Source organism: Mytilus californianus, unplaced genomic scaffold (assembly GCF_021869535.1).
Source record: "Mytilus californianus isolate M0D057914Y unplaced genomic scaffold, xbMytCali1.0.p SCAF_7, whole genome shotgun sequence".
NCBI lineage: Eukaryota > Metazoa > Mollusca > Bivalvia > Mytilida > Mytilidae > Mytilus > Mytilus californianus.
Window position 1 is genome coordinate 76,831,128 of NW_026262723.1, and position 59,852 is coordinate 76,890,979.

The following is a 59,852-nucleotide window of genomic DNA, read 5'->3' on the forward strand; positions in this document are numbered from 1 at the left end:
CACCAGGAAAATGACCATTGTTATATTATAGTTTGTTTCTGTGTGTGTTGCATTTTAGTGTTGTGTTTCTGTTGTGTCGTTGTTCTCCTCTTATATTTGATGTGTTTCCCTCAGTTTTAGTTCGTAACCCCGATTTGTTTTTTTCTCAATTGATTTATGAATTTCGAATAGCGGTATACTACTGTTGCCTTTATTTTGCAGCTGAACTTATTCCGAGTGGACTTGGAAACCGTTAGATGCAAGTCAACAGCACTTCATGGTGTTGTAGGCCTTTGTTTCTTATTGATACTAAGCGTTTAAGTTTTGCAATATGTGGGAGGGAAAGTTTTGGTTTGGTTTTTTTTTTTTGGGGGGGGGGGGGGGGAGGGGTAAAAGGAGGGTGAACTAAAAAAAAAAATAATTTCAAATGGTCTCAACTTGAAAACTAATGAAAATAATGATAAGGGGTCTTCAGTAATTATTGTAAGACTAAATGGCATGATTTGGTTGGGGAAAGGGGTGGGGAGTAATTTCTGCTTGATATGTTTCATTTTCAGCATTTTTCAGTGTTACTTATTCTATTAACCTACATTGTATTTTCAGTATACTTATATCGAGCGCATGCCCCCCAGACCTGGCAAGTAAGCCTGGGTCTGGGAAACCCCTGCCCAAATTTTTTTGAAGTGTGTTCCAGCATTATACAGGCCCTGGGGGATACAATACAGCTTCATTTTTTAATGGTACTTTCGTCACATCTTCTGACCTAGTATTTCCTGGGTTACAATTTTTAGGGGTAGGGGAATTTAATTGCTGTTCGTTTGGGAGACTTTCGTAACAGCATCCTGTTACAATGATATCTTGTTCTTTAATGTTTCATGATGAGGTAAGTTTTATAGAAATTAGAAAAGCCATGATGTATTGTGGAATGATGCATAATGGCTGAACATGTCAATATAATAGTTGACCTCATTTTCATGGATAGCTGACTAATGCTTTATTGACTAAGTTTACAACTGTCTCTATGACCTTGAGGTACCGTTCTCGCCTGTAGTGAAGAAGTCTTAGGTTCAATCCTCACCTGGGTCTAACAAAAGATTTTAAAAACTGGTATTTGCTGCCAATCACGAAATATTTGCAAGTAAGATCAAAGTAAGAATAATGTGTCAGGGTAGGGCAACATTTCTTTTGTGGATTGTTACCTTGTATACCAATCCAGCCTGCCCTTAAAATCACTGACTCTTGTTTCTATCAATGGGAAGGTTGACTATCAATGTATTATAGATTATTATAGATTGAAATTCGACCTACCCATTGATAGAAACAAGTGCATTTGGTTAAAATATAAAGCAAGGTATATTCAAGGTGCATGTTATATTTGTCACTGGACATTATTCGTTATCAATTAATTAGTTTTCATGATGTCATTTTTTTCTTCAAAACATTTAAATGATAGACTTGATAGAATGTTTTGTTGGTGGACTCACGGTAGTGGATATCACTGGTAATATTGAGTCAGCAGTCTCTTAAAATGAAGAACCATGATAAATTAATTAACGTTAATGTATCCTGCTGATGGTGTTCAGGCACTGAAACGCTGAATTCTGAGCTTAATTTCAGGTATAGATTCTATAAGATTAAGGATGGCAATAATGAAAAGCAATAAATTTGAGGCATATTCAGACTACAATGCCAAAGTTGAACTAGCAACCCAGGAAAACACATGTGTCACGTGATTATTTAGGTCATTACAAATAAATGGAGATGCAAGATCAACACAATCGAACATTTAACACAATAACGCCAATAAAAGTCATCTAGACACCATCAAACAGTGCCTATATAGTCAAAGCTCTAAATCGTTCCTTAGTTATAAAAATATCTAGTTTTAAAGGTGCTGCCTTATTTTCAAGGCTTGTTCAGTATCTAGGGTTAGCACATCTTCCTTGTTACTTTACATGATAGAACAAATAGATTGAGCTTTGTGGCGTAGATGGCTGATGATAAGTTTAAATACATTGAAATGTTGGATAAGTCTCAATGTCATCACCCCAACAAAATTGAAAAATAAATAGATGATTGATTGTTGTTTGCTTATCTTCCAGTGGCAAATAGCTCAGGCATACCCAGGACAAGAACAAAACAATAAGAAATACAAAAGGGAGGCGCTGCCATAATGGACTACCAGTATGAAGGATGGCAAATTTACTTACTGGAAATGGGCATGCAACTCGGGTTGCCATGTCTTCTAAATTTTCTGATTTTCAATGGACTTCCAATATTTTCTTCTCTTGGGCAAAATTTCATATATCCTATATTTGACCCCAAAAAGGGGGGAAAAGAATGATGTGGGTCAAAATAAGAAAGCTTCGTCCTAAGTTCTTTGATTAAAGAATTAAATTAAAGATATGTTTGGAACATGGGTAAGACTGTAGCAGTTAATCAGAAATAAAAGTTAGTGTTAGTTATCGTATTTTCTAAATATCTAAATTCATTTGATGAAACTGTAAAATACAATCATACACAGGTTATTATTTCTGGCGTTGAAAAAATAAAAATCAATTTATGATATCATCTGTAACTGACCATTTTTCCTGTTGATCTAGTATGAGATATTTTTGTGGAGGAACAAAATTTAACCTTTCTTTGGGAATTACTTAAGATGGTAATAATGATTATGTGACTTAGCTGATTCAACCTTTTTCTCAGATTTTTGCTCTCGTTTCAAAAAAAATTCTGCTGAAAATTCATGACATTTTTATATCGGCCTCTGGATTTCAAAATGGATTTCATACCACTATGTCATGAAAACAAGATTGAAATACTCCCATTTTTGACTACAAAATCATGCTCTTTTGTTTTGATGTCGTTCGATGGACTTCCAAGTAGATTCCGTACAATGTTGTAAAAAAAGGTTGAAATACTATATCTGCTGGCTCAGAAACCATGGTCTCTTTTGTTCTAATATCGGTAGCTGGACTTCCAAGTAGATTTTATGCAGCAGAGAAAGTACAGAAATGAGAAGCTAGAGCAGCCACGAATCAGATTTAGTATTTATAATTATCCAAAAAGTCCATTTCGCTTACCTTAACATGTGGTACTGTCTAGATAGCAACTTTCCAAGCCTATCAAGCCGGTCTTATGTACTACCTAATTTCGCCATTATTTAACCCAATACTGGCCAGGTTCTTAGATTGCCAACCAGGATTCATTGCTTCTCTTTATGTAGCCAACATTAAGCACTTGTTGATAAACAGTTTTTGGCATTTTACAGAGTCTGCGAATCTTAATTCTTTGAAATTCGGACAGATTTAGATTCTGAGTTCAGCGGTCAAATATAACTTCGTGTATTTATTTCAATAGACAGATGCTCGAATGTAGTCTTTATTGCGCCAAAATTTGATACAATTTGTTTGACTTGCATGGTCCGATATGTGAACTGATATTGTTGAACAGTTAGGAAATTTCTGCCCTATGGATTTGATATATATGTTTTCTTCTGTTCTTATTACTGCCAAGGATTTGTATTAAGTACTATACAAATCCTTGGCAGTAATAAGAACAGAAGAAAACATATATATCAATTCCAAAGTATTACTATACAAATCCTTGTTACTGCCGAGTAGCTCTACTCATATCTTTATCAAGTTTAAATTTTCCAAAAAAACTTATAAAAATAGAAAGAAAGAATAATATTTACACTATTGTATCTGTTAAACGAACTTGTACAACTATGACCATGCATTCTTAAACTCGGGGATTCCACCAAGATGCGTTTAAAGCTTACATGTAAATCATAAAAGGAATTATGGACAGTCAAAACAGAAAATCGTTCCGGACGCAGAATCCCAAAAGGGTCTACGGTCATTAGCGTTAAACTTTCAAATACTAGTAATATAGGATAATATAGTTGTGCGACCACTTTTTCAAAAGTAAAAATGATGTACAAAACAAAACAATAAATTAAGTTGATATTGAGAGAATGTCAAATGAAAGAGATCAAATATTAGTATAATAGTATATGAGTAAACACTAATATAAAGATGATGGATAACTCAGAGACATACACCCCAAGAACAAAAAACATCGTTTCCCATTTCATACCAGCATGCACACATAGAGGAATAAAGGATTCTTAAAAAAGAATAATTGATGGACGGACGACAGCATTTTTGTTGCAGGTTGGCAGATCAAACACTATTTTGAAACTAGCCCAGATAAGATGTTTGATAGAGAAAGAAGGGAACATTTGGAGACAAAAGAAAACAGATGGACAGCAAGTAATGCAAAATACTTGTTTTTTTCCAGCTATGCTGAAACTGCATTAGGAATATTGCCACGACCATCCATAGGCGTTTAGTTTCAAAATCCTGTTTTAGATAATATACTGGTGTCATTTCAAATACTAGCATTATAAACCAAGGTGTAACGAAGCAAACACGTGCGTAAAAAGGCCAAAATCGCATCAACTCGAAACGGAGTGCATGGGACCAAGGTGAACATCTGTTATCCGTGCATCGCCCATTGTGCGATTCCAAAGTCGTATCCCCGGTCAGGAACATGACAAATTGTAAATAATGTGATATAGAAGAGAGTGCACGTGTCGGATCAATGTCACACTAAAGTATGTGCGCACGTACAATTGGTTTAACTAAAACTTCAAATTTCTGTTGGGAGGAGTTACTAATGGTTTGATATACATGTACTAAAATGGAAAGATAACAAAAGAAAATTGAAATTATGGCGTTTATATCAGTGTAATATCTACAAAAATTACAAAAAGCTGGACCATTTGTGTCTCTATAGTAAAGTTTAAGTAGATGTTTAACAAATTCTTAAAAAAACAAACTAAAAAAAAAAACACACAAATATTCTGATCATTCTCCGTTAATATTCAAGTTATTTTCGTCCTAAAATACACTCTAATCTTGAACAGGGTGTTGTTGGTCCTGGTTGGTGCAAATTCATAACAGTCGACCAGAAATCCATTCTATTTCCATACAAATTGCTTTTGATGACAGTATTCAAATCCAACAAGGCATACTTCTTTGTTATTTCAGTATACGTTGGCCAGTGCACTAATCCAGGACCATTCACATTCCTAAAACAAATAATTAAACATAAATTTTAAAATATATTTTAATGACTGTCGATTTAGACGTTTTCAATCTTAAAAAGTACGGAGACAAGCTGGTCAATGATTGGGTATGCAGAGCTTACCTTTCGAATACTAGTGGGAAAATATTGCATTAATGCGTTGTTACTTAATTAGCATGTCTACATGTAAGCAAGGATTTGTAAAGTCTTACTATACAATTCATTGATGAAAGGATGCAAATATAAATTTGTGTAAGCATGCAATATGACCATGTCAGCGATTATGATTCTAAGTTGATTTAATACTAAATGGTGTTTTTTTATTACTCGTCCCGAGCTGCAATCGGAAGTCATACAATATAAAAAGAATGTGTTAATCTATTATTTTTGCACCATTTCTATGGCAGCCGCTTGATTACTAATACACTTTATAAACTTGCCCCGTTTTAGCAAAATTACTCCAATACTTCATAAGCATTGTTCCAATTATCCTGTCTGCTGTTGTCAAATTTGATTCTTGTCCTCTGAATGGAAAGAGAAAATACAAATCAGCTCCGTGACCATTGGCTTTGTACCAGGGAAACAAGGCACTCATCTGTTTGGAGAACATCGAGTGGGGTTTAAAACTGTACAGATACTGTTTTATGTTTTGGTTTCCACTGGCATGAAATTTCAAACTAAGTATCTCGGGAAAATAAAAGAACAAATCACTGTACAAATTCACAACATTCAAAGCTTGTTCCTTTTGAGAAATACTAGATGAATACTGTTTGTTTATATCAGATTCCAAAGCTGACATATTGTTGAAATATTGCTTTACAACAACTGGAATAATGTGATTTCGAAAATAATCGGAAGGTATTCCCTCAGAAATATTGAAAGAAAGTTTGCTTTGTACTTCCTTTATTCCATATGCTATTGCTAGCACTTCTAATTCACAGCCTCCAAAAATAACATCTAATGATTTGTAAAATTCAAGACCCGGTGATTGTCTACCATATAGAATATTTTGTGGCGATTGTTTAAGAAACACTCCATCAATAACAGGAGCAAATGGAATATCAAAATACACATCCGTAGAATTATTGATGGTATATGTAGTTTTGGATATTGCATTGAAGGCCTCAAGTAGCTGTCTAACAGTTTTATTTCTCAAACAGGTCAAAGTCTCATTTGTTAGACTGTCATTGCAATGGACTGTCCTAGAAAATAACTTCGCCTTTTTTCTAGCAGCTGTAGACATGGCTATAACTGAATTACTCGCACCACTTTGTGCGATCACTCGATGGAAGAGTCCTTTGTTTGCTGGATTTAAAGCTTGTAGTGCCACGCTAAAAGCACCTGCAGATTGACCAGCTATTGTTACAGAATTTGGATCCCCTCCAAAACTTTCAATATTGTCATGAACCCATTTAATCGCCATTTGTTGGTCCCAGAGTCCGTAATTTCCGAGTGCTACATCGTCCATAGTGCTGAAAAATCCAAAAACTCCTAATCTGTAATTTATTGTTACCACAATTACATCACCAATGCCACTGAGATACGAACCGTCATAAAACATTCCTTGTCCAAGATAATATCCCCCTCCGTGGACCCATATGATAACGGATTTTGCATTCGACTCTGAAAATCCGGAAGGAACATATATGTTGAGTACTAAACAGTCTTCTGATGTATTTGTATTTGGTACGTATTGATCTACAATCCCATTCACTGATTGGATACAAGATGGTCCAAAACGGGTGGCATCATAAATATCACTCCATGAGCCATAAGGAACGGGCTGATGGAATCTAAGACCGCCCACGGGTGGTTTTGCGAATGGTATATTCCTAAATTCATTGTAGTTCCTTGAATAGTTATTAAATGTGAATGAGGAAGAAATACCTTTTACGTAACCCAGCTTGGTCTTGAGAATTACTGTACTATTACCAAACACAGATGTAAACATCCCCAGAAATAGTAAAACAATTCTTGCCATACCTTTTCTTATCGTTCTGAAAAGATGCATACATAAATAAAGTGTGAAATTTTATTATTACTTAAAATTTTAGTTTGATATTTGAATAAAGGGATTCAGAGGATACATAGCCCTGTTGGTCTCATACAAATAAAGAGTTGTGTTTTTTTTTCTTTCAAAAACAAGCGCTGGAGATGTTAAGTCAAACGCTGTAGATACTAAGTCCAGCACTGAAGATGTAAACCCCAGCGCTGCAAATGTAAAGTCTAGTTCTGTAGATACATAAAAAAAGTCTAGTGCTGGAGATGAAAAGTCGGGCGTTGTAGATACCAAGTCAAGTGCTATGAATCTACAGGGCTGGACTTTAAAATCTCCAGCGCTGGACTTTAAATCTACAGCGCTGGACTTAATGTATTCAGCGCTCGGCTATACATCTCCATCACTAGACTTGGTATACACCTAAAGTACTAGTCTGTCATATATTTTTTTACTGTTGATTGTTTTATCATATACATGACTTGGGTCTCTCGTTTGATTTGATTAACATTTTGTCATGTAAGGGTCTTTTATAGCTGTAACTTACTATACGGTATATGTTTTACTCAATGTTCAAGACCGTTCGGCGACCTTTGTACTATCGAACGACGCAAAACTGATCTTGAATAAAAATGGTTTGATACAAACGACAACTCGTCTAAATTACCCTTCTACCAGAAAAACTTGTAAATTTGGCACAAAAGCAAAACGAAAAGATCGCTAATAGGTACAAAGAGAACCAGTAGCTATGAATTGGTCACTGAAAATGGCAGATATAATAATATCTAAAAGCGAAATGCATTTATTTCATTTTGTTTTCAACAATTCAATTATAATATTTTACTGACGAGAAACTTAATTTCTGGAACTATCGCAAACAGTTAAGTTAAGTCGTAAATGCATTTATTTTATTTTCTTTTCAACAATTCAATTATAATATTTTATTGACGAGAAACTTAATTTCTGGAACTATCGCAAACAGTTAAGTTAAGTTAAGCCTTTTTCAACTGATTTTTGTCTCGCCTGCAACGAAAGTCGCAGTATGCGAGACATAGGTATTACTATCCGGCGGCGGCGGTGGCGGCGGCGGTGGCGGCGGTGGCGGCGGCGGTGGCGGTGGCGGTGGCGGCGGCGGCGGCGTAAACTGTTTGTATAAAGCTTTATATATCAGAAAGTAGAAGACCTGGATGCTTCATACCTTGTATGCAGATACCTTATGTTACGAAGTTTCCGTCTGTCATATGGCCATTGTCCTTGACCTCATTTTCATGGTTCAGTGACAGCTTGAAAAAAAATACAGTTTTTTTGTCATGTGAATTTCTCACTTATTATGAGTAATATGATTTTATAAACTATATTTGGTATATGGGTTCCTTGCAACGTCTACATGTCCGTCAGACAGGGTTAACCTGACCTCGACCTCAATTCATGGATCAATGATCAAGGTTTAAGTTACGTGATTGGGTCCGTTTCTCAGATACTACAAACAGCAGGTCAACTATATGTGGTGTATGGAATGATTGTAAGGGGTACATGTCAGACTGGCAGGTTTCATCTGACCTTGACCTCATTTTCATGGTTCATTGGTCATTGTTAATTTTTTGTGTTTTGATCTGTTTTCAAGTACTATAAGCAATAAGTCAACGATATTTGGTTTATGGAATGATGTAAGGTGTACATGTCTGTCTAGCCAGTATCATCTGACCTTGACCTCATTTCTATGGTTCATTGGTTAACATTAAGTTTTTGTGTTTTGGTCTGTTTTTCAATTACCATAAGCAATGGGTCAACTATATTTGGTGTATGGAATAATTGTAAGGTGTACATGTCTGTGTTACAGTTTTTATCTGACCTTGACCTCATTGTCATGGATCTTTAAAAATGTTAAGTTTATGTGATACTTGTAGTAAAACCTTTATCTTTATGACTTTCAACATAAAATCAATGGTCAGTAAAACAAGCGATACAGTTCAGCGTGTGCACTCTTGTTATAGTTTGTTCTTATGGTGTGCTGTTACACCACTGACCCAGGTCAGGGGAGGGTTCAGCGCTCACAAACATGTTTAACCCCGCCACATTCTTTATACGCCTATCCCAAGGCAAGAGCCTGTAGTTCAGTGGTTGTCGATGGTTCATGTCTGTCATATTTGTTTTTCGTAAATTGTTTTGTTATAAATAGGGCCGTTAGTTTTCTCAATTAAATTTTTTCATATTTTTCATGTCGGGACCTTTTATAGCCGACTATGCGGTACGGGTTTTGCTCATTGTTGACGGCCGTATGGTTGCCTATAATTGCTTACATCCACTTCATTTTAACTTTGATGGATAGTTGTCTCATTGGCAATCATACCACATCTCCTTATTTTTATAATTTATATTTAGCAATGCCCATTAATATTTTGGTCGATTATTATCACTGGAAAAAAAAAAAACAGTACACTTACAGCGTTGTCATCCAATCCCGTATAAACTGTGCGTTCCAGTCAACAGTCCGATGAAATCATAACAGATAAAATCAGTGATATCCAAATGACTAATTCAAATCTTATCCTCTTATCATAAGTAGCACAGGTTTTTGTATCACTTAAATAACAAATTTACTAAACACCAGAGTTATTTTAAAATTGACGATTACTGATAGTATCAGTTTATTCATCTCAGAACGTAAATATAGTTGTCTTTATTTGTTAGGACGACCCCCTTGCCTCGCAAAATTCCACAAAATTTAAAAACGGGTAAAGTATAAGATATTTAATTTTGAATTGCACTAAACGGTTCTGAATTTCGACATGTTGGTCCTTTCGTCTAGTTTCCGTCGACCAGTATTCGACAATCGATTGAATATTGTTGTAGGATTATTCAATTGTTGTAGGATTTTTCCTTTCAGATGTAATTCACTTTATTTCTTCAATCAATCCTTTATTCTTAGAGTTGATTAAATTTCGATCGTGTAAGAGTTTATCAATTCAATCAACTGTCTCGTCTTGTTTTCGAGATTCACGATCGTAGCATTAGTATTCAATCGCTACGGTCGGTCAAGAGTTGATAAATGCAATCAACTGTCTCAACTGATTTTCAAAGGGTCACGATCATATTGATCTTATTCAACCATTTCGACCAGTAATAAGAGTTGATAAATTCAAACAACTGTTTCATCTGGATTTCAATGGTCACGGTTGTATCGATCGTATTCAATCGTTACGACCGTTCAAGGGTATATCAATTCAGTCTGATTTTCAAGGGTCATCATTGTATCAATCGTATTCAATCGTTAAGATCGTTTAAGAGTTGATCAATTCAATCGTTAAGATCATTTAAGAGGTGATGAATTCAATAAACTGTCCCCTCTCGTTTTCAAGGGCCACCCTTTTATCTATCGTATTCAATCTATACGATCGTTCAACAGTTGAACAATTTGGTTTTCAAGATCCACGATCGTATCAATCGTATGTAAACGTTACGATCATTTAAATGTTGACCAATTTAATAAACTGTCTCTTCTAGTTTTCAAGGGTCACGATTTTATAGATCGTATTCAATCGTTACGAACAAATCAATCAACTAGCCGTCACATCTGGTTTGCAATGGCCACGGATCGTATTAATCGTATTCAATCGTTACGATCATTTAAGGGTTGATAAATTAAATCATCTGTCTCTTCTCCTTTTCAATACTTCCGATCATATATCGTATTCAAACGTTACGGTCGTTCAAGGATTAATCAATTCAGTCAACTATCTCATCTGGTTTTCAAGGGTCACGATCGTATCAATCGTATTCAGTCGTTAAAATCGTTAAAGAGTTGATCAATTCAATCAACTGCCTCTTCTCGTTTTCAAGGGTCACCTTTGTATTGATCGTATTCAATAATTACGATCTTTCAAGAATTAAACAATTTGGTTTGCAAGGGCCACGATCGTATCTAATTGTTACGATCGTTTAAGTGTTGATCAATTCAATCAACTGTCTTTTCTCGTTTTCAAGGGTCACGATTTGATCGACCCTCTTTAATCGTTACGATCGTTCAAGAGTTGGTAAATTCAATCAACTAGCTGTCACATCTGGTCTTCAATGGCCACGATCGTATCAATCGTATTCAATCGTTACAATCGTTCAAGGGTTAATCAATTCAATCAAATGTCTCATCATCTGGTTTTCAAGGGTAACAATCGTACCAATCGTACTTTATCGTGAAGATCGTTTAAGAAATGATCAATTCAATCAACTGTGTCTGCTAATTTTCAAGGGTCACCTTTGTATCGATCGTATTCAATCGTTACGATCGTTAAAGAGTTGAACGATCTCAATTTCAAGGACCGTGATCGTATCAATCGTATTTAATCCTTATGATCGTTTAAGTGTTGATCTATTCAATCACCTGTCTCTTTTCGTTTTCAATGGTCACGATTTGACCGATCATCTTTTATCGTTACGATCGTACATGTAAGAGTTGAACAATTCAATTAACTAGCTGTCTCATCTGTTTTTCAAGGGCCACGATCAATCGTATTAAATCGTTACAATCGTTCAAGAGTAAATTAATTAAATCAACTGTCTCTTCTCCTTTTCTATACTCCCGATCGTATCGATCGTATTCAATAGTTACGATCGATTAAGAGTTGATTAATTCAATCACCTGTCTCGTGTGATTTTCAAAGGTCACACTCATATCAATCATATTCAATCGTTACGATCGTTTAAATGTTGATCAATTCAATCAACTGTCTCTCGTGCGTTCAAGATTCACGATCGCATCGATTGTATTCCATCTTTACGGTCGTTTAAGGGTTGATCAAATCAATCAACTGACTCATGGGTTTTCACTATATATCTAGAGCGATAGTCGAGTGGCACATTGATGCTAAACAACATGTATATCTAGAGTAAAAATATGGTTTATTGGTATACATATGGTACAAATAAATGATATATATTTAAAGATCGAGGATTTATGATAATGAAGAGGAGGGACAATGGGGCTCAATATAGGGTCATGTCCTCCACCACAAAGAACTTGATATCGTCATGAATATGCATGCCACTGGACGTTAAACAAGCAATCAATCAAAGACGTGTACAATATCACATATATATGTTAGAAATATCAGAGGGTTTCTTATCGTCGAGTTGCAAGTTGCGAGTTGAAAAGGCCGAGTTGCGAGTTAAGAAAGTCGAGTTGTGAGTTAAGAAAGTCGAGTTACGAGTTAAGAAAGTCGAGTTGCGACATACGAAGGTCGAGTTGCGAGTTACGAAGGTCCACAATTTTGAGTTTCACTGCCAAAGAATAAATTTTGGGGTCCCTAACAAATATTGCCTCTGCAGCTCGATGCAGGACGTGACGGCCATACTGCCATGACGTCCATAGGATGAAACGGCCATACCCCGAAAAGATGAAACGGCCATATGACAAAAACGGCCATACTTTGTGAAGACGTATCGTCCATGGTTTTTTTTTTTTTTATATAGATGTTATATATGAATTATGTTGATACTTATAGATGGTTATTATAACTTTTAGATAAACTTTACTGTTTTTATATTATTTATCATGTTTAATTTTGTTATATCATTTGTTTAATCATTATATATATATCGTAAATGAATGTGTTTAATCTAATAAAATATTAAAATATCATATTGTTTTCTAAATTATTTTTTGATATCTTGCGTATAACAAACAGAACAAAATGAACAAATATGAATATATCCGAATGGGAGACTAATTTCTGTCAAAATTAAAACAATAAGTTCAGTTTGAAATATAAAACAAGGTAATCAAGTAATGATTAAGTTTGAAATTTAAGAAGATTGTTGATTGCTTATTATTACTTCTTTGATGAACACAAGTATTAATTATGCTTTTGTCAAGAAATTGTAATGGAAATACAATTCAAGATCACTATAAAAACACAACACCCAAGCTGAGTTCCAGCGGAGTGCAAACATACATTTGGTAGTGAAATTCTTGTAAAAATACAAGCTGTTTGAGCAGTCTTTTTGATGTACCGACCTTGCTTTATAAAAGTAACCAGAAATGTCGGTGGCACTCATTTGGAAAATTGCTGTTCATCAATGTCGTACCCTTGTGTGCTATGTGACCAGCAAGTCCGACCAAGACAACCTGCTCTCCAATGTGAGGATTGTGATAAATAGCAACACAGGCTTTGCAATACAGGTATTTACAAATTTATTATTAATTTCGTTTTTCCTTTGAATCATATTTCGTACTTTCGGTCATATTTTAGATACATTTTTTTTTTTTACTTTACTTTTGGTTAAGACGCTTTCCTGATAAGAATTAAATCTATATTTAAGTGTTATTTGCATTACACATTTGTCCAATAAATGGACCATAGGTATCAATTAATAGATATAAAAAGAAGATGTGGTATGATTGCGGTATGATTCCCAATGAGACAACTCTCCATCAGAGACCAAATGATACAGAAATTAACAACTAAAGGTCACCTTACTACGGCCTTAAACATTATTATCAGTGTATTAATATTACTTGACTGTAAAGAAATATATGTCATATTTTAATTTCTTGTTATTTCAGGTATATCAATTACTGATTACCGCCTGATGGTAAATGAAGAAGTCGACATTATTTTCCACTGTGCAGAATGTGTCCGCATACCACAAGATATGGAGGTTGAGGTACATATACGTTATTGTATTATTTCTTTAAATGTTGTGTGTTCGACAGAATTGTTTTAATTTCTTATCGTTTCTTTATTATTTTGAGAAGAAAAATTGTATTCAACCTAAATTTTTCATTTTTTGTGGTTGACTATTATTCCGAATAAGTCCTGTTATGCGAAAGGTCTCAAACCGTTATTTATGATTATGTATTATGACCTATAAAAAAAAGACCGATCATATATCATATTAATCCAATCATTGGGCGCGTGTCTCTGTTAAATACAAAGTATACACATTTCGGAGGTGTTAATCCTTTAATTAGTTTACGTGATTGCCAATTATCAAACAATGCATCACCCCCACCAGCACCAGCTTCTCCACAACCAGCACCACCATCACCCCCACCAGCATCCCCACAACCACTTGACGATACGCTACCAGACCATTCATTTGATATCACACTTGAATCCAGTTGTTGAGAGGTATTTGGTTTAATTAATCATATTTTTTATTATAGTCTCTTAATTTTTTATTACTATTTCAAATTAATTTAATGTAATAATTATTAATAAATTATTTTAAAATTAGTAATGTTATTTTCAGGCAAAAGAAGTTTTTAATAATTTTAAGTCAAACTAGTGTATATTGTAAATTTTAAATATAAAGGTGTAAAAATATGTTTATATGTATATGTTATATCTTAAAAGTCTCTCATAAATCTTTTTAAGATTGGTGCATACAATGCAATATTTTTAATGTTTTAAATTTATTTAAGTGAATCTCTTTTTATGTTTGTATGTGGTGAGACTATAATAAAATATTGAATCTGTTAAAGCCATCAAGATAATATCTCTAATTTGTAACTAAGTTTTGTTAAAGTTACAAATGTAATTTTCATTATTTTCAGTGATATTGAAGATCCAGAGCTTTCAGACTCATTTGTAGAAGACAGACCAGTAACCTTCGAGGTAGTGGAGAACGGTACGATGAAAAGAGCCGAAACTTCCAACCAGTAGCAATGAGAACCCATATGAATACCGCTTCATCATTTTTTTATTGCATTTTATAAAGTTATACTATGATCATATTTCAATCTTAAAATAAAATAACTTTACACATTAAATTTTTTTTAGTATCTATTGTGTTTAATTATTTTAGGATGGTAAAGTTAAAGTTATACTATCATCATATTTGAGTTAATATAAATATTAACATTAAAATTGTTTCGTTTTTATTCAAATTTTTAGTAATTATTGTGTTTATTTTAGGGTGGCATAGGCGTTTCAATGGCAAGGCTGCCCACAACCACCTCCATTTCTACAAGATTGTGCCAGCCTTCCAACAAGAAGCCAAGACCGTGTCCATCACACAGCAGCTTGTGAGTGAACAGCAACTCAGCCGATATCAACGAGACACATACAAGCAGCTTCAAGGCCGTCTAACTTCACTGTGGGACCAGTACGAGGAAGACAGTATCAGAACATCAGACTTTCTCCGTTCCGTGGGCCATCTGTATGCACCCCTGTTCCACAGCCAGATACCCTCCCAGAGTCCGACTCTGAAGATTCCGACATCGAGTCTGATTAAGTGTTAATTGTAGTGACTTGAGAACTTATTGGTTGTGCTTATTATGTGTATAGTGCTTTGTTAAAATAGTAACTTTAATGAGTTCATGAAGTAAATGATCATAATATAGTATATTTTGGTATGTTTAGTGCTTTTGTTTCAGTTGTGACTTTTATAACTGCATGTTTATGTTGTGACTTTTATAACTGCACGTTTATGTATTTTAGTGCTTTATGATATAGGTTATATGTGTGAATGTGAATATAAATGTTTGAATATTGGGTGAAATGTGTATGCAGTGGAATAAATGAATGAGTGACATGAGCATATGAGAGAAAAGGTGTGAGATTGTTAATTTAAAAAATGTATATAAGATGAATGTTCAATGGCATATGTATATATGTATGTTCTTACATTTCGATGTGTTTGATTTTCTACATGCCTGAACGAAAAGAATAATATATATGAGTGTTTTGTGTATGTATGATGTATGATATATATGTTTGTTGTATATTTGTTTATCTGTATGACTGAATGTATAAATAAAATATATTAAACATAAATATTATCTTTTTGTTTCTTATACTAGAGTATATTGGTATGATTGTCCATAATACAATTCTCCATCAACAAATGCACAAAAATGGGAACATTTAAATTGTCAACAAATAGTATTCAACACAATGAACAAACTTAAGCAAAAAGAACATTCAGTATGATAAAAATGAAACTGGCCATCTTTTATCATGTTATTAGGGTGCACATTCCTGTCAGATATTACGGGTAATTTGTTATGTTATTGGAAAGTTCTACAGTAGTCTCCGTCTTGGAAAGATGTTCAGCAAATGGAATGACTCTAAACTATAAGAAAGAAAAAAAATACAGAATTATTAAACTATGTACTGTCTGATGATCATGACAAATATAACTCGAACTTGATGAACTGCCTTCCTTAGAGTTAACCTTAACACTGAGTTCTGTTTTAAATTTCACCAAGACTGAGATTGAGAAGATTTTTATTGTTTAGAATAATATATTTTTTACAGATATAATAAAAAGATCTGTGACATGTGCTTGTATTTATATATCGTCATCGACAGCGACAGTCAACATTCCTACAGTTTTAACTTCATATAAAATAAGATGCCTTTATATCACATTACAATAAAAATGATTCAGTCTTCAGAAATTGTTTATAACTGATAATGAAGAAATAGTCAATATACTTACATAATATGGCCCCAACAAGTTGTAAACACGAGTGATGATGATCAAGCAAAGATAACTCTTACAAGAATAAATAAGATCTCTTGTACAGAAAAAAATACTACAAAATCATATTAATGTTATTATTATGAATAAATACTTATTTTATTATTATATTTTATGCTATAACCTCAATAAAAATTTTTTTTTAAAGTGTGGACGATACGTCTCACAATGTGTGGCCGATATGTCCCATGGACGATGTGACGGTATGGCCGAAACATCCCATGGCCGTCATGGAAGTATGGCCGTCGCGTCTCGAAAGCCTGCAGCTGCCCCAAAGAGCCCACTCTAAACGAAATCTGCAGAAGGGGTCTTTTACATATATGTACTATAGCTTAGTTGCTAACCTCCCTTTACGTTTAATATGATGGTGCTAGCTAGCCTATGAAATTTAATAATAATCAAACTACAAGCCATCCGCTGTATTTCAAAAGGCTATCTGTTTCTTCAGAAAATAACCATATTTTGCGTAGTGATTATGTAAGCAATCCATTCATTTTTTTTACACGAGACTCAGATGAAGTCCAACTTGTGACAACATAATCAACACTACTGTACAGTATTACAATTCTATAAGCAATCATCATTCAAAAATGTTAAAGAGGTACACAAAAAAATTAAAATATGTTTCCCCATTTTCACGCAACTCAGTCGACTTTCGTAACTCGTATTCGACTTTTATGACTCGCAACTCGACTCTTGTAACTCGCAACTCGACTTTCGTAACTCGCAACTCGACTTTCGTAACTTTTGTAACTCGCAACTCGATACTTGACAACAAGTGAATCTCGAAATATCAAGTATTCTGAATGGTTGACGGCCCCTTTCTTTACCCGTAAACATTGGCTTCGGAAAAGTTCGGAGATCGATTTATTTTAGCAGACGAATTTTTAGCCGGAAGTCACGTTACTTGCACGCAAACAAGATGGCGGAAGAAGACCGAAGTCTAGAAACATTGCTGAGTTAGTTTGTTTTGCGGACTTAACAGTTATTTTTGGGACTTTCTTTTACATTGTTCAATATTTTGAACTCATCAGGACAACTTTCTTGTGTCTTCATACGCAAATCAAATGCCACTACGGCGAAAAGCTCAAAAGTAAAGCCGACATACCTTTTACAGGATAATGATATATCATATGATATGTGGTTAACCTGAGTTTTTGAAATATTTTAATAACATATTACTAAAATTTCATAAAAAAATCATATGCAATAGTATAGTTCTGCAGTTTGTCTCCATTACCATTGACTGCAGGTGCAGGAGATAAACAGGTTAGACCATATAACTTGTTTGGGGATATGATCAGAGGCATATAATCAGGGAGCTGTAGAGGGCTAACCCTTTTGAAACTGGAAAGCTTTCTATTGTACACCATGTTGTTGCTGTTTATTACTGAAGTGCATGTACAAAATGTATGTAACCAAATCGACCTTCTGCCATTTATGCTCCTTTATATTATAAGCATGCACTACAAGAGTCTTGAAATTATTATCTAACATTAACCGTCATTCAGACCTTTGTAAATGAAAAGAGTAATTGTTACAAATACTTGCAATACATCAATAGTATTCACTAGAGTACAAACCTTCCCTAAAAATTCCCCAAAACTAATACTTTTTGTATATAAACCACAGAACTGATCAGGGGTTCAAATTAGCGGTGGTCCCAGGTCCGTGACCTTCCACTATTGCAATCGGACTTTCATTTTGGTTACTAGCTACGCCCGACGGACCTTCGATTTAAAAGAAAATTAAAATCAACTTTGCCGACCTTTTTAACCATCAGTAATGTCATTTCAAAGCCATATTACTATTGATATGGTATACCCCTTGAGAGCGTACTTCAAACCATTTTAACTGTCGGCAAAATAAGTTTGTTAACCCATTAGAAGTGATGAAAGTTGCCTTAAGTAAATTTGTAATCTATTCATTGCTTTAAAAACGTCATATTCCCTTCCAAATAGAGTTTCAAACATCGTTTATTTTTGTAAGTTTTCTCGTCCGCCATTGAAATATTTGTACAAACTACTGATCGGAGTCGGGAAACGGACCAGCTATGAATGAAATCCGGATTCTAAGGATAATGACTACGGACCCATGAATGGCACATCTGACAGAAGAATATTGATCCCAAAGGGAAAAATTAAGCATTCCACACTTTCATTTCTTTTTGTCGAGCCTTCGACTTTTGTCGAAAAAGCGAGACATAGCGATCCTACATTCCGTCGTCGTCGTCGGTGGCGTCCACAAATATTCACTCTGTGGTTAAAGTTTTTGAAATTTTAATAACTTTCTTAAACTATCCTGGATTTCTACCAAACTTGGACAGAAGCTTGTTTATGATCATAAGATAGTATCCAGAAGTAAATTTTGTAAAACAAAATTCCATTTTTCCGTATTTTACTTATAAATGGACTTAGTTTTTCTGCCAGGAAACATTACATTCACTCTGTGGTTAAAGTTTTTGAAATTTTAATAACTTTCTTAAACTATCCTGGATTTCTACCAAACTTGGAAGGAAGCTTGTTTATGATCATAAGATAGTATCCAGAAGTAAATTTTGTAAAAAAAAAATTCCATTTTTTCTGTATTTTACTTATAAATGGACTTAGTTTTTCTGCCAGTTAACATTACATTCACTCTGTGGTTAAAGTTTTTAAAATTTTAACAACTTTCTTAAACTATCCTGGATTTGTACCAAACTTGGACAGAAGCTCGTTTATGATCATAAGATAGTATCCAAAAGTAAAATTTGTAAAAAAAATCCATTTTTTCCTTATTTAACTTATAAATGGACTTAGTTTTTCTGCCAGTTTACATTACATTCACTCTGTGGTTAAAGTTTTTTTAAATTTTAACAACTTTCTTAAACTATCCTGGATTTGTACCAAACTTGGACAGAAGCTTGTTTATGATTAAAAGCTAGTATCTAGAAGGAAAATTTGTTAAAATTTTGTTCCATTTTTTCCGTTTTTTACTTATAAATGGACTTTGTTTTTCTTCCAGTTAACATTACATACAGTCTGCAGTTTAAGTTTTTAAAACATTTATTAGATTCATAAACTATCCTGGATTTTTACCAAACTTGGACAGAAGCTACTTACAATCAAAAGATAGTATAGAGAGGAATTTTTTTATTAATTCTTTTCCTCATTTTTGTTGAGCCTGCGATTAACAGCAAAAGTAGGCGAGACACTGGGTTCCGCGGAACCCTTACGAATTTTTTGATGTAAAACAAGTTCTTTCTTTATTAGTGTTAGATATTTAGTTGGTAGTTTCTAACAAGAGCGGAACTAATATAATTGTGCAACATATGATGAACTTAAACAGCTATGACGTTAAATCCCGCTGCAAATGTTTGCACCTGTCCTAAGTCAGGAATCTGATGTACAGTAGTTGTAGTCTGTTTATGTAGTTCATACGTGTTTCTCGTTTCTCGTTTTTATATAGATTAGACCGTTGGTTTTCCCGTTTGAATGGTTTTACACTAGTAATTTTTGGGGCCCTTATTAGCTTGCTGTTCGGTGTGAGTCAATGCTCTTTGTTGAAGGCCGTACCTTGACCTATAATGGTTTACTTTTATAAATTGTTACTTGGATGGAGAGTTGTCTCATTGGCACTCATACCACATCTTCCTATATCTATGAATTTGAACTGTTACTTTAATTGTATACTCGGTTATGAATTGAACAATATAAAAAAAGATACATATAGCCCTTTATATTATAGCAAAACTCAAACATTGTAGCGCCTTGAGTGAGCACTTCTCTTTCAAATCTCACCACTTCTCCCTATCAGTTTAAAAAAGAGAAGTCACTTCTCCCTATGATTTTTAAGTAGTGTAAAACCTGAGATAATGGTATAATTACCAATAATTGAGACAACACACCCACCCACAGTGACACCCTACCAAATACCAAAAAAAAAAAGATTATTTGAATTCATAATATACTTGTAAGACAATTACATCATTTATTATTATACATGTTATACCACAGTGACACTGACAGTTTAGTGCTACATTTATATGGTTGCCTGGCAATACATTTGTAAACTTAACAAAATATTGCATGCAGTTCAAATATAATTAAACAAGCTAACCTAAGACCAAAAACACATTAATTTTATATCTTACTGAGTTATGAAATATTTCAAATAAAGTAGGACCTGGGATTTATGTTGTGAACCTTTCAGTTTGGAGTGTCAAAGGTCCTGGACCTTCCAGTACCAAATGTTAATTTGAACCCCTGACTGATAGATACATGTATTACCTGAAAAGTAAATTTTGTATGGTTTAATAGTGCTTTTTGTCTCGCCTTGACGGAATCAAAAAGCGTCAGGGGTTCAAATTAACATTTGGTACGGGACATGGGTATGCTGTTTCCTGCGTCTGCGGCGGCATCAACAATGTATTAGTTTGTGATTAGGTCTAGTTCATGGTGAACCACTAGTGGTAGGTCAATGATATTTGGTATGCAGTTGTATTAGCATTGGCACATCTCATTACCATGGAGATTATTTGGCCCCGCCCCCTCAGTCAAGGTCTATTGACTTTAAAACTTTTCATAGTTTACATGTATTAGTTTGTGATTAGGTCAATTTATGGGGAACCACTAGTGGTAGGTCAATGATATTTGGTATGCAGTTGTATAAGCATTGGCATATCTCATTTCCATGGAGATTATTTGGCTCCGCCCCCTTTGTCATGGTCTATAGACTTTGAAAATTTTGCTAAGTTAACATGTATTAGTTTGTGATTAGGTCAGTTCAAGGGGAACCATTAGTGGTAGGCCAATGTTAATTGGTGTTCAGTTGTATAAGCATTAGCACATCTCATTTCCATGGAGAATATTTGGCCCCGCCCCTCAGTCATGGTCTATTGACTTTGAAACTTTTGCTTAGTTTACATGTATTAGTTTGTGATTAGATCAGTTTAAGATGAACTGCTAATGTTAAGTCAATGATATTTGGTATGCAAATGTATTGGTATTTGCAAGTATCGTTTCCATGGAGATTATATAGCCCCACCCCTGATCATGGTTCATTGACTTTGAAACTTTTACATAGTTTACAAGTTAATGTTTATGTTTAGGTTTGTTTAAAGGTAACGACTTATAATAAGTCAATGGTATTTGGTATGCAGTTGTATTAGCATTGGCACATCTCATTCCATGGAGATTGTTTAGCCATGTACCTTCAGTCATGGTTCATTGACTTTGAATATTTGCATAACTTACATGTTAAAGTATTGCTATTTTTATTCCAACATTTGCATTATCAAAATTACAAAAAGGCGAGACATATCTCTGTGATAACAGTTTATATTGATAATAAAGACTCTACTTTTAAGATGTATGTAAATGTCATTTTTACTCAATAAAAGTACTATAATATTTAACTTCAGGATATTATTTGATTTGTGTGTCTTGTACATGTTGTATGCAAGTTTCTTGAATACCAATATGGCAGACATAATTATTTAAAAAGTAGATAACTCCATCTAAATAAAAGTATAAAAAGTACTGAAGGATTAGTTTAACAATTAGACCTAATCAAATACATGTGTGGTTCCAGTTATGCCCTAAAAAAAATAGGTAGGCATTTTTATAAGAAAATTTTTTTATTGTAAAATCTTGAAAAAAAATTGTGTTTTCACTTACTCCGGTATTATACACAAGTACGCCATAATATATGTTTGACTGTAAGATATACAGACATGTAACGTTCTTGGTTAATTTTGTTGCATTTTGTTAAGAATTTGTTGCATTATTAGCCATAGTGGATACTTGTAATGGATATCCCTGTTTAGAAGTCTGTGAATTTATTTATCGAAGTTCACATTCCTCAAAATGGGATCATTCAAAATTTATTTTTTAGAAATGCAAAAAAAGTTCCAGGGTCTGTTGGGTAACTACCTGCCAACCTTCACGATTTATGAGGGATTTCCTCCATGAGAGGTGTTGCCTGAATTTTGAAATTCTTTATTTTATAAACTGAACACCTCATAACAGGCATTCAAATGAGTTAACAGGGTATTTAAGCACATACATACTCATTCAAGATTAAAAACATTTATGACAATATAAGAGGAGCATTAGGTCTTGCAAATAAAATCCCCCATGGAGATTTTGAAAAGTTGGCAGGTATGGGAACTACACATATATTTTTATTTGGCCCAATAGGAATTTGAAAGTAAAAACATTATTTTGAAAACTTAAAATTAAAAAGAAAAGGATAAAAGTATGTTTAATACTTTATTTAGATAGAGTTATCTACCTTTTGAATAATTACATTGTACGTTCCCCATATTGTTATTAAAGGAACTTGCATGAATATGTATTTAATTTTGCCACTGGACTTAAACAACCATTTAGCCATCTATTCTTGCACATGTGAGACTTTCTGCTTGCATGTTGATTGTCCCCAGTTGACATATGTCAGAATAATGATTTAGTAATTAGAATATATCTTATTATCTTCCTTTTTATAGATAGAGCTACAAATCCAGCAAACAGAGATGAGGACTGGGAACATATCTTGGCTTTCTGTGATCAAGTCAACAAAGAGATTGAAGGTTCACAGATTGCAGTAAAATTACTAGCACACAAACTACAGTCTCCTCAGGAGAGGGAAGCATTGTATGCCTTAACTGTAAGTAAATGGTCATAAAGAACTACCACACAAAAAACAGTTTTCTCGGGATAATATTGCATTCTTTATTTTTATTTTAAGTATATGAAGAATTATACCACCACAGATAATTTCTTCAGAGTTAAAAAATCTCATGGGAACTTATGTATTATGTACAAACTTGGTTCGTCATAATTTCGCACATAATGTGTTTGATATTAGGGAGCCAAATTGTGTAGTTTTAAAGAATTTGTGAAAATCATTTCTTTATTTTACTCTGAAAGAAAAAAGAAAAATGCCATATAGTGAAAAAGAATGAGTTAAATTAATAGCATACAACATTTAGTCCTCCCATTAGGGGATGCATTATAGGTATGCTCTTACTATTTTAATTGTATGTTTTAGCAGTATTGAAGTTAATAGCCAAAATTTAAATGAAAAATACCGGAACACAAAAATATATCAGGGACTTCAGATGATATGGAGATGTCATTTTTGTCGAGCCTGTGACTTTTGTCTCAGAAAGCTCGACATAGGGATAGTGATCCAGCGGCAGCGGCGTTAGCTTACTTCTTAAAAGCTTTATATTTTAGAAGGTGGAAGATCTGGATGCTTCATACTTTGTATAAAGATGCCTCATGTTACGAAGTATCCGTCAGTCACATGTCTAATGTCCTTGACCTCATTTTCATGGTTCAGTGCACGTGACTACTTGAAAAAAAGTTAAGATTTTTTGTAATGTTAAATTCTCTCTTATTATAAGTAATAGGATAACTATATTTGGTATGTGCATACCTTGCAAGGTCCTCATACCCGTCAGACAGTTTTCACTTGACCTCGACCTCATTTCATGGATCAGTGAACAAGGTTAAGTTTTGGTGGTCAAGTCCATATCTCAGATACTATAAGCAATAGGTCTAGTATATTAGGGGTATGGAAGGACTGTAAGGTGTACATGTCCAACTGGCAGGTGTCATCTGACCTTGACCTCATTTTCATGGTTCAGTGGTTATAGTTAAGTTTTTGTGTTTTGGTCTGTTTTTCTTATACTGTATGCAATAGGTCTACTATATTTGGTGTATGGAATGATTGTAAGGTGTACATGTCTAGCTGGCAGGTGTAATCTGACCTTGACCTCATTTTCATGGTTCAGTGGTCAAAGTTAAGTTTTTGAGTTTTGGTCTTTTTTTCTAATACTATATGCAATAGTTCAACTATATTTGGTGTATGGAAATATTTTATGATCTATATGTCAGTCATGCAGGTTTTATTTGACCTTGACCTTGACCTCATTTTCAAGGTTCATTGCTCAGTGTTAAGTTTTTGTGTTTTGGTCTATTTTTCTTAAACTATAAGCAATAGGTCAACTATAATTGTTGTATTGAAGAATTGTTAGCTGTACATGCCTGCCTAGCATGGTTCATCTGACCTTGACCTCATTTTCATGGTTCATTGGTCAATTTTTAGTTTTCTGGGTTAATGTTAAGTTTATGTGACAGTTGTAATAAAGCTTTATATTTAGGACTATCAACATAATATCAATGATTAGTAAAGAAGGCGAGACATTTCAGCATGTGCACTCTTGTTTTGGTAAAAGATGGAAATCAAAAGGAAGATAAATGTAGTTTTGCAGATTCATTTTTTATCACGGATACCAATTTTTGAGGATTGCAGAAAAATTATATTTTTGTGCATATTTGATTTCATGGATTTACCAAAGTTTGCATATTAGCCTTTAGAAAATGTGTACTTTGTTTTTGATCATTCAAATTTGTGGTTTGCTTATCCTCATGAAATCCATGATTATTGGTATATAACGAATAATAATGAATCAACAGTATTAAACTTTTTAAAAGACTTGGTTTAAAAATGTTGAAACTAGACAGCAAGCTAAAAGTACTTTGGGGAATATTCCTTATTGTTTTGTATTATTTATTTTTACCTTTTAATTTGTTCATTATAGTAATAGATTGAAGCTTATGATAAGCTTCAATTTGATCATAATTTTGTTTAATCGCTGAATTTTGTATTATGGTTATTAATAAACTTATTTATGTTTTTTAGACTTTAGAGGGCTGTGTCAAAAACTGTGGGAAGAAATTTCATCAGGAAATTGGAAAATTCAGATTTTTAAATGAAATCATAAAAGTGGTTTCACCAAAGGTAAGTTTGATACGAAAGTTACTGAAAGAATTCATTTGGAAGTAACTTATTTGGATTGTGGAGCATACTCTTACTATAAAAAACATATGTTAAGGAGTAACAATGCAACACAAGGATAGAAAAAAGCACTGAATGTGAGTTTGAATATATGTCTGCTTTAATGTTGCTGGTAAGTAATCAACCAATCATTTAGTTATGATTACTCTTCATATTAATAAGTTTTGAAATTTGCTTATTAATTAAGAAAACAATTCATTGCACTCCTTCTTTGCTCATAGAAGTAATTTCCACTGGATCAGTGGAAACTACCAATAAAATCATAAGTTTTTATGCCCCCGCCGCTAGGCGATGGGGGCATTAAGTGTTACCCTTGTCTGTCCCGTCTGTCGTGTACGTCACCAAAATTGGTTTCCGTTTTCTAACTTTAGTTTGCCTCAACCAAATGTTATAAAACTTATACACAATGCTTATTACTACATAACACAGATCGAGTTCGAAATTGGGTGGCATCGTTTTTACCGTTCATGAGTAATGCCCCTTTATAAACATAAAAATTGCTGAATTTTTCGTTTCCGTTCTCTAACTTCAGTTTGACTCAACCAAATGTTATAAAACTTATTCACAATGCTAATTACCACAAAACACAGATCAAGTTCGAATTTTGGTGACTTCACTTTTACCGTTCTAGAGTTATGCCCCTTTACAAATGGAAAAATTGCTGAATTTTTTGTTTCCATTCTCTAACTTCAGTTTGCCTCAACTAAATGTTATGAAACGTATACACAATGCTTATTACCACAAAACTCAGATCAAGTACAAATTTGGTGGCTTCACTTTTACAGTTCTTGAGTTATGTCCCTTTTTAACGTTATATACAAGCGGGGGCATCATCTGTGTCCCATGGACACATTCCCCATTTATTTATTTTTAATTCTCATAATTGTACAAATGTATAAGTAATAAAACTTGCAAGTTATGAATGTTCTTTTGAAGTATCTTGGTAAAGCAACAACAGAAAAAGTTAAAAGAAGATGCATAGAACTGATATACAGTTGGAGTAGAGGACTACCTCAGGAAGGAAAAATATTAGATGCTTATAAAATGTTGAAACAGCAAGGTGTTGTTAAAGAAGACCCAACTTATATAGACAAGGTACATTTTTGTAAGAGAAAAAGAATCAAAGTTCAGGTGTTTTGAAAAAAAAACAGTCTTTCATGTAAGATGATGACTTATCCAAGAATTATTTTATAGGGAATATTGTAATATATTTTTTATTGGTGAAAAATGTTAAAGAGCAAAACAGAGTTGTTGCTCTTTGTTTATTTGCCATTAAAATACCTTGATGCTGATATATCTGATGATGTCCACTTCAAAATAAGTTTGTATGACAGGCTGTGTTATGTAAGCATTTTTTAGTTCCATTATTTATATACTATCATTTTAGAACAGTCTTTTAAAAAGCTTGTTATTTTGAAACAGAGTAGCAAACATCCTTAAGTCTAGTTATATAATATATTGGCATACCCCATTCTAGGAGTTGGGACTTATATTGCCATCACCTTGATTGTTGGTCTTACTGTTTGTCCAACAAATATTTTTGTTACAATTTTCTCAGGTACTACAGAACAGACCGACTTCATGTTTGGTCAGCATCTTGACAGAAGGATTGTAATTTGTTAGAGCTCATTGACATAATGACAGCATTATTTTACCTTTATAGTTGTATTCATATGCAGTTTTTCTGTTCAATTGCAAATTTTTTGTGATTTGCACATATTCAATTTTAGTTTAATTACAAAAACAACTTTTGCATTTGTATCTTGGGCATTTTGGCTTATTTTAACACTCGTGAAGTGTTCTAGAATCATTTACTAAATTTGTAAACTTTTATTTTACAAAGGTAAGCAAATTTTTTTTTATGGAAATACCGCAAACAATATACGACTGAATTCTTTAATAACAGAATTTCAGCAAGTGATGAAAAATTTTTTTTTCTGAATGCCTGTGGCAAAAAAGTGTGCAGATTATCCATTAAAATGGATTATAAACAACTTTAATGTTACAAAACAATATAAATATATTAATTCACAATATTCTTATGAAGTAAATTTATCAATCAATGTACATAGTAAATTTTTAGTTCTTTTGAATATTGATAAAAAAAACTTAATTCTATTGTGTTTTCTTATATTTCAGACACTTGATACATTCCCTCCACCAGCACCAAGAGAAAAAAATGCTATATTTGAGGATGATGATAAAGCAAATGTATGTACCTGCTAAGAACTTAAGAATTCTTCAAGTCATTTTACTATTAGAGGACACCTTTACAATTAAAATAAGGAAATATTTGAATGCATTTAAAACAATAATATTGGATCAAATTGTAACTATCAGGAAAATTAGAAAGTTAGAATATTGCTGTTATAATTAAAATCTTGACTGCTTTTCAGCTAAAATGGCCACAAGGCCAAGTGAGCTTTTCCATCTCTTGGCGTCTGTCGTCCGTCAATATCGTCTTCTGTTATCGTTAACTTTTGCAAAACTCTTCTCCTCTGATACTACTGGGCCAAATTTGACCAAACTTAGCCACAATCATCAAAAAATGTGTCCGATGACCCCGCCTGCCAACCAAGATGGCCGACATGGCTAAAAATAGAACATAGGGATAAAATACAAGTTTTGCATATTATTTTGAAAACGGCTATGAAAAGAGAAAATCTGACGCGGGGGCAAAAATGTTCAGAATGTTTAGCTCTAACTATTGTTCATTTGAGTCAAAACTGTCGGACGACTTCTTGTAGGAGTTATTGCCCTTAGATAATGAATTTTACCATTTTTTTTAATTTTTGCCTATTATTTTGAAAATTATAATAGTTAGATAGAAACTTTGAATAGCAAAAACGATCAACAAGACAAGAGCTACAAATAAGTCAACATGTAGTGTTCCAGCTAGGATTTCAAATGGGCAGGGAGCCAATCATGAAAAGGGCACTTTAGCACGAAGATTGATATTTCAAAAAGGGCATGTCAAACATAGGGGGTTTAGTCAATTTTACGCTAGATGAAAATCAGCCTTATTTTGGGTAACAGTATTAAAAGGACCATGCAAGGACGTATATTACTAGATCAGTCTTCCCTAGAACAATTTTTGATGCATGGTAGGTCTAAGGTTAAGTTGCAAAGCAGAGCGCAGCGGCGTTTTGTAGAATTATTTTTATTTTATTAGTGAAATGAATTGTGCATGTCAGTTAAAATACTACACTAGATCTGCAATACAGACAGGAACAATACCTTTTTCTCCAGGGGCCAACCTGGATCCCAAAACTTTTTTCCAAGGGCCCAGTAGAAATTTTAAGGCCCTACCAGGGTATTTTTACTACATGTACATACTTATTAATAGAATGAATCTTGAATGTTCTTATAAAGGCAATTATATGTTTGAAATGCCTAATACATGTAGCTTAGTGTTTCTGATTATGATAGAAATAATAAATGAATTATAATAAACCACATTGAGTTTTTCAGAATTAGAATCCATTTAACCATGTCTTTTCAGACTGTTATATTTGTAATATTATATATAAAAAATATATAACCCCCCCCCCCCCCCCCCCCCCCCCCCCCCCCCCACCTTTCCATTTTACACACCCCTATATGTAGAGTATTAAAGTATTATCATTTTCACCCCAAGGAAGTATTCATTTTTAATGAAATAGACTTAGCAGTTAATCAAAATGAAAATCTTACTGTCTATAAATAACAATGAAATGTAACTGTTTCTTGTTAAAGGGGTTTTCCGAATTTTCCTGCCAAAAAAAGCACATGGCTTTCAACAAATGTAAACAAATCAGTCAATTTGTGATCATGGATTACAGCTTTAATTAATTTAATTTGTATATAGATATTTAATGAAAGGTACAGTCAAGCATTGTTTTTACTTTCTTCTGGATTAAAACTAGTTTAAAAGATCAATTTTAAAAAAAAGTCAAAAGTCTTTGACATAACAACAGACGATCTACGGATACATCAAACACAAATTGTCATCTTTTGAGAAATATTGAAATTGAAATACTGACTGACCAAATTTAATGAGAAAAATTATTACAATGGTCAATTATGAAGTTTAATTAACGGATTAATGACCTATCCGATGTCGATAAGTGGATTATCTGTAATCACAACTTATTACACCTGCTGTAAATGTTAATTAGCTGAGGGTCATAAACTTGTCATAAATATGAAGACAAGTAGAATAATTGTATTTTCATCAAAATATTACGGCAATAAAGGCATTGACTTACGAAAAAGGGCAGGGCGTCAGAAAAAGGGCACAGGGCGGCACTCGGGAAAGGGCGGGCGGACCGCCCTGTGAAAACGACCTAGCTGGAACACTGCCATGTGCTGAAATCTTCAGTCAACTCCTTATTAGAGTGATTGCCTTATAATGACGATTTTTACATTTTTTTTGCATTTTTGCCTAATAGCTTAAAAACTATATTAGATAGATGCAACTTTAAATAGCAAAAATTATCAGCAAGACAAGATCTACAAATAAGCCATTATGGCAGAAATCTTCAGTTGACTCATTATTGGAGTTATTGCCCTTTAATGATAATTTTTAACGTTTTTTGCCTATTATCTTGAAAACTGTAAGAGATAAATAGAAACTTGAAACAGGAAAAAATATCAGCAGGATAAGATCTACAAACATGCCAAACATGATTGAAATTGTCAGTTAACTCTTAATAGAGTTATTCTCCTTTAATGATGATTTTCTACTAAAAAGTGGTAATTGTTGAAGATGCAGGTGAGTGACACAGGCTCTTTAGAGCCTGTAGTTTTTGTTGATTTTGTTGTTGAGTTACTGACTCATGGACCTTTCCTCCCCATAATTTTAGAAATATATTGCACCATCAAGCATACAGAATATAATCATTTTGCTGAAATATCTGGCAAAAATCCTACAATAGCCTTAATTCCTATCATAAACAAAATCTATAATAGTCTTCCCCTTACCAAGATATTTTAACCAAATTTGAAGGGTCACCCTGTAAACATGTGATACAATATATTTATCAGCATGGTTAATTGATATAAAAATAAGAAAAATGTGGTATTAATGAGTTTTTATTAAGAACTATTTTTTACAGTTATTACAAAAGCTGTTGCGAAGTAAAAATCCTCAAGATTTACAGGCTGCTAATAGACTGATTAAAAATATGGTAAAACAGGTAAGTAAGAATTATTCCCATGACAATTATGTTCCTGAAAGTGAAAGTATGGGATAAACCACTAACAATAGTACAGAGATATACATAATGGTCAGTACAAATGTTGTTTAGTTGTCACTGAAGAGTTCTGTGGACTACAAAAATGTTTATACAGTCAAACCCGCCTTAACAGTCGGCTCGTTTCAGTTGTCACCTGTCTCTAATAGTCACTTTCAAACCCTCCAAAATGTTTTCTATATATAATTAAACTCATTTCAAGGGTCACCTGTCTTAAGCGGTCAGCAGTCACCTTATTTTCGAAGGAAATCGTCATTGTAATATTTAAACGGATTGAAAACACTGAAACAATTTGACCCTGTCATGGGCAATGTTGTAATTAAATTTTTTTGGAACCTTGTTTCAAAGGTCACCTCTCTTGAGCGTGCACTTTTAATACTTCTCAAGAGTGACTTCTTAATACAGGTTTGACTGTACTTGTAAATTGTTGCTCTGACAAAATATATTTAAACCATAACTTACTTTCAATTTCTATGTCTTTAGATTTTAAATAGGCTCTGATATTATTATCCTATCCACTGGAGTAGTGAAGCTATCAGATATCTTTTTTTATCTTACCTCCTGTACATTTCTAGGAATATCATTGGTTAAAAGCGACCGCATGGAGTCCGTGTATATTTCATATGGGGGTTAACTAAGTAGGCATAGTTTATTTTAATACACTGTTAGTAGTGGTGTTATGTCCCTTTAAAAAAAACAACGCTACGGTGAGGAAAAATCTGAAATGTTTCAACCAGACAACAATCAATGAAATTGATGATGAACAATTGAAATAAATGTAGAAAACACATTAAAAGCTAAGAAATTGTTATTGTCGGCATTTGTATTTATTTAGACCAATGGAAGAAGGTTCTTTATATTGAAGACTTGTTCACTTTGATAGACCACTAGTCTAAATTCCACATTTTAAGATAGTCGGTAAGATAAATTCTTTACACAGTGTGCTAGTGACCTAATACGATATACATGGGGTCAGTAAATTTCATATGGGGTCCCAGCTTCGCTCTCTCCCCATATGGAATTTACTGACCCCATATATATTGTATTAGATCACTAGCAAACTGTGTAAGTTTTAATATTATCTCCTCCTTTGTCTTAGATTTTTAAGTACTGTTTGGAGGATGTTTGTGAACAGAGCATGTCCCCCAGTTATTGTCACCTGAAGTAGAGAGTAAATCTTTAAATGCTTATTTTATTTTAATCCCTTTTTTGGGGGAGGGGTTTGACTTGTCATATCTACCATTTTTAAAGAGATGAGTTTACTTGACTGAGAATGTATTTTGTAGGACACAGAACGCATGGATAAAATATCTAGACGTATAAATCAGCTGCAGGAGATAGACAATAATGTAAAACTTCTAAATGAGATGTTGGCTCATTACACTAAAGAAAACAGTTCACAGTCAGACAGGGATATGATGAAAGTGAGTTTTCTTCTGTATAGTTTCTTCAAAAATTCTTCAAAATCTTTCTGCTACATGTGCTACTAGGGGGTGTTTAACAACCTTAACAACTACCCAGTGCTACATGTATATCAATATTTAACCCTCTTTTGTATAGCCAGACATTGCTGTAAATAAATGAACACTAGAGATAATTGTTTGCCAAGATAAGTAAAGTTTCAGATGGCTTTTAAACTGCAAAAGAACAAATCCTATTTCAGGTTTTTTATTACACTGTCCAGTCCTCTGTAACACATTTCTGGCTCATTCTTCTCAGCAACTACAAATCAAAGCTTTTTGATACATGACACCAAGCTTAATCTGGTCATGCCAAAGGGTATTAGTTTCTTTGATGTTCTACCCATTGAATTCAACAGTTATGAGATTATGAAAGTTTTCTATTGGTCATATTCTCTTGTTTTGTTTCAGGAGCTGTATGAAACTTTGGAAAAATTACGTCCAAATTTATTTAGACTGGCAAGTGATGTTGATGAAAAAGACAATACAGGAATTGGTATATACATATATAGATACTGATTAAATATTTTAAAATTTTACAGTTTGTAGCAAAATGATTCAGCAAATATTTGAGATTAAACAGAACTTATTTTCACCATTCTTGTAGTTTGCGGAACCTTTGAAAACAGTATAAGTTATCCAAATTCCATATAAATTCATACATGTACATCAAAGATAACAAAAGAAAAAATACTTTGGACAGCATTGTACATTGCAATTACTTTTCATACATTTTTTTATATCATATGCTATGTATTTGGGGTATGCAGTTTTTTACTTGTCTGTAAGTCAGTTTTGGATTTCTGGATGATTAATAAAGAACTTTACTTGGGGTTCGAATCAGGCTTGGATATATATATGTATATATATATATATATGTGTCGCGTACAAGTTGCCATTTTGTACATGTTATAACATGTACAGAAATATTGTACATGTTATAACTTGTACAATGCAAAAATACAAGTTATAACATGTACAAAAGTACCTCGTACATGTTATACCATGTACAAAATATTGCTTAAAAATGGTTTTAACTTGTACAAAATTTGAAAATAAAGATATGTTTCTATTATTACAACACATGTCATTAACCTTAATAATATTTTCCTCATGTTTTGGTCCCCTACCGACAAAGTCGAAGGGGACTTTAGGTTTGCACTCCGTCCGTCTGTCTATCTGTCTGTCTGTCTGTCTGTCTGTCCATCTGTCAGTCCGGCAAATCAGTTTTTCAGACTTTTTTTCTTCGTGCTTGAAGATATTGATTTGATATTTGGTTTATTGATTTATCATGACAAGTTACAGGTCAAGTTCAAATTTCACGATTTTAGCTTTTCTTTTTGTTCAGTTTAAGCCCTTTCCCTAGAATTAAATTTTTGATGAAATACTTATTAATTAGTAGATTTCAGTTCAAAGGGAAATAACTCATTTTTTAAAAGACTTTTAAAAGAAAATGACATTTTAGATTTTTTTCCTTTTCTTAGGTAAATTGTTTGAAGAATTTAGTGGTAGGTTTGTTTGTCATTCTTGTAGATATTGATTTGATAATTAGTATATAGTTTTATCATGACAAGTTACAGATCAAGTTGGAATTTTGTTCCAGTCTGATAATTTTGTGCAGAGTTATGGTCTTTGGACATAGAAAATTCACTTAACTAATCAGTTTTCAATAGTTTTTTTCATCATGCTTGAAGATTTTGACTTGATATTTTTATGTAGTTTCCACCATGACAAGTTATAGATCAAGTTAGAATTTTCGTACCATTACAATGAATTTGTAACCGGTAGGGGACTATATATTGCCATGCAATACTCACAGAATGCTTGTTTTATTGTGGATTTATGTTAGTGTGTTTTGTCCTTTTTAATACAGTTAATGGCCAGATGAATAGTTTTTACAATTACTTAAGGATGTACTTAGATTGAAATTAAAAAAATCTACAATTTAAAATTGATAATATAAGTGAGAAGAGCATTAGTTAAGGAACAAAATAAGCTAAAAATATTGATAGGTTATGGAGCTCCTTTTCGAGATATTTAATTTTAAAAAAAATGGTGAGAAAAAGCTGACTCAGACTTTTACCTTATATTTGCATTGGTATTATTTAGGTCTCAAATCGAAAGAAAAGAAATCTAGAATCTGCTTAAATTTTGGGAAATGACCTTTTACTGGCTGTTGATTTCTTATATGAAAAGAAAATGGGTGTTATGGGGAAAAATATTTTACCCTGTATCGAAGGAAAAAAACCAAGGAGTCCGAACATCTGACAAAAATTCCTAAACCTAACCTAAGTACATCCTTAATACCTTTTAAAACACACATGAAGACAACTAAAATTATTCAGAATTCTCACCCGATGAATTATGATTGGGAGTTTCCACTCAGAAGGCAAAAGGAAAATACTTTCATACTAGTTGAGACTTTTAAGATGCAAGTGGATAGCCAGGATAGATTTTACAATGAAATTCTTGATATATCGAGGAAAAATTCCTCTGCAAACAATACCCTTCAAAGGAGAGGATAGAAATTTAAAACATCAAAATGACATTCGACTCATGCAATGATCTTTTTATTTTTTTCAATTATGCTCAAGGCCGAAATGTTGAAGAGTAGACTCAATAATTCCAAAGTTATTGATAATTAAGTGTGGTCCAATGAAAACCATTTTCTCTCTCTTTCTTTTATAGAGGCTGCATAGGAAAGCTTGCTTTCATTTTTGCATGTTAAAAAAAGAGGGGAAAGGGGCATAATTCAAAATTTGAAGTAGATATAAGAAGATGTGGTATGAGTGCATTGTTCATAAAAATTTCAGATGAACTAGTTATCTTATTTGTTGCCATTGAGGAAATGTATGCTATTATTAAACAGCACCACACTGCCGTAGGCCATGGTGGACTGCATAAAACATACAATGACCTGAAAACGCATTATGCCAACATAAGCCGTGAAGCAATAAAAACATTTCTGAAACTTTGTGATCAGTGTTCTCTAAAGAAAAAACGTTTTGAGCTTTTGATTATTGTTTCTTATTATTCAATAAATTTCAAATGTATATTCTGCTATAATTAAATTTATTTTCAAATTTTGTACAGGTTAAAACCATTTTAAAGCAATATTTTGGTACATGTTATAACATGTACGAGGTACTTTTGTACATGTTATAACTTGTATTTTTGCATTGTTCAAGTTATAACATGTACAATATTTCTGTACATGTTATAACTTGTACAAAATCGCAACTTGTACAAGTTATATATATATATTTAAGGTTACTGTCAAGGTTATTTAAAAAAAATGAAATTAGTGTGTACTGGGGCTTTCCATAATGATATGGTAAATCACTAATCTTATTTTTGGATGGAAACCAAAATTGGTTATATGTCCACATTAATCAGATAAATAACCAAAGTCGTTTTGAGGTCAATTCATCTAAGATAGAAATCACAGTAACTAAAAACAAGACATAAATTAGTGCAGATAAGGGGTTTCTGGATGATTGAACAAGAATCTTACTTTAGATTGAAACCAAAGCCAGGTATATGGACACATGTAATGACTAATGAGAAAAAGCTCTGTCAACCCATCTAAGTTCAAGATGATTTTGTGCAGAAGGGGTTTCTGGATAATAGATGTAACTCTTCTGAGGAGGAAGAAAGAAGTTGATGCATTTGTTAAGGTGTCCTACTCACTTTTGTTCTTAAATTATTGATTTGAATGGGATTTTTATAAAGTGTATAAATGAAATTTTTATTCATATAGGACAAAACAATTCCATCTTTTCTTATTATTTTTGCAGCTGATATTCTTACTACTAATGATGATGCGATGAGAGTTTTGGCAAGTTATAAGAAAATTGTGGAAGGAAGTACCAGTGATGAGTCTAATCTAGGTAAGGGATTAAATTCGTGAATTTGAGGGTCAGAAGATGATATATTTAATGCTTTGTATAACCTTTACCTGTTTGTTAGGGCCCCGCCTAGTGGTGGGTCGCCCTATAGTAATCGGGCTATAGTGATCAGTCTGTTCGTCAGTCTGTAACAAATTGTGTCCACTCTTTATCTTGAGAACCGTTATGATTTCAAAGTTTATACTTGACATGTATATTAACCAACACCTGAGGCTGTGTCATAATGTTTGTACAACTTCCTAGGTCAAAGTTCAAGGTCAAAAATTTCTAAAATTAAGGGTAAAGTGCATCCAGTGTACTGTTTAATAATGATGGCTCCCATCTCAGTGATGTCTAGTTGTATATGTAAACTTATTGTCAAATCACATTGTGTTGAAAATTCCCATTTGTTTCAATGCATTCTCATTCAAAAGTCATACTTTCACATGGTTCATAAAAGTCTTAGTTTTCCTCCAATTTTGATGGAGCTTTTATATTTTTTCTAGCCCTTTTTCATCTTGACAACAGTTTCCAAGCAATAGCTGGCTAATGAGGCTGAAAATTAAACTTTTATATAGTATACATACATAAAACAAAATTGATGATTTCCTTATCACAAAATTTTTAAAGATAAAAAGGGTGTAAATAAAGAAAAGTGACTAAATAGTACAAAATCTGGACTGTTTGCTTCATACATGCCAAGGAAACTATGCAGCCCAAATTTTTTCCTAAATATATTTTTTTATGCTAAAATGTGCTTGAAAATAACCCATTCAAACATTTTTTTGCTAAAATCTGACAATTTTTCATTTAAAACCACTTTTCATGCTTTTATGATGCAATTGTCAAAATGCAAATCTTGTTTTTATCTTGGTTTTTAGAGTCTCCAGTTAAAGGTTTAATCATGAAAAAAAAATAACAATTGCTAGAATTGAAACTGTTTTCTTATAATTATAGCTTTCTTAAGAGGTGAGTTGTTGTAAAGTTATTTTTGTTATCTAATTACACTTGATATTTATTGTAAACACATTTGTACTCATTATATTTATTGTAAACACATTTGTATTCATTATTCCTTTTCATAGCTTTTATATCTTTTCATGATAGTTTAGAGAAATCCTGCTTAATGTAGATATTCAACCTTATGTATATCATTTGAGTGCTATTAAAGTTTAGCATTTTGAAAAGAGCAACATTTATTTATTCTGAAAAAATTTTGTTTTCATTGTTCCTATCTATGGATGGATTGTGCAATATTAAAGTGACCACATGTTGTAATTAGTTCAATGATGGATCTTTTAGGAATTGAAATATATGTGATAAACCGGTTCACTGAAACTTAATCAGTCCTGTGCATGAATAGTTTTATAATTATGTATCAAATATCTTGAAAGCATATTCTGAGCACACATAATGTAGAGATCTACGATGTAGACTCATTAGAGCACCTAGTTATAATTTAAACTGAATATTTCTACATACCATTTGAAATTAACTGAACAGATAGTATTATCAGAATTCATGGTTTATAGGTGTGCTAAACAAAGAGAAATGGAGTAATATGTATATTTTGTATCTCTTTTTTCATTTTTTGTGGTGATGGAATTTTAACATAGACATAATACTTAGTTATAAATGTATATATATTTATATCCTTAATATTTTAACACTGATAAAAACTAAAGTTCTGAAAATGTAAATTATTTGATGAATGTTTATTTTGACTTATGTTGAGTTTCTATATTTTTCAAGGGACTTATCTTAAAAATCAATGTAAATATTTTGTTATAAAAGACTGATGTGGATTCGTTGTTGCAGATGACAGAATCCTAAAGATTTTTTGTCCTCTAAATACATAGACAATATATATTATTTTATCTGCAATTTGTTCACTTTTTGCATTGCAGGGGACATAGATATTCTTGGCGTCTGTCTGGTCTTATTAGCCCTCTCACATGTTCAATTCTTGCCAAATTTTTTATGAAACTTATATCATAGGTTTTTTATTTGCAATCTCTTGGACAAGTTTGAAAATAAGTGCCGATAAATTATTTTGAAAGAGTTATGCCCCTTTAAACTAAATGTTAATTATATGCAAAATTGCATTGTTAGCGTTCTCACTTGTACAATTCTTGCCAAATTTTTATGAAACTTGTATCATTGGTTAATATGAACAATGTCTCAGACAAGTACGAAAATCTGTGCTTATGAATTATTATACCCCTGCCTAGTGGCATGGGTATTAAGGTTTACCCTTGTCTGTCTGTACAGTACTCTGTCTTTCAATTCATATGTCTGTCTGTCTATCTGTCTGTCTATCCTTCCATACCTCCCCAAATTGGTTTCTGTTCTCTAACTTAAGTTTACCTCAACCAAATGTACTGAAACTTAAACATAATGCATATTACCACCAAACACAGATCAAGTTGAGTTTGGGATTGGTAAATTTGCAGTTTCCGCACTCTGACTTTACTTTGCCTCAACCAAATGTTATGAAACTGATACACAATGGTTATTACCACCAAACACAGATGAAGTTCAAATTTGAGTGGTGTAACTTACACTTTTCTCCCTTTTAAATTTTTTTTTTGGATATACTGACTTTAAATAGAGCTTTATGTCTTATGTCTTATGCATATTTACAAGCGGGGACATCAGTGTCCCATGGACTCATTCTTCTTTTATTTTTAAAAGAGTTATGCCCCTTGGAAATAATAATTATATATAAAATTGCATTGTAAGCTCTTTCACATGTACATTTCTTGCCAGATCTTTATGAAACAGATATCATAGGTTTAAATCAGCAATGTATTTCACATGTTTGAAAATCAGTGCCAATCAATTTTTTTTATGCTCTTTGGATATATTTACTTTATGGAAAATTGCATTTTTTAGGTGTTCTCTTGTGTACAATTCTTGCCAGATACATATTAAATTTATATCAAAGGTTTATATCAGCAATGTCTCTAACAATTTCAAAAATCAGTGCTGTCAACAATTTTTAAAAGAATTATGTCCTTCGGAAATACTAATTGTATGGAAAATTGCATTTTTAGAGCCTTCAAACCTTTCATTTCTCTTAAGATATTTTTAAAAAGTTTTTAAAGAACAAAAAAAATATTTTTTTTTAGTTATCATCCTGGGAAAGATAATATATGGGGGACAATGGAACTCTGTATCATTGATAAAACAATATAACACATGACATTTTTGATAGACAATTACTGTTAACCAACTTATCTTGCAAGCTATTTATTTTTCCAGACTTTCGCTAGTAGGCAAATAGTCTGAATATAAATAAAGTTGTATTTTCCCTTATATAAATACATCAAGAAAATTAGATAATAGCAAAAATAAATCCCTGCGTATTTGGCTAAAAAGGAACTTACTGTATCAGTACAAGCTTCTATATATTTACAGCTGGTGCAGGAAACCTTTCCTCCCTTCTTGATCTGAACGAACCTTCCTCTCCTGCAAAACCAAAACCTGACACTAGCACTGCACCATCTACAGATATACTGGATGAAGAATTGTTAGCTTTAGGTAATATGGTACATATATAAGCTTGGTGTAGTTACATTTGTATTTATTTGATGATTTCAGTCATATATATCAAGTTTCATATATAAAGTATGATTTGTTTTCAGTATCTTGTAAAATAAAAGGAGGGGGAAATAATATTCATGAATTTAACATTAAAATTATTTTTGTCAGACTTCTAAAAGATTTTGTGTTCTGAACACAGTTTTGAATGATGGCATCGGACATTTTTTCATATGTCTTCAGCTATTGATAGAAACCTCTAAATTTCTGTATTGGTAGATATAGAAATTTATATCCTTCAACCTTATATGAATAAAAAATATGTTCAGTAAACTCCATTGAGACTACGATCAAACTAGACAATGTAACAAAAAGGGCATGTAAATCTTAACATACAGTTGTCAGTGGTGAACTGATTCCTAATTATGAATATTATCTGTTTAAAATTGAAGGTTCATTAACTGTTCTATCTTTTAAAGTAGAATATTGGATAAAAATTTATAGTGAAACTAGCTGTATAATATGGAGATATTTACCACCAGCTTTTATGAATGTTCCTTTTTTCCATTTAAAAATAAATGGTACTCATATATTTTAAAAGTGAGTCTGCTATCTCTTGAAGCAGTTTTACTATTGCTCATATATTTTAACATTAAAAATAGTACATGTATAAGACTTCCTCCAATAAATGCTATTTCAGACTACCTTCCTTCACTCTCAATTGGTTGTTTTAGAATCTGTGGCTAACTTCATTGTTCATGCACCAAGATGAAAATTGATGAACACTTTAGCTCCACATGCATTATGCATTAGATTCTAAGAGAGGTGAATTGGAAATACCTTTCCTAGAAATGCGCCATTAATATTTGTATGTTTTGACAGTTCTGTGTTGTTTTTTTGACACCTTAAAATAATTTCTTGCAGGTTTGGGTGACAGTAAAACAGATGACTCTAATAAAAGTAATACATTATTAGGAGATCTAGATGATATATTTTCAGCTGTAACACAACAGAACACAGTAAGTTATGTATCAGTTTGTAATTTTCTGGGTTTACAATTATTGAGATGAAAAGGTAATTTTGATTTTCAATAACTTTGGAGGCATTATCCTATTCTCTATTGATTTTCTTATGTCTGTAAAGTTACTGAAAATTAAGAAAGAATAAGAAAGGAAGGGTAGAAAAGGTAAATTCCCTTCAGAAAGAAATGAATACACTTTACAATTTATTATAGATTGAAATAATTGAGTTGTGTGTAAAGCTAGTTGCAGTCATTATATATTCATTACCCTTTACCATTGTTGACAGGTACCAGCCTCACAAACAGGATTACAGTCATTATATATTCATTACCCTTTAACATTGTTCACAGGTACCAGCCTCACAAACATGATTACAGTCATTATATATTCATTACCCTTTACCATTGTTCACAGGTACCAGCCTCACAAACAGGATTACAGTCATTTTATAGTCATTACCTTTAATGTTGTTGACAGGTACTAGCCTAACAAACAGGATTACAGTCATTATATATTTATTACCCTTTAACATTGTTCACAGGTACCAGCCTCACAAACATGATTACAGTCATTATATATTCATTACCCTTTGCCATTGTTCACAGGTACCAGCCTCACAAACAGGATTACAGTCATTTTATATTCATTACCTTTAATGTTGTTGACAGGTACTAGCCTAACAAACAGGATTACAGTCATTATATATTCATTACCCTTTACCATTGTTGACAGGTACCAGCCTCACAAACAGGATTACAGTCATTATATATTCATTACCCTTTAACATTGTTGACAGGTACCAGCCTCACAAACATGATTACAGTCATTATATATTCATTACCCTTTACCATTGTTCACAGGTACCAGCCTCACAAACAGGATTATAGTCATTTTATATTCATTACCTTTAATGTTGTTGACAGGTACCAGCCTAACAAACAGGATTACAGTCATTATATATTCATTACCCTTTAACATTGTTGACAGGTACCAGCCTCACAAACAGGATTACAGACAACCAATATTTTTTCTATGCCATCCATGCAAGGAGGAACATTCCAATCTCAACCATTAAACCAGTTTAACACAGGACAACCTACACAATTATCAACACAACAGGTTCAAAGGCCACCACAATCTGTATACAATAGCCAAACATTCTCACAACCTCAACAACCATCCCAAGGCTGGAGCTTTACAGGTAGGTTTGAATAAAAGTGATGTAAATAATTGGTCAATCATACATTATAGTTTTCTCACAATAAATGTGTTTTAGCACTGTGGTCAGACATTTAACCACAGAAGAGCATACCAATTTATATTGTTTCTAAATATCTTAGTATTTGAGTTTTTTTTTGTGTAGTTGTACAAATATTTTGAATATATTTTGATCAAAATGTAATTTAGGTTTCCCATTGCAAAACGTAGACGTTGTCATTTCTTCATTTGGAAAAGTTCATCGAAAGCATTGGACTGTGCATTTCAAACATTGTGTCTGTTACAGTTTACATAGGAATTTTAAAGTTGTGTGGATCAACAAACGTTTGTGCTCGATGGAACACAGTTTCTAGTTCCAAAATGATTTATTTTATAGGTACTCCTACTGTAGCACCAAGTCAACAGAATAAAACAGCTCAACAGTCCACTACCACTACATCAATGGGTGATATTGATCTTTTAGGACAGTCTTTGATGCAGCAAAGTTTACCTAAAGATTACATCAAACCAATACCGTACGTTATAGATAAACAACTAGTCAATTTATTTAGAAATTGGTCGTAAACTCTTTAAAAAGTCCTCCTCTGGCCAATGTTATCAAATATCTGAATGTTTCTTGGGTTTGTAAATTATATCTGGGGATAAGAACTATTCACAAACACGAAAACTAGACAGAGAGGTCAGCATATGTTTTTGTTTTATACAAGATCAACAATTAAGTGAACATATTCGAAATCATCAGTTGACTCATTGTTGGAGCTATTGCATTAAGGTCAAGGTACAGTAAATGGGCTGTGTGACAGTTTTTTGTTAAATTTTTTTCCACACAACTTTGGCTTGTTTTACTAGAACTGAAAATTGAAAAAATTACCAGCTAGATAAGATCTTAAAATATTTCATGGTGGAAGTCGTCAGTTGACTACTGTTTGGAGTTTTTGGCCTGAAATGGAGATTTTTGTGTTTTTGATTATAATCTTTAAAACTGTCATAAATAGCGGTAGAGAGAAAAGTAAACAGAAAAAGTCATTAAGGATGTATAGCCCTTCATCTGTTAATTTACTCATTAATGGAGTTAGAAAACTGGGTTGTGAAGGAAAAATCTGGTTATTAGAATGGTGAAGTACGGCTGGTGGGAGGGCGGTCAGGCACTGCTAACACTATCATTGCAATAACTTATTAACGGTTTATTTAATGCTTTTTAAATTTTGATATTTTGTAAATGATGACAAAAAGGTCAAATTGTGTTGTTTTTTTGCAGTAACTTATGAACTGTCCTACAATTTATCTGTTTTAATTACTGAAATATTACTGATTGGATTCTTTCAAAATAGGAAACATTTGTAAAAAAACACATAAAATCTGTTAAAAACTTTATTGAATTTGTCTTCAAATCTTAAAATCTCCAATTTCATATCATTAGATTTGTTTAGGAGTTAGTGGTGAAATAAATTTACTATACACTGCATCTTGAAAATTGTTATAAATAGAAACTGTTATCAGCAAAAATGATCAGCAAGACAAAATCTATGTACAAGTCAATGTCACTATAGTAGTTTTTGTCTCGCCTGCCACGAAAGTTGCAGTATGCGAGACATAGATATTACTATCTGCCTGCAGTGGTGGCGACAACAATGTTAACTATATGTATTAAGCTTAATATTTCAGAAGGTAGAAGACCTGGATGCTTCATACCTTGTATGTAGATACCTTATGTTACGAAGTTTTCATCTTTCATATGTCCATTGTCATTGACCTCATTTTCATGGTTCAGTGGCTGCTTGAAAAAAAATTACAGTATTTTTGTCATGTGAATTTCTCACTTATTATGAGTGATAGGATAACTACATTTGGTATATGGGTTCCTTGCAAAGCCCACATGTCCTAACATGATACTTGTCATAAAACCTTCATGTTACAGACTTTCAACATAATTCAATGATAAGTAAATAAGGCTAGACATTTCAGCGTGTACATTTTTGTTATAAGCAAGTAATAGCATACAAGATTCTTGAGTTTGGATGTTATCCATAAGATAAATTAAATTTTGCCAGGTTTGTGCTGGTGTAATCACAAATAAAACCTGAAGATTCATTATGTTTAAAACAAACACAAGTTGACCACATCAATCCATCCTCTTCCCTTATCAGTACTTTACTATCCTGTCCATCTTTTGATATTACTATTATTCTATGAGAGTTCTTGTCTGCTACAATTATGTTACCAAAAATATCTGTACAAAGTCCCATTTGTCCAGATAAATCCTTTTTATATTGCCAGATTTGTTTACCTGATCCATCAATACAGTGTACTGCATTTTCATAGTCACTATAGATTACTTTGTCATTACAGTATACAAGGTTATACAGGTCTGATTTACTCTGAACTCTTATTGACTTCAGTGTCTTTCCTTCCAAGTCTATAATAAGGATTTCATTATCACAAAAACCTACAGCAAGAGATTTATTGGAGAATGCTAAACCCCTACATTCCTTGTCTAATGTGATAATTTTGGTAACTGTGTTATTCTTCATATTGAAAATCTTAATAGCTTCCTCTTCAAAATAAGTTATGGCAATAGTGTTCTGATTGATCTGTGTGACATTTAAGGCTTTGCCATATATTGGTAATTGTTTCTCGAGTTTGCCATCACAATTAAGTAGATTAACTTGGCCACAGTATTCAACCACTAAAACCTTCCCATCCATCAGACAAATCATGTCACTGATGAATTCATCCAGTTTTATCTCTTTCTTTTTTTCAATATTCATTTTCATGTTGTGTATGTTGGATAGATCTTGTGACTGTACTTGTGCTTCCCTTCTAATGTTTGTTTTTCTGGTCATGTCTATTTCTACCTTAACAACCAATACATCTCCAAATAATTCTAATGATTGTAATTTGCTTAGTATCTTTTCTATCTCATCACTTTGTCTCATTTTGATGTCAACTTTTTTGGCCCTATCATCTTTTTCCAGATCTTCAATATATTGTTGACATTGATGTACTTTTTGTTCAATCTGATGTACACCTAGAAATGATTGGAGTTTTGAAGTATTATATTTTGTGACTGTATTTAAATTTTCCTTCATTTCCTTCAAATTTTTCTTTTCCCTTCAATTTCGGATATGAAATCTGTTGCTTTTGGTTTTTCTTGATTCCAAATGGTATTTGTTTCTTGGTATAACTTTTTCTCCAAGTGGTCTAAATGTTTATTTATTTCCTTTCGAATTTTTTCAATTGATTTCTGTATTCTTATATACTGTTGTTCTGTTGTGTTGATGTTTTTTGATTTGTTTTCCACTAATTGGTCCAAAGAATATGATATGGAATTTATGTATCTTTCTACAGATTCCTTTGATTTTTATACGACCGCTAAAAATTTTTGCGGTCGTATATTGGTATGACGTTGGTGTCGTCGTCGTCCGAAGACACATTGGTTTTAGCACTATAACTTTAGTTTAAGTGACCGGATCTCTATGAAATTTTACCATAAGGTTAAATACCACAAAAGGAAGGTTGGGATTGATTTTGGGGGTTATGGTACCAACAGTTAAGGAATAAAGGGTCAAAAAGGGGCCAAAAATAAGCATTTTCTAGTTTCCAGACAATAACTTGTGGAATGGTGTATGGATCTCTCTGAAATTATACCACAAGTTTCCATACCACAAAGGGTTGGTAAGGATTTGCTTTGGGGGGTTTTGGCTCAAACTGTTTAGGAATTAGGGGCAAAAAAGGGGCAAAAACAAGGTTGTCCTGGTTAATGGACAAATACTTTAGTACAAAACATAATTTAAAGCAGTGTAAGGGAGATAAATCAAATACATCATTTGAATTACCTCCCTTACACTGCTTTTAAATTATGTTTAAAGAAATGCATATTTATAAAGGAAGACCAGTAAAAATATCTGCAAATGTTGCATCTTTTTATTTTTTACAAAAAAATCCATATGAAAGATTTGACACCATATTTTAAATTCTATTATAAAATAGATAATAGATTAAGTTAGCACTATGGTAAATTTAAATGGGTAATTATGGTTGCAAATTCCATTGGAAATTTGAATTGAGATTATGACCATATCTTGAGGGAAAGAATTTTTTTGGGGGAGAAGGGGGGGGGGGGGTAAAAAGAAATTGTCGGGGGGTCAATTTTTTCTCATTTCAGATTTCAGAAATTAAAAAGAATTATTCTTCAAATATTATTTTTTTTCAAATTTCAATTATTGAAAAATTTCAAGAAGTAATCTTTAATTGCACAGTATGGCGCATTAGATTTGTAAAATCTTTGACCACATTTATTTATTTGTTATGCCGAACCTGACCATGTAATTTTGGGTCCAGTTTTCAAATTGGTCTACATTAAGGTCCAAAGGGTCCAAAATTAAACTTAGTTTGATTTTAACAAAATTTGAATATATGGGGTTCTTTGATATGCTGAATCTAAACATGTATTTAGATTTTTGATTTTGGGCCCAGTTTTCAAGTTGGTCCAAATTGGGGTCCAAAATTAAACTTTGTTGGATTTCAACAAAAATTGAATATATGGGGTTCTTTGATATGCTGAATCTAACCATGTATTTAGATTTTTTATTTGTGGACCCTGTTATCAAATTGGTTCATATTGAGGTCAAAAGGGTCCAAAATTAAACTTTGTTTGATTTCATCAAAAATTGAATTATTGGGGTTCTTTGATATGCCAAATCTAACCATGTATTTAGATTTTTAATTTTGGGTCCCGTTTTTTAAATTGGTCTACATTAAGGTCCAAAGGGTCCAAAATTAAACTTAGTTTGATTTTAACAAAAATTGAATTCTTGGGGTTCTTTGATATGCTGAATCTAAACATGTGTTTAGATTTTTGATTATGAGCCCAGTTTTCAAGTTGGTCCAAGTTGGGGTCCAAAATTAAACTTTGTTCGATTACAACAAAAATTGAATATATGGGGTTCTTTGATATGCTGAATCTAACCATGTATTTTGATTTTTGGGCCCTGTTATCAAATTGGTCCACATTGAGGTCAAAAGTGTCCAAAATTAAACTTTGTTTGATTTCATCAAAAATTCTTTGGATTCTTTGATATGCTGAATCTAACCATGTATTTAGATTTTGGATATTGGACCATAATAGGTAAATAAAAAAATTTTTAAGTTCTTAGACCACATTCATTCTGTGTCAGAAACCTATGCTGTGTCAAATATTTAATCACAATCCGAATTCAGAGCTGTTTCAAGCTTGAATGTTGTGTCCATACTTGCCCCAACTGTTCAGGGTTCGACCTCTGCGGTCGTATCAAGCTGCGCCCAGCGGAGCATTTTATTCCATTATGGTTTCCTCCACTACACCTGGTAAACTTTTTATTCTTGTACATTTTGAGTGAATAGTGGAAACACATTCATCACAGCAGGGCAATAAATGACTGGAACAATACAAGTTTAACTCTTTACTATGTTTGTCACATTCTGTTTTAATAGCTTGCATGGATGGTTCATAACTTTTGATTTCAATGGTCTTGTGATCATGTTTTCCTTTGGATCTTGTGTGATGACCAGAACATGTTGAGCATAATCCTGCATCACAGTTGTAGCAGCAACTGTTAGCTTTAGCTATTGTTTTTCCTTCTTGACAAGGTCCACATGGTATATTCAGGTGATTCCATGAACTAGACATGTACAAATCATAAAGGATTTAGCCTTCTTTGCACTGTCAACATGGTTCAGCCAAAGCCTAAACATATAAAAATTATAAGTTACTTATTCTGATTGTCACAGTCCACATAAGACAGCCATGAACTAAACATATAAAAGTTGTAAGTTATTTAGGCTACTTTGCAAGGTGAATATGGTTCAGCTATTATGTAAGCATTTGCAAAAAGTAACTTAATTAGCCAAATGGAAAGTGTCACATAGTTGGTACTCATTTTACTTGTGACTTATCTGTGTTATATTGGGGTTTTCCTAAGCAAATCATGGACTTTAACATTGCTTCATATGGGAGTGGGGTGTATCATTTTGTGAGCTTTGCTTGCAGTAATACAGTACAAGGGTTTATTGTAAAAGTATTGGTGATTTTTATATGAAGATCTTCAATCTCTTTGTATCTGTGGCCATGGTAAAATACAAAATATATTGTATGTCAGCTGATCGGCAACATCAAGATTTGATCTGGCTGTTCCAATCATACTACCACATCAGATACTTTTTATGAATGAGTTACCACTGGTAAATAGGTGTAAATGACGTCTTTGAACAATTGACTCTAACTGTGATATAATACCATAAGCCATAAGCATTGTTCAGTAAATTGAATGAACACGAAAGTTAAACATGTTTGTGGGTGCACCAACCCTCCCCTGACCTAGGACAGTGGTGTAACAGCACAACATAAGAACAAACTATAAAAATCAGTTGAAAAGGGTTTAACTCATCAGATTGATACAAAGCAAAAATTAAAACAACTAAAAAAAGATACAAAATACAGTTCTGAAGTACTGGAAGTTACTGAAAGCTAGTTTAAAGCCAATACCAACTAACAATAAAAATCATGTAATCTATAGACTAAAATATCAATCAGTACACATCCAACTTCCAATGGATTTAATGTTAACAAGTATATAATACTTTGATTTGGGCAAAAGTCACATATGTTCATACAATAACCCTATACAGCATTGTTTACACTTATTTTTGGGTAACTGATGATAATCCTCCAGAAAAATTAGTATTTGTCCATTTAGGATTTTACACAATTTAAAAAAAATGGTTAATTTTGCTCTATAGTTTCTTAACAGTTAGCCATTAATTTTACCAGTTTTAAGTGTCATGTTTTCTCCATTTAATACCATACAAAATGTAAGAAAATAATAAGACCAAATAAAGGCCTCGCCAGCTCGTTATCACATACCCTTTTACATTGTCAAAATAGAAAGAATAAAAAACTTTTCCACTGAATACCTTGTCACTTCATCTGTTTTGTATCACCTTTTCCCAAAATGTCAGCTGACAAGGAAGTTAAAAATGGTTTTACCTAATACAGGTAACTAGTAAAAATTAAATGGCATACATGTAGATCAAACCTGATCCAGTTATTCAGTAAACATTTGAATGACACTGATTATAGCAGTGAATATGATATATATTAAAAAAAAACATGCTTTAATAAAAATTTTAAGTCATTATGATCCTTCAAATTTAACACAAAAACATGAATAAGGGTTATATACCTGAATGGCTAATTTTGACTATAAAACATGTGTACATAGACTTTCTTTTAGAAATTTGGCAATCAAACAACACCAGAGCAAAGGGAAAACCTGTGATGAAGGAAAAAGGATAATAAGAAATATGAAATAAAAAACAATTAAACATCACTCTATCTTATCTCACTTTTTATGCCCCCGCCGCAGCGGTGGGGGCATTAAGTTTTACCCTTGTCCGTCTGTACGTACGTACGTCCCACAATTGGTTTCCGTTCTCTAACTTGAGTTTGCCTCAACCAAATGTTATGAAACTTATACACAATGCTTATTACCACAAAACACAGATCAAGTTTGAATTTTGTTGGCGTCACTTTAACCGTTCTAGAGTTATGCCCCTTTATAAATGGAAAAATTGCAAAATTTTTAGTTTCCGTTCTCTAACTTAAGTTTGCCTCAACCAAATGTTATGAAACTTTTACACAAGGCTTATTACCACAAAACACAGATCAAGTTTGAATTTTGGTGGCGTCACTTTAACCGTTCTAGAGTTATGCCCCTTTATGAATGGAAAAATTGCAAAATTTTTAGTTTCCGTCCTCTAACTTAAGTTTGCCTCAACCAAATGTTATGAAACTTATACACAAGGCTTATTACCACAAAACACAGATCAAGTTTGAATTTTGGTGGTGTCACTTCAACCGTTCTAGAGTTATGCTCCTTTATAAATGGAAAAAATTGTAAAATTTTTATTTTCTTCTAAATATCAAGTTATTTTTTAAAATTGGAGTTATCTTCCTTTGTCCATGATTATAGTTGAATCAACTACAATCAATGCTTTATACAATGCAATGTTTAATTTTGACTTCCACTAATAAAACACAGATCAAGTTGAATTTAGGTAGTGTCACTTTAACCATTATTGAGTTATGCCCCTTTATAAATAGAAAAATTGCTGAATTTTTAGTTTCTGTTCTCTACTTAAGTTAGCCTCAACCAAATGTTATGAGACTTACACACAAAACTCAGATCAAGTTCAAATTTGGGTAGCGTCACTTTTACTGTTCTTCAGTTATGTCCCTTTATAACTATATGATATGCAAGCGGGGGCATCATCTGTGTCCACATGTGGACACTATCCACATTTATTTTCATATGCTCTATGCTTCCGTGTAGATTATCAAGGTCATGATTCATAAATTTGGCACCAAAACATGTCAGTTAATTAGCAGCCAAATTTTTCAATCAGCAATCACTGTATGAAATTTTATTCAAAGTATCAAAAGTTTACATTGATCTTATCTACATTTACAGGCTTTATAAACAACATCAAGGTAAAATAGGATGTTACATTCTGTTTTCTACCTATGAAAGAATTTGGTAAAGGTTTTATTGCAAAAGAAATAAACCTTTTCTGGGAGGGAAAAAGGGGGGGGGGGTATAATTTAAAAAAAAATATAGGTTGCTAAATTTATAATCTTTCCAAAGATAGCTTGAAGATAAATGTCCTGACATAAAAGAATATAAATGCTGCCGAAAAAATTACCCCCCTCAGAGTATCAAATAGTCCTCCCCTAACCATGACCTTTGCCATTTTTGTCGAGCCTGCGACTTTTGTCGCAGAAAGCTCGACATAGGGATAGTGATCCGGCGGCGGTTACGGCGGCGGCGGCGTTAGCTAACTTCTTAAAAGATAATATTTTAGAGGGTGAAAGACCTGGATGCTTCATACTTTGTATATGGATGCCTCATGTTACGAAGTTTCCGTCAGTCACATGTCCAATGTCCTTGACCTCATTTTCATGGTTCAGTGACTACTTGAAAAAAAAGTTAAGATTTTTTGTAATGTTAAATTCTCTCTTATTATTAGGAATAGGATAACTATATTTGGTATGTGCGTACCTTGCAAGGTCCTCGTGCCCGTCAGACAGTTTTCACTTGACCTCGACCTCATTTCATGGATCAGTGAACAAGGTTAAGTTTTGGTGGTCAAGTCCATATCTCAGATACTATAAGCAATAGGTCTAGTATATTCGGTGTATGGAAGGACTGTAAGGTGTACATGTCCAACTGGCAGGTGTCATCTGACCTTGACCTCATTTTCATGGTTCAGTGGTTATAGTTAAGTTTTTGTGTTTTGGTCTGTTTTTCTTATACTGTATGCAATAGGTCTACTATATTTGGTGTATGGAAGGATTGTAAGGTGTACATGTCTAGCTGGCAGGTGTCATCTGACCTTGACCTGATTTTCATGGTTCAGTGGTTTAATAGTTAAGTTTTTGTGTTTTGGTCTGTTTTTCTTATACTGTATGCAATAGGTCTACAATATTTTGTGTATGGAAGGATTGTAAGGTGTACATGTCTAGCTGGCAGGTGTCATCTGACCTTGACCTCATTTTCATGGTTCAGTGGTCATAGTTGAGTTTTTGTGTTTTGGTCTTTTTTTCTAATACTGCTTGCAATAGGTCTACTATATTTGGTGTATGGAATGATTGTAAGGTGTACATGTCTAGCTGGCAGGTGTCATCTGACCTTGACCTCATTTTCATGATTCAGTGGTCAAAGTTAAGTTTTTGAGATTTGATCTTTTTTTCTAATACTATATGCAATAGTTCAACTACATTTGGTGTATGGAAATATTTTATGATCTATATGTCAGTCACGCAGGTTTTATTTGACCTTGACCTCATTTTCAAGGTTCATTGCTCAGTGTTAAGTTTTTGTGTTTTGGTCTGTTTTTCTTAAACTATAAGCAATAGGTCAACCATATTTGTTGTATGGAAGAATTGTTAGCTGTACATGCCTGCCTAGCATGGTTCATCTGACCTTGACCTCATTTTCATGGTTCATTGGTCAATGTTTAGTTTACTTGGTTAATGTTAAGTTTATGTCACAGTTGTAATAAAGCTTTATATTTAGGACTATCAACATAATATCAATGATTAGTAAAGAAGGCGAGACATTTCAGCGTGTGCACTCTTGTTATATGTTAGGAAGTTTATCAATGCAAAATCTCTTTAGCTTATTGAGGAAAGGAAGGACACTTTTGGTAAGTACTTTACACAGTGTGCAGTTATTTTGTATGGATACATTTTATCCTCATTGTCAATTTTTAAATAAATCTTCATTTTTACAGCCCTCCAGAAAAGAAGACCTTAAATCAGATGTCTACCAGGACCACAGATGGACCATTGTTAGCCACAGTCAGTCCTTTTACAACATCTCAAACCACAGTAACAACATCTACACCTGTCATATCTAGTACCACAGCTGCTCCTGTAATTACTCCCAAACAAGGGGAAGTCCAACCATTAAATGATGTCTTTGTATCTATAGAATCTGTACAACCGGGTAGGTTTGGTGTATGAAATCCATTGCAAAATGCAAATTAATACTTTTTATTGCAATTCCAGTTTGTTTTTACGAACATTCTGAATTATGGTTGCTTTAACAATATACTGTTAAGCAAGTGTTTGATTGTTGCTTGCTTTAAATCCAGTGGCAATTGTAAGGAAGCAATTGTTAAGGAAGTATTATATTATATATTTAAAAGAATTATAGGCAGAATTGAATGCATTCATTTATTATAGCGATTCTGTGTCAACCATTAACATAGGGAGATTAAATGATTTGATTACAGTGCATGGCTATAGAAGCATGTTACTAGAAAGAATAAAATTTTAGTTTAAATTATTGCAACAATCATCCTGACAGGCTATTTACTTTTATATAAACATTGCAATTGTTTTTGAATTGACAGTTATTTGAGTAACATTTTAAGATTTCAGTTACATTGAACTTGTGTTTCCTAGTGGACTAATTTTATGACAAAAAAAATCCTGAATAACTTGTTTTACACATCACCAGATCTGAATGGATTAATACATCAGTTGTAAGAAGTTTTCATTTCAAAATATTATAAAATCTATTGACAATAGAAATGTGGGGTTCCTTGTCAAATGAATATACTTTGTAATGGTTATTGCCTCACCTGCAACAACAGCATGAACAGGTCTAATTATAAATAACTTTTCAATATTAAACATCTGCCATGATTTATTTCTTACATTGCTTTGAAATATTATTTAGTCATCAGCATATTTACCTACAGTTTGTTGTTTCATTGAAAGCTTTCCATTTAGGCGTTTATTCACCAAATGCAACTCATTTGATTATTTATTTTCAAAGGAACATCACCACCTATAAATGCCTATGATAAAAATGGACTGAAAATAGTGATTCATATAGCTAAAAATCATCCAAGAGAAGATGTCCATGTTATGGTTGTGTCAGTGATGAGCACAAATACCAGTGCTGTGAAAAATTTCTCATTTCAAGCTGCAGTTCCTAAGGTATTAATACAGACAAGTTATGTATTAGAAGGGTATCCATGTAGAACTATTTGATAAAAAGGCAAAAATGAAGGACTAATTTTTTCACATAGACTGTCATTGATTCAAAATATAGTCAGTTGTTTGCTTTGTTCATCTTTTTGATTAACTTTAAATTGGCTGGCTTTTGATATCTGTTCACAATCAGGAATCGGTTTTATTGCAAAGGAAAAAGTTTCGTCAGTAAAAATTTGTAAATTAAACACTATTATACTGGCACAATTTCGCTGTTGAAAATATAATTTGTAAAAATCTGTGTTTATATACTGCAAATCTGAGGCAGAAAGAACTTTTTCTTCATAATTGTTATTAAAAGATTATTGCATAATCCCTAACTTGGAAAGCAAGATTTTGTTTTGTTTTTGTTTATTTTATCCTGTCTCATCATATAATTTTTCAAATGCAATAATATGAATACCAATACTTAATAGTTGGTTTGTCTAAATTACAAAAAAATCATGTTCCTACAACTGAAGGGGGGGGGGGGGGGGGGGGGTAAATAATTAAAAAGTGAGCCAGAATAACATTATGCTATGGTTGATTGCATTTTATGTAGTTTTCTTACTTATTTTTTTTATATGATATAATTTGTTCTCTTCTACAATTAATAAATAAAGAAATTGAAAGAAAAACTTGTGAACCAACACCTAAATTTTGTGCTGGTAGAGTTCCCTTAAGTGGATACCAGATAGTATGTGGAGTTGTCAGATAAAAAAAATAAATACTGCTAAATTGTAAGATTTCTAGAAAGGTAACATACAGGCATTTTAGTACATGTTTAAAAATAAATCTAAATTAGGATTTAATTCAATGTGACTAACTTTATCTTTCATTATTCGTTGGTACAATTTAAATTTGTAGGCAATGAAGGTGAAGCTACAGCCTCCATCAGCCACAGATTTACCAGCATATAATCCAATCTTACCTCCAGCAGCAATTACACAGATCATGCTCTTAGCAAATCCTCAAAATGTAAGTTATATCTGATAGGTTTTACCAGGACAGTTATTTGAGGTATTCAAAACATGATTCTCATACTTGTTACTGGAGTTCATCTTCAGTTGTTAATATCACTTTTCATTCAATATATTCCAATTAGACTTTCATATATTCCCCATCATTAATTGATATTACGTCAATTAAAGTTAAAATGGTTCCTTCAGAAAGACATTTTCTGAACTGTGTTAGGCTACACTGACCTAATTCTTAGGTGCATCCTCTGATGCATCTTTCCCATAAAATTATACAATATGATTTTTATTCTTTTTTACACAATAAATTTTCACTGAGAATTCCAATATACTCATTCCCATTAAAAATTATCTAAGAGTTCACATAAGATAAAAAAACCATGAATATTTGATAGATTTGTTTTCTCTTTTTGGTTGAAAGATATTGACAGCTTTAATTGAGACTACATATATTTGTAAATAATTAAAAAAAAAAAGGTATAATTTAGATAAAGAATAAAATTATTTTGTGAAACTTTTGTGGTCAACATTTTCTATTATTTATAAAACAGTATCCCAAGGTAAGTGTGAAGTACTACTCAAGAGCATTTAACATTATATACATAAATCATTCCTTCATTGCTTCGTGTAAAGTAATGCAGCTATTGTATCTTCATTCTGCAATCTGTACATCCATTGTAATAAAGACACATTCCCCATTTCCATTCTCAATTTTATAATTCATACAAATCATCCAGGTCACCAAATTTCCAAGATCATAATCCATTTCACTGACTGTGTGAAATCTCATATTCTATATGTACCGGTATTATTCAAATCATGTTTAATAAAAATATTGCTGCTTCAGTATGAAATAATCATGATCTGTTCACATTCTGTTTTCAAACAGATATATATATTTGGTTACTTCTGAATCATTGTGTATATGTGCATGAGGACCGAGAGAATGTCTCATCTGCTGTCTACAAGACGTAAAGTTTCTGCTAGAAAATCTTGGCTCTTTTCATGGCCCAAAAAATATCTTTTATAAGCCATTGTTAATGTATGGTATCAGTACAAAAATTAGTTTCATGCTTATTAATATTAAAGCCATTAGAAAGAGAAAATTAATGACTTTATTCTTAAAGACATTCAAGGTCACATTTCATGTATAAATAAGTTTAAGACAGTGTATCATTAAGAACTGACAGTGGATTCATAAAAATCAAACAAAAATTGTAATTAGAAATCAGCAATTGAAAATACCTTCATTGCATTTCATTTTATTTCGTTTCATTTCAATATGATTTATTTATTTCTAAGCATGCATTTGTCATATCAAACGCCCTAAAATAAGAAAAATGATATTCAAGATTCTTATAAAACATTGTATTAAAAAAGTAACATGTATTTCCATTTGTTATTTCCTATTGCATTTGATATTTAAATTCTTGAAAGTTTTACACTTATTTTGTTTATTTCAGGAAAGAATCCGATTAAAGTACAAGATAACCTACAGCTTGGACAGTGAAAGCCGCTCAGATGTTGGAGAAGTGGACAATTTCGTGTTTTCATAGCTCTATCAACTTATTTTTTATTTATTTGTCAGTAGAACAACTGGGCATGTGCAAATGAGATGAATGTAGATATCAAAGTATGAATGGTCATTAATTATAAATTTTGACTTTAAAAGTCTATAAATATTGGTGATTTCACCCCTAGTTATCTGTACATTACTTATAAGGAAAAAAAATCACAATTGAATGTGGTCTGCTTTACATATATGCGAATTTTCTTTTGTCTCTCACTCGTTTCCTCTATTTATTCTGTCTTTAATGTTTTCAAGTTTTGTGAAGTATATAGTGCAATAAACACTTGAGCTCAGCTAGACCTGTTTGCTTAATAACTTTTTTCAATAAATACTACTTACATTTCCAATAATATTTGTTTTAGCTATGCAAGTCTTGAATTATTTTTTTCTTGTTGGTTAAGGTAGACACATATATATTTTTTCGTTGTTGAAAAGTAAAAAAAAGATTAAAAAAAGAAAGCAATTTCTCCTTTTAATTAGAACAAAGTGGACGCTGGTATTTTAGTATGTAAGTTTTATGGTGTATCTTGTGATATTGTGCTGTGATATACAATGTAATAATGCCATAACTTTTACTTTAATACTTAAGAGCTGATAATTAAATACTCACAGCATAGACAAGTGCTGTTCATTTACATGAAGGGGACATTATTGAAATAAAGTTAGAAAAGGAATTTTATCTTGTTTTATTTTTAATGCCACAATATTTTGATTAAAACTTCATTATTTCACTTGGATTTATTGATGTTATAATATAAATCAATATCTTTATCTAGTTTCAGCCATTATCTTTCTTTGCACCCTATAAGGTCACTGTTGCAGAATATTTTTTACATAAGACCTATTGCTTTCAACTGGCACCCATCCTCATCAACCTACAACAAATCTTTACCCATTATGTTTTTGGCAATAACATTGAAACTTATAATAAACAGAGAGAAACTGTAACCAGAAAGTTGAAGCTACAAAGAGCCTGTATTGCCGACATGGCATTTTTGCATAAAATTGATACAATGCAATAAGATGGTTTTTGATAGTTTGCAGCAATAATGTAAAGAAAATGGGTGAAAATCATCTTTCAAGGGCAATAACTCCTGTAAGGATTTGACTGATGGTTATGGTCAAATTGTTTTATAATGTCTCCCCTTAGATGAAGGGTGACATTATGTTTTAGTAGTGTTTCTTCTTCTGGTTCTCGTGCAACCCTGTCCTGGAACATAACCATAGTGTAGAACACCACATGCAGGGTGTCGGCTATGCATGACAGTGTGGCAGCTTTGAAGAGAACAATTGAGGTAAATGATAGTGTAGAATTTTCTTTATTGGTAATTGTTAGTGATGAATCCTATACAGCACTTAGGTACAGATCTAGTGTGGTCAAGTTAGATTCAGAGACGATTTTTATATCCGTACTCCATGGTAAGAAGTAGGGGGTTTATAGCTTTAGACCTGTGTGTCTTTTGGTTTCTGGATGATAACTCAAATAATTTATATTAAATTGCAACCGTACTTGGAAATATAATAAGGAAGATCCATATTGATTTTGAGGTGGTCACTTATAACAGTCGAGGTTGTGGTTACTAAAAATGGATCAACATTTGTGAAGGAAAGTTGTTTCCCCATGATTAATCAAATACTGAATATGGGATTGCCACCATAATCATATACACAGTCACATATATTTAGTTGAAGATGCCAATTGATATTGAGGTCAATACCTCAAAGCTAAAGTCAAGTTACTAATAATAGACTAAAATTTGCGCAAAAAAGTGGTTTCCAGATGCTAAATCAAATACTACATATAGGAGTAAAACTAATTGAAAATAGGGTCACATATAATTAAAGAAAGATCCTGATTGATTTTTATGTCACTTTGTTGAAAGCCAAGGTCATGGTTACTACAAGTAGAACACAATTTGTGATACTTTAAATTCAGAAATTATTGCATGCATTTATTATTGCGATTTATGAAGAATGGACAATAATGCGAGATTAATTATTGCAATTTAAGGAAATTCTGCATACAGATGCATATATCAGATATCAGAAAGAGAGTTCTAATTAATGCGATACTAACCCAGTCGCACTATTCGCATTAATAAAAACCCTCGCAATAATTTCTGAATTTACAGTTCAGATGCTAGATCATATACTTCTTATTGGATTGCAATATATGGTCACATATAATGTGAGGAAGATCCCTATAGATTTTAAGATTGCTATATCTAGGGTCAAGGTTAAAGTAACTAAAAATAGACCAAATTATGTGCAGAAAAGTGGTTTCAGGATGCTTCATCAAATACTACATATGGGACTGCACCACTATGATGTCATCACATTTAATAAGAGGAAGATCCCTATTGATTTACAAGTCACTTGGTCTGATGTTAAGGTCATATTTACCCCAGAATTGTGTAAGACGATAATACTTCTTAGTAAATAGGAAAACTATGCCATCAAGTCTCTGTAAGCTTTCCCCCTTTATATCGGGCCATAGGGTATTAGAGCTTGCTCACTAAAGGTTCTTTAATCGGGTAAAAGTTAACTAGTGATTAGAAAAGCTCACTTGGCAGGTGAACTAAAAATGATCAGCAAACAAATTAGTCTGCATTACAAAATTATCTATTGACATCTTATAGTTATTTTCTTTGAAAGACAATTTTCACTTTTGGCTATTTCATTGAAAAAATTAATAGAGAGAAGCTTTAAACAGCAAAAAAAAAGAATAACATCTTCAAATCAGTCAACGCATTCTAATTGGTCAAATGACAATGTTAAACAATTTTTTTGATTTTTGGAAATTTTCTTGAAAACTATAATAGATAGAGAGTAACTGCAAGCAGCATTAATAATCAGCAAGTTAAGATCTACAAATAAGTCAAACATAACAGAAATTGTCTATAGACTCTTTAAGGGATTTTTTTATGTTAAATAATGCTTTTTACCCTGCAGAAATTACTAGAAAGAAAAGATCTACAAATAAATACAAAATAGAGGAAATTGTTGATTGAAAGGAGTAGTTGTCCTTAAATAACTATTTTTCCTGAACTTTGCATTATTTGCAAATATTTTTAAAACTATAGTAGACAGAGGGAAACAATAATCTTTGAAGGCAAAAAAAGATCATCAAGATTAAATCTAAAAACAAATGAACATGAACAAAATCATCAATTGACTCCTTACATTACTAGTTATCCAGTTAACACTATAGTAAAATCTTTATTGATTTTATTTATACTTAGATTGATTTTGTTTTGGAAACTTTCAAACATATGCTATAGACATGTATGTACAGTTGAATACCTATGATCCTATATCCAGTCAATACTGTTTACTTATACTTTGGCATTGCACAAGGTCATGCGATTTTCAGACTGTTTATGACGTCTTTGGAATAAATCTGTTGGATGTGTACTGATTGATACTTTAGTCTGGGAGAACATGATTTATTTAATATTTGTAATTGGCATTGAACTAGCCTTCAGTAACTGTGAGTACTCTTATATCAGTGCTTTGTAACTATTGTTTTTATGTTAATTGTTTTGTTGTGCTTTGTACAGATCTATTGATTTAAGCCAATTGTCACTGATTTTTAGTTTGTTCTTATGTTGACGTGTTACACATTGTTCCAGAAAAGGGGAGGTTTGAGTGCTCACAAACATGTTTTACCAACCACATCTTTGTGTGCCTGACCCAAGTCAGGAGCCAGTAATTCAGTGGTTGTCATCGGTTCATGACTGTAATAGTTGTTTTTTCCTAAACTGAAATGTTATAAATAAGGCCATTAGTTTTCTAGTTTGAAAAGGTTTCACATTTTTCATTTCTAGCCTTTTATAGCTGACTATATGGTATAGGTTTTTCTCATAGTTGAAGAGAGTTCATTTGTTGTTAAACAAATCAAGCAGCTAATAATTGTAACAGGATGACAATTAGGCTAAGAAATAAGACGGAAGACTCCAACTGA

The 59,852-nt window shown here is 32.6% G+C and overlaps 2 protein-coding genes and 1 long non-coding RNA gene across 4 annotated transcripts; 1 reads left to right on the forward strand and 2 right to left on the reverse strand.

The window, feature by feature from the left end:
- Nucleotides 1–5,069: 5,069 nt before the first annotated feature.
- LOC127709527 (carboxylesterase 1F-like) lies at nucleotides 5,070–7,473 on the reverse strand. Its single transcript, XM_052215132.1, has 3 exons — nucleotides 7,466–7,473; nucleotides 6,334–6,923; nucleotides 5,070–5,077 (listed from the first exon to the last, which is right to left on the reverse strand). The coding sequence occupies exons 1-3, from the start codon at nucleotides 7,471–7,473 to the stop codon at nucleotides 5,070–5,072; spliced, it is 606 nt and encodes a 201-aa protein (XP_052071092.1).
- Nucleotides 7,474–15,845: 8,372 nt separating this feature from the next.
- Nucleotides 15,846–16,806, reverse strand: LOC127709066 (uncharacterized). Its single transcript, XR_007985481.1, has 2 exons — nucleotides 16,511–16,806; nucleotides 15,846–16,141 (listed from the first exon to the last, which is right to left on the reverse strand). It is a non-coding gene; the product is annotated as an uncharacterized LOC127709066 (long non-coding RNA).
- Nucleotides 16,807–17,441: 635 nt separating this feature from the next.
- On the forward strand, nucleotides 17,442–56,619 carry LOC127709032 (ADP-ribosylation factor-binding protein GGA2-like). 2 transcript variants are annotated; one of them, XM_052214318.1, is made up of 18 exons: nucleotides 17,442–17,511; nucleotides 23,040–23,200; nucleotides 25,244–25,342; nucleotides 26,336–26,494; nucleotides 27,539–27,610; nucleotides 30,496–30,576; nucleotides 31,920–32,057; nucleotides 32,505–32,589; nucleotides 35,891–35,983; nucleotides 36,938–36,949; nucleotides 39,401–39,523; nucleotides 40,448–40,542; nucleotides 41,533–41,746; nucleotides 42,140–42,278; nucleotides 52,093–52,307; nucleotides 53,145–53,308; nucleotides 54,209–54,319; nucleotides 55,782–56,619. In XM_052214318.1, exons 1-18 carry the CDS (start codon nucleotides 17,475–17,477, stop codon nucleotides 55,872–55,874), a joined length of 2,091 nt encoding a protein of 696 aa, XP_052070278.1. In that variant the 5' UTR covers nucleotides 17,442–17,474; the 3' UTR covers nucleotides 55,875–56,619. The 2 variants fall into 2 exon arrangements, with proteins under 2 accessions (XP_052070278.1, XP_052070279.1); XM_052214319.1 differs by lacking the exon at nucleotides 36,938–36,949 and having other exon boundaries at nucleotides 17,460–17,511.
- Nucleotides 56,620–59,852: the final 3,233 nt, after the last annotated feature.

Bases quoted from the DNA above. Each gene is read 5' to 3' on its own strand.
- LOC127709032 (XM_052214318.1), top strand. From the start codon at position 17,475: ATGGCGGAAGAAGACCGAAGTCTAGAAACATTGCTGA. The intron at 17,512-23,039 runs GTTAGTTTGTTT...TCCTTTTTATAG, and splicing joins AAGTCTAGAAACATTGCTGA to ATAGAGCTACAAATCCAGCA. The intron at 25,343-26,335 runs GTAAGTTTGATA...GTTCTTTTGAAG, and splicing joins TAAAAGTGGTTTCACCAAAG to TATCTTGGTAAAGCAACAAC.